The sequence below is a fragment of the Dermacentor silvarum genome, chromosome 10, assembly GCF_013339745.2.
Source record: "Dermacentor silvarum isolate Dsil-2018 chromosome 10, BIME_Dsil_1.4, whole genome shotgun sequence".
NCBI lineage: Eukaryota > Metazoa > Arthropoda > Arachnida > Ixodida > Ixodidae > Dermacentor > Dermacentor silvarum.
This window is the reverse complement of record NC_051163.1, coordinates 143,224,587-143,292,245: the sequence shown is the minus strand read 5'-3', so window position 1 is coordinate 143,292,245 and position 67,659 is coordinate 143,224,587. Positions and strand designations below refer to the sequence as shown.

The following is a 67,659-nucleotide window of genomic DNA, read 5'->3' as shown; positions in this document are numbered from 1 at the left end:
CTATGACCCATCTGCTGCAACCGAACTTCACACCGACGCCAGTGGTATAGGCCTCGGGGCCGTCTTGGTTCAACGGCATGACACCATAGAACATGTGGTTGCCTATGCCAGTCGTTGTTTAAGTAAACCTGAGCGCAACTATACGGTGACGGAGCAAGAATGTCTCGCGGTCGTCTTCGCTGTCCACAAGTTTCGCCCGTATATCTACGGACGCCGATTCTCAATTGTCACCGACCATCACTCGTTATGTTGGCTCACCGGACTACGCGACCCATCCGGCCGTCTTGCTCGTTGGGCCATAAGATTACAAGAATATGACTTTGAAGTGTGTTACAAGAGCGGTCGTCGTCACGCTGACGCTGATTGTTTATCAAGGCTTCCCCTTTCGACGACCGAGTGTGACGCAGACAATTTCGATGAATACCTAGCAGTTGTTGACCCTCTATTTCCTGACCTTACCACCTTTCGCACGGAGCAACGCAGCGACACCAGTCTGGCTCCTCTATTTATCTCCGAAGCGAACGGTCAACGCCGTTACGTTGTAAAGGATGGCATTCTTTACAAGCAAAATTATTCTGGCAAGGGTGCCCGTTTGCTTCTAGTCGTGCCGACAAGCTTGCGACGTGATGTGCTACAAGTAATGCACGATGACCCTACATCTGGACATATGGGATTTTCCAGGACGTTTCAGCGCACACAAGAACGTTTCTTCTGGCCAAAGATGCGCCAAAGTGTAGCAGCGTACGTTGCGAGCTGTGAACTGTGTCAACGCTACAAGCGCCCAACTAGCGGCCCTCCCGGACTTCTGCATCCCATCACGCCCCCTGCTTCACCGTTTGAGGTAGTTGGTGTTGACCTGCTCGGCCCTCTGCCGCGATCAACGACAGGCAACCGATGGATTATAGTATGCGTCGATCACCTGACACGCTATGCAGAAAGTGCGGCGATTCGTGTAGCAACGGCCGCTGAAGTTTCACACTTCATGCTCTCATTCGTCATTTTACGCCATGGATCCCCTCGTGTTATTATCAGTGATCGTGGCCGGCAATTTGTTGCCGATGTGGTTGAAGAGCTTCTCCGGCTTTCGACGTCTCATTTTCGTCACGCCACGCCGTACCACCCACAGACTAACGGCTTAACTGAACGGACCAACAGAACTCTCATCAACATGCTTGCGATGTATGTTGATTCCGCTCACAAATCTTGGGACACTGTGTTGCCTTTCATAACTTTCGCCTACAATACCGCAAAACACGAAACCACCGGATACAGCCCATTCTATCTCCTATACGTCCGCCAACCGCGTACAGCTCTCGATTCTATCCTTCCGTTCTCCGAAACCGCCGAAACTTCTCTGGCCGAAACACTTTGCCGCGCAGAAGAGGCCCGGCGCATCGCCCGCCTTCGTACTTTTGCCTCCCAAGAACGCTCTAAAACCCGTTATGACGAGCGCCATCAGCACGTATCGTACGAGAAAGGTGATTTGGTGTGGCTATGGACGCCACTTCGGAAGCGCGGCCTATACCAAAAGTTCTTGGCCCGTTACACCGGCCCCTTTGTCGTTATGGCACGTCTCAGTGATGTCACGTACGTGATTTGTCGACTCTTGTCTACTGGCCGCCGCTCAAGCAAGACCAACGTCGTCCATGTCGCCCGTCTTAAACGTTTTCACCACCGGAACTCCAACTGACTCGGCCGGTGGGCATCGTCTGCAAAGGGGGGAATTGCTACGATACGGGAGGACGATTGAAAGTGAAGGAAGACGACGTGAGTTCGGACTGTGACATCATCGGTCCCTAGGCCTCTCGCATCCATCATTTCATTAATAAACGCATCTCTCCGTAACAATATCATATACAGTCACATAATGTCTATAATGGAGTGATCATATAGAATGAATAACTAGCAAGGCATTCAGAAAGCTTGGCATTCTAAAACATTGCCTACACCTTACTAACTGAGACACTGAACTTCAGGTATTTAATTCGCTAATTAAACAATTATTAGAGTACGCTTCTAACATATGGAATTCCCGTAAAGCTTACCTTACCAACATGCTGGAATCAATTCATTGTAAAGGCGCCGGATTCATCTCGTCCTTGTATTCTCGTTATTACAGTGTGTCATCGATGAAAAGAACACTTGGTAGTTTTCCTCTCGCAATACGTCGAAAATGTTCCCAATTATCCTTTTTCCACAGTTTTTATTACCGTGACGGTGCCTTTTCATGCAAATTCATTCATTCAGCAGCCCATGTCTTGACCACGACCACGAATTGACCACGAACTCAATGTATACCCACCTTTAGCTCGGAAAAAAATATTTACACTCACATTTAGCCTTATCAATAAATAAGTGCAATGCCCTTCCACGATCTATTGCCAACATTAAGGAATTATCTTCCTTCCAATGAGCAAACGTGACATACCAGCTGATCTTCTCTAAACAACCATGTTGTCCTGCTTGCGTGCCCTACAACGTTTGAACACTGTCATATAATTGTTGTATTATTCTAATTGTGTTGCAGCTCTAACTTGAATTATTGCATTATATAATCATCACTTCATGCTCCTACTAGATGCACTGTATCTCCTTAATGATGAAAACATTTCTGTTCTTTGTGTTTCTTTCTTCATGCTTATAACCCCTTTTGAAATTTCTTGTTGTTATCCCCCACATGTAATGCCCTGTTCTGGGCCCTTAGTGTAAATAAATGAAATGAAAAGACTGCATGCGTGGACGTGAAGCCCGTGTTACCCAAAGAAGACGTCAAAGATCTTCAAGCTCGAGGACGCGTGGCCCAAGCAAAGAAAATAAACAGAACAAGATCCAATCAGGAGGGCCCACGGAGCTCCCAGGGTCAAATCACCGTTTGACACAGAGCTCCGAGGGTCATCAATCTGAAGAGGACACAGGGGACAGAGCGGAAGAAAAATGAGGCCGCTGGCGGTGGGATTTCCAAGAGGGTGGGGGGAGTTCCCGCAGGAGACACAGGGCGAAGGTTGGCCACCGGAACGGGAGACGAAGACGGGCCATCGGGTTCAGGACCACAGCCACCAGGACTTCGCCCGGCCGGGTATCCTGCCGTCCTGTTCCCGTGTGTCGTAACCTGGTAACATAGTGGACTTAAGCCTGAGGACTGCGAACTCCTGTGCCCGTAGGCAGAACGGAAGCCGTTAGACTATGGGCCCAAGTTCAGGGCACAGCTGCCTGGCCTGAACATCCCGGTGTCCCGCAGCCTCCATCTGAAAGTGACGCGAAGCCGCCTACGTCGCTGTTCCAAGCCGTAGCTACTGCGCTTTGGTCGCCAACCCGTCGCTTAGCCCCATGGATATTTTAGTAAGATGAACGCCGCTTCTCTCACCGCTTCACCACTACACGTCATCGTTGAACTGTTACGGGCATGTGCACTCGCGGTGCGCTCAGTCATATTGTGTTCCTACCTTCCTAACTCGGAATTGTATTTGTGCCTTGCTGTGAATAATTCAGTGAGTGTTTATTCTATATTTTTTCACGCTGATGATATTAAAGGTTTTATTTGTTTGGAACAAACGGCTTTGTCCTTGCTGTGTTCCCTGAGGTTGTGACTCAGAGACACATTTGAAACATTACAGAAGAAACTGCATCACACCCACCCCAAAATTTCGGTTGGCCCACCCCAAATTTAAAGTTATCCCACCCCTAAATATAGGTTGGCCCACCCTCAAATTTAGGTTGATCCACTCCAAATTTCACGTTGGCCCACCTCTAAATTTATGTTGTTCCCACCCCAAATTTCAAGCATGCCCACTACCAAATTCAGGTTGGCTAACCCCCACATTTAGATTGGCTGCCATATCACCCTCAGATTCAGGAATTTGGAATTGATATGGATCAATTCCAAATTCAGGTCAGCTCACCCCCACATTTAGATTGGCTGCCATATCACCCTCAGATTCAGGTTAGCTTATCCCAAACTTCAAGTTGGCCCAACTACAATTTTAAGTTGGCCCATCCCAAAATTCAAGTTGGCCCACTCCAACATTCAGGTATGCCCACCCCATATCGCCCCCAATTCAGGTTGACTCATTGCAAACTTCAAGTTGGCCCAACAACAATTTCATGTTGGCCCACCCCAAAATTCAGGTCAGCCCACCCCATATCACCCCCCACATTTCAAGTTGGCCAACCACCAAATTCGGGTTCACCCATCCCCATATTATTCCAAAATTTATGTTGGCCTACCCCCAAATGACCCCCAATAAAGGTTGGCCCACCCCAACCACATGTATTTTCTATGGAGACCTATGTATTCTTATGGGAAAGATGATAAAAAATCTTTTTTCACAACACACACGACCTTGCTACCAATATTGCTGGTGTATTTGCGAAAGAATGGTGCACATTAAATGTTGAACATTGTTGCATGTACAAACTGGCGGCCCCTGGCACTGACAGGGTGGGTCGCCGCCTGCCACTCACTCATCCAGCGTGGCAAAAGCAAGCTTTGCCATGGCCCTTGGGCGTGCCAGTCTCTAGGAGCATTCGGCTTGGGTCATCCTTTAGTCGGGCGCACGGTGTAAGAAAAACAGGTGCTCTGACGACGCGAAGGTAGCTGGTAATAAATGCGTCTCAATAATTGTGGTGTTTCACGTCTGCACCGCTGCACGGCAGCACACGTAGCGAGGCTTGAAAAAGCGGGAAATTCGAACGTGTAATTGTAACTGCATGCAAACCGCGTCGTAAAAAAATAAAAGTAATTGTTTTTTTTTTTTTTTTGCTGTTTCTGCCTTCCACTCTAATCATTGAAATCCCTTAGGCGCCAAAACAGACGATAATTACTCCGACAGTGCATGACAGCAGACGGCGTGTGTCGATACTTGGAAGCGGTCGCCGACAAGCGGCGTGGCCCGACGATAAGCTCTGAGTTAAGCAATGTTGCCGTCACGCTGGAGAGTCCAAGAAAACCACAGCAGAAGCAAAATTTTCTTTCTAAATAGAGTGGCCACGTTTGTCATTGTATTTATTTGTATATGTATATGTAATTCACTGCGTATCCCCTGCTTGGGCAGCGAGGACTGTGTTTTGTGCCTTTTCGGGACACTCTGTAAAGGACGACGTGCGGTATTCGCCATATACGCTTGCGTTGCAGAGAAGGCCTGGCGCTGGGCAGTTCCCTCCTTAACAAATGTCAGCTTGTGCTACTTGCGTCATGCGTAGCTTTTGGGGCCGATAAATCTGTATTTGAAAACACAATAAGCTTGCCATATTTACCCTGCTGGCGAGGGGCAGGTCCGTATAAACAATTATAGTCAGCCGCTCCCAACGACGGATGTGCCTTACACGAAATCGTTGGGTTGTAAAATGCTGGATCTATTTAATCTCTGTCCACAAAAGCCTACCCATTGTTGCAGTCTCAGGATCTTATCACCATCAAAAATATAATCAAACCTCTTACAGGTATAACTGTAGATTTTCACTGTGTGGTCACGACTTATTGTAGACATGTTCGTGAAAATGACCTTGGTCGGAGGTCATTTCAATACCAATAGAACACTGACATTAATTTTTTCTAAAGGCTTGTGGCAGTTCTCACCTTGTCGATTTCATTTTCAGTCTGTTTCCAAATAAGAGCTGCACTATTACTCGTTTCCTGAGTGCAGCAAAACAGCAGATGTTTCATATTGTGAAAAAATTAGGGCCACTTTTTGGTGGCGTGTATCGAAATTTTGCACTGTGTAGGTTGCTTATGTGCTCCCGAAAACACTTACTGAATAGTCTATCCCAATTTTTATGCGTTATACACGGCATTCAGTTGTTTTCCCGGTATTCTAGGTAAACTATGCGGAGTACTACGTGGAGTTATTTATTCGAAGTACGGGGAAATGTTCTGAGTGACGAGCGATAAATGTTTATTCTGTGCAGGTTCTTTACAGACTTTGTAGAAAGTTACTAATTGAAGCGTTACAGGGTGTCATACCGTTGCTAATTGAAATGTTTCCCTGACTCCTAAAGCAACAGCACGAGAAATGGTCGAAATTCCGTCAAAATAGAGAAAATTTTAAGCGCAGTGTGTTGCGAAACTTTCACTTTCCTGCTTTAAAGCAAGTGAGGCAGATAATTACTAAATCCTAGTTTTTCCATGTGTTTTCGTGCATCATACAAGATTCTTAGTTTGTTTCTCCACTGTCCTCTGTGAGCTAAAGAAGATATCTTGTTAACATCTGCGGATAATTAGGGTGATGGTATGGGTAATATGTAGGCAATGTTCCAAATGTGTGGGTTAGATGTGCATTTTCCAGTAGAATGCGTATGTAAGTGGTCCATTGCGTTTATTAGTCTGATTTACGAGTGGTGTACAACTAAGACGGCTGTGCTGGCATATTGACTACAACTGAGATCCCATTTTTCGAATATAAGTGGAACAAAACGCCAAGTTTATGTGTGATGTTAAATGCTTGTTAATCAAATACAGATTAAATGAATAAAGTCTTTATTTTAAGGTAGGGGACGGCTCTAGGCCGCTGTTGGGGATTAGATTTAAAAAAAATTGTAACCAAGTGTTCGAAAGTATCATGCTGCTGCTAGGTTTCCCAATGTCCGAATAGAACTCTGCGTTTCACATATTTTATACATTGAAGGAATAGACAGGTTTTAAGTGCAATGAGTTGCGTATTTTAACGTTTCTGGCTAATTTAGAAGCCTTACCAATAATTATTGTACCCTCTATTTTTATTTCTTTTTACATTGTCTGGCGCGATATATTAGGTTCGCCTGGTGTCCTCACCGAACTGAAGGCGGCAGCTTCATTATATTTGGTGACTGTAAGGACAAGTTAGTAGGTGATGTGTAGGTGAAGTTCAGAGTAGATGGGTAATTGGGGCTTTCACAATAAATTACGTATAATCACGCTATAGTGTTCTGGGCGTGTCTAACGAGCGGGGAAGAATTGAGCCGGCTGCCCTGGCAGAACTATAAAAGCCATCAAGACCAAATTTAGGGAAGATTGGTGGTATGTTATGCAAACTCTCTGTGCGAAACTCTCCATGCAAACTCTCTGATGCGGTTCACACTAAACATTTTAACACCCTTAAGGGTGTAAATCAGTTTGTCGCCAAACGGACACCCTAAGGGTGTTGTTTCCTACACCCTACAGTTGGGGTGCTATTATAGCACCCTTGAGGAAGGGTGTCCAGCAAAAATTATGAAGGGTGTTAGTCCTCATTAACACCCATTTTCATAGGTGTTGAAAGGGTGTACACCCTTTTATTTCTACAGTATATGGAAGGCAGGCTCAGCTGCACATGCCTTGAATTACGACTATATAGAGCAATCCACGCATAACTCGTGTGTGACAGAAGGTTCAAGTTCAGCTAGGAAACACAACGTCTGATAGCCAAGCTTGAAGCTTCGATAGGCATATACACAACATTTATACGTGTGGATCACAATAACTATTAGTAATTCAGGGCCAAGCCTGTCTTCACTGCACAAATGCAACCTAGCAAACTATAACTTCTGAGCGTGTATATCTACATCAATGGTTATTATGCTTTACATATCCATTTAAAATGTAACACAGACCAGGAAGACATATGTGATAGTGCATTTTCAAGGAAAGTAAATATATTTATTCCATGCTAGAATACATAACTACAGAATACATATATAACAACCTAAAACGTGCAATTACCAAGTACATTTATAAGTACATAAAAATTTAGTTTCCTACAAAAATATGTTTGTTTACATATAACTGATCAAATCTGTCCGATATACAGGGTGTTTCAGTTAACTTGGGACAAACTTTAAAAATATGCAAATGCTCCATAGGTGGACAGAACCAAAGTAATGTTGTTTGCCGTCACTTGGGGATACTCAGAATATTTTTTGTATTCCGCCTAATTAGATAATTAGACTTATTTATTTATTCAACTTCTCAATTATTATAATTAGATGACAAGTGTCAATTAGAAAATTGTATAGAGCAGCATTAGAAACTCCCGATACAGCTTTCTGTTGCTCAATACGTGCAACACAAAAAGTGTTTTTCCGAGCGTGAAAGATGCCCGCGAATACACATAAAGTGCCTCGAGCGGCCAGTCGGACGACAATTTTGCGTGTATTCGCGGGCTTCTTTCACGCTCGGAAAAACAATTTTATGTTGCACGTATTGAGCAACAGAAAGCGGTATTGGGAGTTTCTCATGTTGCTCTACAATTTACACTTTGACACTTTTCATCTAATTATGATAATTGAAGTTTGAAAGTTTAAAAGAAGTTGAATAGAAAATTAAGTCTATCTAATTAGGCGGAATACAAAAAATTGTCTGAGTATCTCCGAGCGACGGCAAACATTACTTTGGTTCTGTCTACCTACGTCGCATTTGCATATATGCAAAGTTTGGCTTAAGTTAACTGAAACAACCTGTATATATGGCAACACTAAAACAGCCCGAGTTTGGTGCCACTTAAAGGAATAAATTTTCAGTAATAAATTTCAGGTACAAAGATTCTAGTTTTGGTGGCCTTGAAAAAAAGATATATATTGAAAAGGTCAATTAGGGAAGTACATGAAATGCAGAGCAAGCACACAAGAAACACATCTGTTATTTTGTACATCAATGAATGTCATGGCAAATCATTGTGAAAAGCTGATTTGGAAAGTCGATATAAAGCTTGACTGGCCCACATTTTTTATATACTGAAACAACGTATGTTTCACACATGAACTTGCTTTAAATAAGGTTTGATTCAGGAGCATCAAGATGAATTTTTGCTCGTCAACAAGGTTCCTTGAGCAAGAAAATTTTTTCCCGCCTAAATCACTTTTTTGAAATGTAAATAGAGTTCTCTGTGCTAAAAATGCTGTGTAGCAGATTTTCCAATTACAATTCTGGTTTCCTGAAATTTTGTAATGCGAAGGCACTGCATGGTCTGTTGTAAAATATGTTGCTTGAAAATGTTTTTTTTTTCTACTGCAAGACAAAAGCTTAAATATGCCACATTTATTACTGTTTAGGTGGGAAGTGCCGTATCAATGGGGGCCTTATAAAAACAAACCACTATTCATTAAGGTACTATACTGGTCACATGCGGATGACGTTAATATACATTGCCAATTTCTAAATTATTTGTACTTGGTGTGATAATGGAAGATTAGCGCTTGTAGCATATGAGTACATAAATGAGCAAATAATGTTTATTAAATCAGCCATATTCTGGTTACGGAATGAAGCTTCACATGTGTGAGTTCACGTTTTAAACACAGGCAATCATGCATCAGCCAGTCATGCATAAATAAATGTTAAACATCACGCTTAATATTCTCCAACAAGAAATGATTGTATCAAACAGTATACAAGTATTAAACAGCATATATTAGTTCGTTCAAATTAGAATAAAGTGTATACATTTGAGCTGCAAAATTGTAATTTATGCAAGACATCACCTTTAGCTTTCATTAATAATAATAATAATAATAATAATAATAATAATAATAATAATAATAATAATAATAATGATCTTTATTCGTGGATTTACAGGGTACAAAATACGGGCCTGCCCAAGCCGACAATGGCTTGTGGGGCAGTGTCCGGCAGCAGGGACAAAACGGAGCATGCGCCACTGTCAATTCGTATCTGTTCATTTCTGAAGTGAAAAAAAACAGGGAAAAAGCAAGAAAAAAATAGGTAGGAAGGAAAAAAAAGAAATTAAGCATACAAATCAAATATAACAGACTTTACGTCTTTCCGACTGCGTAACGAGAAAACATAGGTTGGGAGGTCATTTAGAGCACTTGGCAAATAAAAAGCACGAACACGTTCACCGTACCTAGTGCGCACTCTAGGCAAAATGAAATGGCCACGTGGGCGCAGTGTACGAACAGGGACGTATGGGAGGCAGAATGCATTATTCCATAGATACATAAGAATGACGCTTTCTTTAAATAACAATCTGAAGGAAGGCATGCGTGATGACAAAAAGAGATTAGAGTTGTTGGGAATTTGAACACCATAATTACGGCACGAATTATAGATTTTAGTAAGCAATCAACTCTTTTACTCTTTTGCGCCAAAACACTGAACAAAAGTAAAAAGAACAAATTCCATAGCGCAGCACACTGTACGCTAATGTGTGAGCTATCATTTTCCTTATATAAACAGGGCATAATGCTTTGATAGCGTATAGTATACATGCTATTTTGCGCAGCCGGTCACAAACGTTAGCCAAATGACTATCCCAAGACATACTTGAATCAAAGTGAACACCCAGATATTTGACACTTGAGAGGTATGGAATAGGAGAGCAGGCACAATTATTACACTGAGGAGAATGAAGAAACAAGGCAGTGATGCGAGAAACACGTTTTAGGGGATTATGGAAACATACAAGTTTAGTTTTATTTTGATTGATAGAAATTAAGTTATTAATGTACCAACTCATGACATTTACAGTGTCAACTTGTAATTCAGTCACAGCTTGATCGTAATTAGCATGACGCGATACCAGAAGCGTGTCGTCAGCATACTGGAAAACTCGGCAATGAAGAATGGACTGAGCGAGATCGTTAACGTATAAGTTAAATAGAAGGGGTGCTAAAACCGATCCCTGAGGAACACCCCTGGACAACTGTGTGGGCCTACTTTTAATATTCCCGATTACTACAACTTGACTCCGACGATGCAAGTAATTCTTAAGGAGAGACAGGAAAGGCCCTCGGAAGCCATAGCTATGAAGTTTACAAAGTAAGACATCGTGATTCACGGAATCAAAGGCTTTGGATACGTCTAAAAATAATGCGCAAGCAAATTCGCTGCTTTCAAGAGCATTCTTAAGGAAATCAGTTAGCTCATCTAGCGCTAACTTAGTGCCGCGCCCGGAGGTAAATCCATATTGGTTGGCCGATAAAAGGTTATGTGCATCAATGAAGGTTTGCATTACCTGAAAAATATGCTTTTCAACTATCAAAGCAATGCACGAAAGTATGGAAATAGGTCTATAGTTTGTGACAGAATTCACCTGCCCACTTTTGAAAAGGGGAACCACAAGTGCTTCCTTAAGGCCAGATGGCATGATTTGTGTTGCTATAATGTCGTTAATGATAGCTAAAAGAACACTCTTCAGAGCCGCGAAGTTTCTGCGAAGAACGTCAGCAGACACGCCATCCAGTCCCACTGACTTGCCCTGTTTGAAGTTAAAGAGGATATAACGAATATCTTCTTCAGTGCACTCTGGTAGAAAGGCAGACACAGCCACCGATGGCGGCCTAGGATAACTAGTATTACTAGACCAGTTTGTTGCAGCAGACGAAAAAAAAAAGGTTGTGTCATGTATGCGATAGCGCCATGTGTTCTTGATAAGAGCGGCCAGCTAAGCTGCCCAGTAATCATGTGACCCGACTGCGATAACTATAAAGGTGGCATGTTTCGGCTGCCTCCCCGCGCTCACTGTTCACTTGCTTTTGTACCGTCGTACCTGCGGCACTATGTAGCAATAAAGTGCTTGCTACTGTTCTACGTTTGTCTCCGGGCTTTGGACGTAACATCTGGCGACGAGTTGCTTCGAACCTGCAGCGGCGCTGGCATAACGGAAGAAAGGTTCTACCCTGTTTGAAGTTCCTGGGGCTGTCGTTGCCACATTGCGAGCTACCGGAACAGCAGGGATGGCAGATCCAGTGACGCAAGTGGTGGGAAGAATTGGCCACATGGAGCCTTTTGACGACTCCGCAAGCGACTGGACTTCATACGACGAGCGGTTGACATCGTTTCTCCACTTCAACAAAGTGCCGGAGGCAGACAAGGTTCACGCGTTCCTGAGCCTAATAGGGGCGAAGACGTACGCCCTTCTCAAGTCACTTACCGCCCCTGACCTTCCATCAAGCAAGTCTTACGATACCCTCAGGAAATTGCTTGGCGACCATCTGGCACCGAAGCCTTCAGTAATTGGTGAGAGAGCCAAGTTTTATCGACGGTCTCAGCGCGAGACTGAATCTATTGCCGAATTTGTCGCGGAACTACGCTCCCTCTCGAGTTCGTGCGAGTTCGAGAATTTTTTAGACGAGGCACTGAGGGACAGATTCGTTTGCGGGTTACGAAGGGAAGATATTCAGCGAGTGCTATTTGCTGAAGACAAGAAGTTAACATTTCAGAAGGCTGTTGAAAAAGCTTTAGCGATGGATTCCGCAACAAAAAGTGCAGAAGTACATGGTTCAACGAGCGTCTCTAACGTAAATCACGTAACTGCACAAAAGCAAGGGCAGAAAGCAGCTGCAGTAAACGAGGGCAGCGAAAAGAAAGCGTCAAAAATGTGTTGGCGGTGTGGCTCTTTTAAGCACGTGAGCAAAAACTGCAGACATGCGTCGGCGACGTGTTTCGGCTGTGGCAAGAAAGGGCATATTCAGCGTATATGTGGTTCTGATAAGAACGCAAAGTTGTCTCACGCGCGAGCGCACAACATGAAAGTTCTTGACTGTGCCACAGAAGTGATGCTAAACGGCATGACTTGCTCGGCAAAAGATGCCATAATCGTACGCCTGCTGATAAACAAGACTCCGCTTGAAATGGAATTGGATACGGGAGCGGCGGTATCCGTAATTTCTCGCAGGCAACAGCAATAGTTGTTTCCCTCTTTGAAGTTGCGCATGACAAAATTACGCCTACGCACTTACACAGGTGCATTAGTCGAACCAGCAGGAGTGGCTGAAGTTGTTGTTGAACATAATGGGCAAAGTGTTCCATTACCCTTGTATGTCACTGAGCAGGGAGGACCGCCACTTCTGGGCCGAGAGTGGTTACAGCACGTGCGGCTCGACTGGAACGCTGTATTTTCCTGCAACAAGCTCTGCTCGGCACGGGAGCCGACGAACACGGAAGCAAAAGTAGAGGTGAGCAAGCTTTTGCAAAAGTACAGCAACCTTTTCAAAGAAGAATTGGGATGCATCACAGAAGAGAGGGCAGAACTCTTTCTCAAAGCGGACGCTCGTCCAAAGTTTTTGAAGGCGCGCAGTGTGCCTTTCGCACTGGTTCCAGCAGTTGAAAAAGAGCTTGACAAAATGCAGTCAATGGGTGTGATCACACCATTAGCCACGTGCGAGTATGCCACGCCGGTAGTGCCGGTGGTAAAGAAAGACGGAAATATCCGCCTGTGTGGCGACTATAAGACAACGGTGAACCCTATGCTAGACACCGATCGCTATCCTTTACCACGTGTTGAAGAAATTTTCGCTGCACTCAGTGGAGGACAAGAATTTTCCAAAATTGACTTGAACAGGGCCTATCAACAGGTAGTGCTAGCGGAACCGGCACGTCGTCTTCTGGCGATCAACACGACGAAAGGACTGTTCGCTGTAAACCGGCTACCTTTCGGCGTGTCTTCGGCGCCTGGTATTTTTCAGCGAATAATGGACACCATGCTCAAAGATCTCAAAGGTGTCGCATGCTATTTGGACGATATTCTAGTGACCGGAAGGACTAGAGCCGAACACCTGCAAAACGTGGAAGCAGTTTTAACCCGTTTGGAAAGCCGGGGAGTTCGATTAAGAGCTGAGAAATGCACTTTTTTTCAGAAGGAATTGACCTACTTGGGGCACAAGTTGAGTGCCGATGGCATACATCCCACGACGGACAAGACTGATGCCATTATAGCAGCACCAGCGCCAGCAAACAAGCAGCAGCTTCGTTCTTTGCTCGGAGCCGTAAACTACTACGGAAAATTTCTACCTCAACTGGCAACGCTGGCCCATCCCCTGTACAAATTGCTGCGTGACGACCAAGCATGGGCGTGGACCAGCGAGTGTCAAATGGCCTTTGACGACATTAAGGCTGCGTTGGCGTCCACAGAAGTTCTGGCTCACTATGATCCGCAAAGACCACTTCAAATGGCTTGCGACGCATCTCATTACGGGGTAGGTGCTGTACTTTCTCATATTTTTGCTGATGGCACCATTCGCCCTGTTGGTTACGCTTCACGGACGCTGTCCGATGCTGAGCAGAAGTATAGCCAGATCGAGAAAGAAGCGCTAGCTATCATATTCGGCGTTAAGAAGTTTCACTACTATATTTACGGGCGTCCGTTCACCCTGATAACGGACCATAAACCACTGCAGACTATTTTAGGCCCAAAGTCTGGCATACCAACTTTGGCAGCAGCAAGACTTCAACGTTGGGCAGTGACGTTGTCTGCCTACACGTACTCCTTGAAGTTTCGACCGGCGAAAGAAAATCTAGAGGCTGACTGCTTGTCGCGCTTGCCAGTTCGTCAGGAGTCCGCTAATGACGCAGAAGAAACGTTCTACTCGTTACGCTTGCAATCAATGCCGGTCACACACAAAGATATTGCACGTGCAACCTCGCAGGACCAACTTCTTTGCAGAGTACTCGAGCTCACAAGTACGGGGTGGCCTAACCTTACGGACGACGTGGAGCTCAAGCCTTTCTTTGACAGGCGAACACAGTTGACCACACACCAAGGCTGCCTCCTGTGGGGAATGCGTGTTGTGGTGCCTGCAAAGCTGAGATCTCTGGTTCTACAAGAACTTCACGACGGTCATCCAGGTATTGTGCGATCCAAAGAGTTGGCCCGCAGCTATGTTTGGTGGCCTTCAATTGACGCGGATCTTGAGTCTCACGTCAAAGGATGCAAACCTTGCCAGGAGCAGCGTAGTGCCCCTAACAGTGCGCCTTTGCACCCATGGTCGTGGCCAACATCCCCCTGGAAGCGAGTACACATCGATTTTGCTGGGCCCTTCCGGCAGCACATGTTCTTAGTTGTGGTGGATGCGCATTCTAAATGGCCAGAGGTGTGCATCATGAAAAACACAACTAGCACGGCAACCATTGATCGTCTTCGCGAAATGTTTAGCCGCTTCGGTTATCCGGCAACAATCGTGTCGGACAACGGGCCACAATTTAAGTCTGCCGAGTTCCAGACGTTTGTTCGAGAGATAGGAGCGCGCCACGTCACAACAGCGCCTTATCACCCAAGTTCGAATGGCTTGGCAGAACGTTTCGTTCTGCCAAGCGTTTCGTTCTCATGGCAGTCCCTAAAGACTGCCATGAAGAAAGATTTTAGCACTGGAAACCTGCGGGCCAGCCTTAACAGCTTCTTACTTGCTTATCGGAATACACCCCACGCTACGACAAAAGAAGCGCCGGCTAACCTTATGTTCGGTCGCCGTCTTCGTTCCAAACTGGACATTCTCAAGCCAGAAGTAGAGGAATTAGTTCGCCACCAACAATTTATTCAGTCCAGCCAAGGCAGCTTCAACGCTCGACAGTTTGCTGTAGGAGACTGTGTTCTTGTTCGAAATTACAGGGGACCACCTAGATGGCTTCCGGGTACTGTGGTACGGCAGAAAGGACCCGTTTCGTATGCCGTCAAGGTACGCACGCCAAGGGGCCTGGCCGTGTGGCATCGTCACCAAGATCAGCTTCTCCTGGGTTCAGCTGACGTCTCCAAGGGTGAGGAGAACAAGGACACCTTCTGGGAGTTCTCGGACGCCACTGCGGAGACACCTACGGCAGCGCCCGCAGCCTCGGAGGCAGCACCACCAGTACGAAGATATCCCGTACGCAATCGACGAGCGCCAGATCGCTACACGCCATCTTAATTTTGGTGTAACGGTAGCTCCCCACAATTAAGCGGGAGGAAATGTCATGTATGCGATAGCGCCATGTGTTCTTGATAAGAGCGGCCAGCTAAGCTGCCCAGTAATCATGTGACCCGACTGCGATAACTATAAAGGTGGCATGTTTCGGCTGCCTCCCCGCGCTCACTGTTCACTTGCTTTTGTACCGTCGTACCTGCGGCACTATGTAGCAATAAAGTGCTTGCTACTGTTCTACGTTTGTCTCCGGGCTTTGGACGTAACAGGTTGAATTGGTCCGCTAGGACAATAGACGGAGGTCCAAAATTTTTAGCAATGGTTTCATACGCACCTTTGCGTGGACGACCCCTTAACTCATTAGACAGTTTTAGTTTAGCGTTAGCGTAATAGCGGGGTTACGGGAAATAGCGTTACCGTTCCGCAAACGAACTTTGCAGAAAGAGAGTTTTAGTATAGCGTGATAGCGTAGTTTACGTGCGGGACGCTATTCCATTACGCTTTGAATTTCGCATACATAGGGCACCTAAGATATGTGTGTGTGCGTCCGGAAAGTGCGATAAGCAGCGCAATAGAAGCCAGGAGCGCGTTGTATTTTTACTTCACATGTCCGTCGATCTGCAACGAAACAGACAAGCAGTACAAGCTGTCTACCATAGCCTCCGAAATCCTCCCATCTCAGAGGCCATATGCCGTCGTCGCGCCTATCTCCCGACTTTAACGACAGATGACGCTCGGATCTCAGAAAAAATTTCTCTTGTTAGGCTTAGGCGCGTTCGAAACGAGAAGCGATCTCGAAAATTCCTCAAGATTAGCCATAACACTCTCTCGGCGAAGCGACATGAGACTAAGCAAAAGCCGTTTACGCAGTCATTTGCTACGAACGAAGTGAATTCTACAAAAACAACGCCAAATTCAGTTCGAAGCGGGCGGCCGGGACCGCCGCCATGTTTTACGTACACTACGTAAACACGCTAATACGGTAACGTTAACTCTGAGAAATAGCGTGCGCACGGTAAACGGTATGGGTCGGTTAGCGTTCTGCGCATGCGCACTTCGATCCCGCTATCCCGGTACGCCCGCTATTCCGGTAACCACGCTAAACTAAAACTGTCTATTAACAACAGACCAGGCCTTGGATGGATTATTTCTAGATTCAGAAAACTTATTTTGGAAGTGTTTTCGTCGTCCAGCTCTAAGCACCGCGGTAACCTTATTGCGAGCCATCTTATACGCTGCGCGAAAAAACTGATTTTTAGGGGAACGACGATAACGCGCCCAAGCATATTCCTTTTCTGCTATAACGGATAAGGCACTTCCGCTTATCCATGGGCAATCCGGTTTTCGTTGTTTTATGACGACCACCTTTCTACACGAGTTCACAATCTGCGTGTAAACAGTAGTAAAAGATTCATACAGTTTGCTTGCAGGAACTTCCGCAAGAAAAGATCGCCAATCGTAATGCTGTAACGACAGGTCAAGCTTCCTGTTATCAACGACGTCAATTTCTGATATCGCTTTCTGGACAGTAATACGCTGCGACGAAATAAAGCTGCACCCCACAAAGAAGTGGTCCGACAGCTTTTGCTCAACAATAAACGGGAAAACCTGGTCGTTCTCGGAAGGGACCGATTGCATGAAGGCACGAGTGATGCGCCCAAAACTTCGACACGTGTCGGGAGGTTGATAACGGCTTCTATCCCAAAGTCAGCGAGCGTGTTCAAGTATTCAGCTACGATGTGCCTTTCTTTTTTCAGCCGATCAATGTTAACATCACCTATCCTGCACACATGACCAGATGGAAAAGCAAGTAGTCGCAACTCATCCACAAACTTTCTGACGCTTTGGTTTGGAGGTCTATAAATAGCGAGCAAAGTGATGGCAAAATGTTGTGTGTGAATACGAAGCGCTAGCGATTCAGCAGTTGTAAAGGTTATATTCAGAGGACTTGAAATCCAGCATTCTTTGATAAAAACAGCAATTCCACCACCACGGCCGTCTTTCCGTGTAAAAAAATGATTGTGATAACCTTGGAGGGAAAATAGACCAATATGCTCTTGCCCAATATTAATTTCAGTTAAGACAAAAACATCAGCTATGTCACGCACAGCAACAACTTGGAGACAAAATTCATTCCAGTGCTTGCGAATACTGCGCACATTTACGTGAAAAATAGTGAAAGTGCTTTCGCCAACTTTTGAAAAGGTATTAGTGAAAGAAGGAAAATCTCGGAATTGTTCACACGTAGCCATGGCTCAAAGAAAAGACTACAAACGACAAAAAAAAAAAGAATAGTCAGGCCAGCTGAGACAAGTCAGAAAGGCTCGTTATACGCAGGATTGGGTCACCTTCTTTCTTCCTAGCGTAAATTCTTCCGTGTTTCACCCACACGAATTTGAAATCCACTTCCTTAGCCTTAGATTTCGTCGCCCAGAACAATTCTCTGTTGTATTTTGTCAAGTTCTCGACAAAGAAAATGAAGGGCTCCTTTCCCTGCGCCAAATGACGCAATTTCTTCCGCCCTGCCAGCCAGCTGTCCCGTATGCTTGCCGAAAGAAAGAGCACCAAAACTGGCGCTGGTTTCCTGCCCTTCCCAGGCAACCGGTGCACGGATAAGACATGGCCAGGAAGAAATGCGTCAATGCCCAGCTGAGCAGCCAGCCCGGAAACGGTAGCAGTCAAGTTCTCGCCAGGACTTTGGGATAAACCGTGAATTTCCAGGTTCGATGACCTACTATACTGCTCGGAGGCGTTCATTTCACTTCGAAGGCTTTGAATGGTAGCTTCTTGTGAAGCGACTTGGTCCTCAAGTATCGCTGCTCTCGACGACAATGCCGAGATGTTTTTGTCACGAGTAGCTGCTTCTTGCAGCAAGGAATCATATTTACTTGACAGGAACTCAACCGAGTCATGTATTTCCTGCATTTTTGTATTCACTGCTTCAATCTCAGACTTCAAGCACAGCAACTCGTCTATCTTTGATGGAATCAAGGAAAGCGCGTCGACTTGTTCGCGAATCGAATCCAGCAACAATAGCTTCTCGGCAATAGCTGTTAGCTGACTAGAGCTACCTTGGGACGCATCTCCTGACCTGCATGTTTTGCACCGCCACTTGTCTCTCCTTTTCGCGCTCATGGCCGAAAAGGTGCCCTCAGCCACACCCGAGCACTCCTGTCCGAGGTGATACAACGATGCACAGCTAGAGCACTCCATGTATCGGTCCTCGTCAGAAAACCTATCCCCGCACTGAGTGCACTTCTTTCCCTCCATCACATGCGCATAGGACAACAACAACAACAAAAAAAAAAAAACACACACACACACACACACTCGCGGTCGCTCAATCAAGTGGCAGTTCTGCAGTCAGCAGCACGAGAGGGGCAGGAACGAGGCGATAGCGAAATCAGCTCACCTGCAGTAACAAAATGAGTCGTTTAGGGCCAGCTCTGGACGTGCCGCCGACTGCGCTTGCCGCTTGAGAGCGACGCCTTTTTACAGGGAGGATGACGATATTTGCCGATCAGGGCACCACCTTGCGTCGGGAACCAAAGTCACGAAGAACCAGAAAAGTTCCCCGTATTTCCAGCACAGCTGTCACGCCCTTGAACCGTCTCGTGCAGAAGAATATTCGATCCGTAGCACCACGTGAAGATTTCGTGACGTACTTGCGCACCTGCAGTAACAAAATGAGTCGTTTAGGGCCAGCTCTGGACGTGCCGCCGACTGCGCTTGCCGCTTGCGAGCGACGCCTTTTTACAGGGAGGATGACGATATGTGCCGATCAGGGCACCACCTTGCGTCGGGAACCAAAGTCACGAAGAACCAGAAAAGTTCCCCGTATTTCCAGCACAGCTGTCACGCCCTTGAACCGTCTCGTGCAGAATAATATTCGATCCGTAGCACCACGTGAAGATTTCGTGACGTACTTGCGCACCTGCAGTAACAAAATGAGTCGTTTAGGGCCAGCTCTGGACGTGCCGCCGACTGCCTTCTCATAAGAGTATTCTCTCATAAGAGTGAACAGTATTCTCATAAAAGTGAGAATACTGTTCACGGTTAACCACAAGGAACAGGGACTCCATTGACTGAGCATCTTGACCATAAGTGCAGGAGATGGCTGTGCAGGAATCCTGCTTCCTGCATTAGCAAAATAACAACAGAATCATGAGAGTTGACTCTACATTTCATTACGATCCTATACACTGCGGGGAATTTGATAAGGCAACAAGCTTCTGAAAACAACACTCCTTATTATCGTGCCCGAACACCAGGCACAGCTTAATTGGGCATGACAAATGAAAGGTAGGCAAAATTTCCAGTTTTGAAATTTAGAAACCGCGATCACTAAGTCATCGTGAATACAAACTGGCATAGAAGCAAAAATGAATATACAGTAGCCTTTTCACTATGGAAAAATAAGAGCATAAAATGTAAAGACTCTACCAACGACATCTCTCAGCAATGGGCATTTTTTCAGGAGCATGGATGTGAGGGCAATATTAAACTCACAATATAAAATCTGCAATGTAGTTGTGCATTACACTTCAGAAGCACTGCAGCAGAAGACTTTATGGGAGAAGACACAATAAGACTGATATGCTCAAGGCATGAGAAAATAGTTGTTTTTAATGCAACATTTATGCACTACGAGACGAAGAGCACAGACGAAGAGAGAGTACAGAGAGAGTGCACAACAGATGAAAATGAAGAAACCCCCAACTGCATTCGCACCTGCCCTGCATTACAGTAGCAAAGCAGTACTTGCATCCAGCCCAACAATGTCCAACTCTCCACTGAAGTCTACAAGGCCTTTTCTGTATACTTAATTATTTTTATTGTATATTTCTTTACTGACTGAGTAAGAATCAGTGTTTCGGCACATTTCCCTCAAAAATATACAATGCCCTGTCAACTATTGTTTGCCCTTGTTCCAATGTGTTAGCTTGGCAATACGCTGACAAGTACTATTCCCTTATTTATACTTACAATCCTTCCTGATGCTCCGAATTTCTACTTCGTGCTCTACTCAGTCTATGTTGGCTTCCTACAATTTACGTGGTCCTTCATATTGTAGCTGCTCAACTAGAGCCTAAAATTTCTTGCTGTCTCCTAAAAGCACCATCTTTATTGAATAACATATCCTACATTTTCCCCTCACTGTGGGGGAGTTTATTTAAGTGCTCACCTATTTACTAGACCACAGTGCCACAATTTCTAATCCTGTGTTGACACTACATGCATGAGTCACAATGGGTGCAAATTGGCTACCCGCACCACCCTCTCCGATTCAAGGTCACTTTCTCTCCTAAATGTACATTTTGTCACCTGGAGAATATCCAAAAGCATTGAATCCACGTGAAAAGTGCTCCTGTTAATCTTTTTTTTTCTCTTCTCCTGTAATGGCTGTGTTAAATCAAACATTCTCGCGAATTTCATGAGCAGCGCAGTAAACGAAAGAGGCACATAGTTTGCTGAAAAGAGGGTTTCAACTACCATAAGAAGCCACGGTTTCTTGCAATTTCTTGAATTCCCTTGCTGTCTAGATAGCAATCAAGCACATTTTGATTTTGATACTGTTTTTAAAACAATAAGAACAGCCGAAATTTTGAGGTTGTGATAATTATGTGAGAATTAAAGGTAGAGGAGTTTGATGCAATGAGCAAATAAGAAGCCCATTGCATAGGGTAAATACTCCTTTCCCGCAAATAAATTGGTAGGAGGAGGGTAACTTGAAATGAGCACTCAATGCACAATACAAAATATGATGCTGAAATGCCCCAATTTCTGAATATCCTTGCACAAAGGAAAGACTTCATTATGAAAGGCAATGATGAAATTGCAAGTATATGCTTCGGAGTCATCATATCTGCAATGTACACTGTACCATCGGCAATATCTAAAACTGCACACACACAACTGCACAAAATATCAACCTAAGACTACCAAAGGAGCCTCACAGTATTAAATGGAAACTTGGCTCAGAATATTAGACTACACGCCTATATCTACTAACAATTTTGTCTTCTCTGAAGGCAAACATAAGTGGCTTCCCCCTGATGGGTTTCTGATGGAGAGCCCAAAGGCTGGGAATTGTGATGACCTGCAAGAAAGGACATTTTAAGTTCCCCATACACAAATGCTACCAGAACGAGAGACAAGATCACTGGCAATAAAGCTGATTTTTGTTGGCAAGAGAAAAATCAAAGCAGGGACTCGGTACAGCTTACTGAGAAAAAAAAAAACAAGCCTCATACCACAGATTTTGCTGTGAAAGTTCATTGCATTGAAATTTCCACACACATATACGCTTGCCTGCTCATTCACTGTTGCCAGTGCTTTGGCAGCGGTATTTCCATTGTTCAATATTTCTTTTAGTGCTCTCTAAGTTTATTAGCAGCTATGAAAGCAGCTAAGTTGGTTGTAATGACTAATCTTAGTGGCACATTGCAAATCTATACTCGATCACACTACTGACTTGCGCTACTATGCTGGCTATAAATAGTGCGAATGAAGCAAATTTGATTAATTATTGTGTTTCCTCGCCAATTCTGGCCAAACTGCACCAGTGAGTCCTACAATTCAGTGGCAACTCCGTGATAAATGCAAGAGGAATGTGTTAGAATGTCGCAACTCCTTGCAGGTCTCAAATCCATTATTTAAATCATGTTCACCACATTGCAAAGTATTGTTCAAGAAGTCAGTTTACTCAAGTCCTGCCCGTTCGAGGAGCGAAGTCTTACACACACGCACCACATGACTCAATTTACAAGTTACACACATATACGCTTTTGTTTACACTTTGACACTCCTACCGGTAAAACATAAAAAAAATTATGGGACTCACTGCAACCTTCTCAATCTAAACCTCCAGCTCAATCAAACACATTCTCGAGTGCCAGGGCATGCCTTATAAATTCCATTTTTACGAATAATAATTGGGCTATAGGGGACAATTTTCGAAAGGCATGCGAACCACTCAGAGAGACCTAAAGCTTAGCATTTCATATATTCAAATTATTAAAAGCTGCTGAAACCAATTGCTATATACGCGGAACATCACAAATAACCAGCTATTCACAATTTAAGCAGTTGTCTTTTTGAATTCGGGAGTGTTACGTGTCAAAACAACAATTTGATTAAGGGGCACGCGATAGCGGGTGACTCTGGATTGATTCTCACCCCCAGGTGCTTTTCAACGTGCCCCAAATGCACGGGACACGGGCGTTTTTTCATTTGTAGGCAAAACATTTTTTGTGCGGGCGAAAAGCGGCGGCAGCATTTCGCCCGCCGTCGCCTCCATAAGAAGTTGCCTACTTCAAGGAAATGTGCACTAACCCAAGGTACACGGTTCACGATTGAAATTAGTGTAATCGTGAAACACACTTTCCAGATTTCTGATTCATGTATTTATGCTGTTGATGAAACGTTTATTTCACAATAACAATCAAGGAAGTGGATTCATCAGGGTAGAGGAGGGAAAAAGGAGGAAACTTACACCTTCCACTGGTCCTCCGGCGCCTCCATATATCCCAGGGTGGCTTCCAGGGTGGCTCGACACCAAACTCTGTTTTCAGGGCGGGGACAGCCGCTGCACCAATTTTGAAGAGGTTTACTGCGTATAAAACTACCGACTTTATGAAATACACACACACACACACCCACAAGCACGCGCGCCCACGCAAAAAGCTCACAAAACACGCACGCGCGCACGCACGCACGCACGCACGCACGCACGCACACACACGGACAAAGCGTTCACAAAACACGCAGGGACGCACGCACGCGCGCGCGCGCACAGAGACCCGCATACAAGCACGCGCGCACTCGCAAAGCGTTCACAAAACACGCACACACGCACATACATAGCACTCACAAAACACGCACGAACGCACACACGCGCAAGCACATAGAGACCCGCATACAAGCACGCGCGCACACGCAAAACGCTCGCAAAACAGCAACGCGCGCGCGCACGCACAGATACAAAAGACTAAAAAACATGCACGCACGCATATACAAAACGCTCAAAAAAAAAAAAAAACGCACGGACGCACGCACGTACGCACACAAAGCGCTTACAAAACACGTATAGGCGCGCACTCACACACACACAAACGGAGAAAGACAGCCCAAAACACGCTGAAGGAAGGCGTCCGACACGCTGCAACTGCTCGTACCTGCCTCCATGGTTCCATCTTCCAGCGCGTGCCAAGGCTTTGAGTTGAGGTGGGGCACGATTAATACACAACGCACGGACCACGTCTCTGATTAGACCGCACATAAAACCAATCATACGTTTAAAATTATTCCCCAGAGAGCGAGACGCGGACAAAGACAAAAAAGGGACAATGCATCTTTTGAAGCAAGAGGAGGCGCTGCAAGAGCCAATGAGGTGACGACGCAGCTTCCACCTTCCTGCCCTGCCGCGCGCCGGGTTGTCTAGGCAACGGTACAGCGTCGTAGCGTCAGTTCCGGTCGCTTTTCATTCGGGAGGGCGCAGCCGCGTAAATTGCGCTGCGTCTAACTCAGTCGAACTATAAAAATTATCTGCCGCTGCCCGTTTATTCTCACAGGTTTGCTTGTTGGCGTGGCCGCCTGCTTGCTGCCACTTCGTTGTGGTCTCTAGCTGTACCGGTGAGCTGGGAGTTACGAATACGTTTCGTGTCAAGCGTTACGTTTTTAGGAGCGAAGCTCCTTATAGCGGCACCCGTTCCGTCCCCGTCGTAGTAGTAGTAGTGTGTAACCAGTCTGAGAAAAATGAGAAAAAAAATTCCGAAGTTGTGTCCGTAGCGCGGAATCGAACCAGGGACCCCTCGCTTCCGAGCGCGCGGCGTTAGCCCACTACGCCACGAAGCGCACATAGACACACGCACCACGATGGGCAATAAATACCCAACATTAACGAAAGGCCGCGTTTCTAGCGCGTTTCTAACGCGTTTGTGCTAGCGCGTTACGGCCCGTGTAAGAAGCTGGTGTAAGACGCTGTGGCCACTCCGCCTTACCTTCAACGCGTTTCGAACGTGCTGCCCAAGGCGGTGGCAAGTCAAGTTCAAGTCGAGGAGCGTTTATGAATACGGGGGGTATACTCTCTCAGCAGTCATGTGATGGCGTCGGCAAACGCGGTGCACGTTCCGGCATGTGTAAATGGCTGCGTAAGACGCTGTGGCCGCTCCCCCTTACTAGAGAGTGCTGCACGTTTCTAACGCGTTTGTGCTAGCGTCCCCTTAAACGGGAGATCCGATGATTCCCTCCGGAGCTTCGCCCACTCATCATCATTCACCCCGTGGATATGCTGTGATTTTTTTTTTTTTGACGATGTCTGGGCTGCATGACTGTGAGTGCAGCGCACAAATCGTGACCGTGAGCGAGCCGATCACCGCGCTTCTACAGGTACGATCAAAATACCGGCTGCGTCCGATCAAGGAGACCATGCCAGATCACAGCATAAAGTTTCAGCGAGATCGTGGCTCGATAAGAGCGATACATTATTGGTCGTGACACGTGTGATGCGCAAACATTCCCCTCACTCGTGGGCGTCTGCCAAAGGAGTGACAGTTGTGCTCTTCCGCAGTACATGTTTCGGTTTCCCATATTTCCATAGTCCGGAATTCATTACACTGAAGCAATAAGCGGCATCAGTTCTTGGCATTCAAAGAACCATTTATGAACTATATCGATAATGGGCTTCAATTAACTAAGCAGGATCATCTGACTTCGTTGGTTGACAAGTGAATTAGCTTAATTTTATGCCTGCGTGTCTAATTACTACCTCGAATCGTTTAAAAAGACATCTCACCGGGGTTCGCCACATTTGTTGGGCTGTTAAGGGCACCGCTAAATTTCTGCAAAATTTTGCAAGTTGCTTGCGCGTTTTCATTCAACTACTGCAGTTCGTAATAAAAGTGTCTAATTGCATTGTAGTTCGCAGTGAGCACTAAATCTAATGATATTTCATGAAATATCATTAGATTTAGTATAACCCGGTTTCCAGCGAACCTGTTTCTTTCGAACAGTTGCGATAAAATTTTCAATTTCTTGTAAAAACATTGCATACATTAAAAAGTTGCCCGTATATGACTGCTCCGTTGGTGGAATCCGAGACCTCTGTTAGACACTCATTGCCTTTTGTCTCTGCATCATCTTGAAGTTTAATATATGTGCAAGAAATAAATGCAAATTCAAATAATTTTTCGGGCCGCCATGGTGCACCATGTGTGATTGATAAATAGGTCGATGGCTGTTAAATGTAAAAATAACTGATAGATGCATTTCTGGCTCTTTCGCTTACTGTAATAGTAATTCGCAATATATATATATATATATATATATATATATATATAGAGAGAGAGAGAGAGAGAGGTAGAAAGGTGAGAGTTCTTGCGATTTGCCCCCCCCCCCCCCCTACTCGAGAAATGCTTGGTACGCCACTGGCCAAACTTAATATGACAGTATGAAATATTCGTTAGCATATATAGCTAAAGGTGTTTCTGCTGATGATGTTGTAGTTTTTGCTCTTGATTTCAATAAAACTTACAATCCTTGGAAATCATCAGTCACTTTATTTGTTTAACCCAGACAAGGACCATGTACCACTCGCCCAGTCACCATTACGCACGCCCACTGGCCTCCAGCTTCTCCGCTCGCGCCATTATCTCGGCATGGTCGCCATCGTTACAGGCTGCGAGGTCGCGTGTTACGACAGCGGTTCCAGGTTCTTCAATTTTTTATTTCGCCAGCCGAGAGGGGAAGGGGGAATGCTAACTTTGCCAATGCCTCCGCACCGTTGTCAAACTGAACGGCGCACGCCACAGCCGCGTCATATAAGGGACCAGCTTTCCGCCGATCCTAACTGTCAAGCATAAGTAATCATGCGAACAATTATAACTTGGAGTCGGATATCTCGCATCACAGACACGCTAGCATAATTACTGATATTGAGTAGAAACACGACTGCCTGTAGCTTTTTAACACAAACATACCCACTTAATGCATTCACCAAAAAGTTCATTATTTAATTTTAGTTAGTTGGGCTGCTGACAGCGATAATTCTTATCTCACTCTGTGCCCCCTTGGCCATGTAACTTATTTGCACAGGTGGTCTTCGCGTGCCTCGCAGTGCCTAATTTGAAGAAAACCATTAAGCTTAAGTTTGAGCACCCTGTATAGTATTCGCAACTTCAGAGGACTCCGGACTAAAAAAAATTGTAGCCGTTGCACAATTTTGGGCAAGTAACCTCTCTCGGCCAATGGGAAACCAGACGTAGGTAGGCCACATCACAGTACTGGTACACGGCGCCTATTAGTATACGCTAGTGGTGCCCCCAGTCTCTGAAAAGATGAGGCACGTGGCCACCCGAAGCCATCTACGCCAACACTGAAAAATGCTGGTTGATGTGGTTGCATTACTACAGAAGTATTGGACATTTCTAGTAACCAGAAAGTAGAAATCCGAAGAAATCACAACGCCAAACAAGGGTCAGTCCACGGCACATGATGCACAATTTTTCCTCCACAATGAATATAGTTGGACTATTTCAAATTATTTGCTGAACTGCACATGTGTTCTCCCCGCCAATTTTATTGCACAACCTTTTCTTGCATTTTCGATTTTTCTTATGGTACATTTGAGTTGAAATTACCAAGCAAGATTTCTTTAAGAAATCAATGTCACGTAGTAGTGACGCTGAAGAAAACAGTCGTAAAACTGTGTACAACGAAACTGGTTGTTTATTGGGCGAACCTGTGCCCACAAAAGCAAGGTACACTCAAAGCACAACGATAGCGGCGAACACAGTCGGCGATCGTCGAAAATCTGATCAGCGGCGAAACGCGTCGGCTTTTATACCGGAGTCATCGAAGGTTCTAGATTAATCCCTGATGCCCGCGTGTCTTCCAGAAAGTTCTAGACAATTCGCGTCAGTCATGCAATCAGATAACATAAGCGTCGGTGAAAACAGGCAACGGAAAGAAGCATCGATAACGTTCTAGAAACTTCCGATACAGGCGCGTCCTGCGCCGAGCGATAACGTTTAACATTTGTTAGCCGGTGGAAAGCGGCCACCGGTGAAAGATAAACACGTGGCATTACCCTCCGTGTCAATACCCTCCCCTTAAAGAGCATCGTCCCGATGCTACAAACAAATGTGAAAGCGAAAACAAAACCACGCGTAATAAAGAAAAAAAAATAAAGTAACAAAGTACCTAAGTTCGTCAGCGGGCGTAGAAAGGCTTAAGACGCACCACATGGACGACTTCGGGTCGTGCGCGGCGCCGCTGTGATTGCGAAATGCCGTCTGGCACGACCTCATAGTCCAGTGCGCCAATACGTCGGATGATCTTATATGGTCCGAAATAGCGACGTAAAGTTTTTCGCTAAGTCCTCGTCGGCGTATCGGAGTCCAGACCCAAACACGGTCTCCGGGCTGGTACTCGACGTAGCGTCGTCGAAGATTGTAGTGTCGGCTGTCGGTCCTCTGCTGGTTCTTGATGCGCAGGCGGGCGAGCTGTCGACCTTCTTCGGCACGCTGCAAATAGGTGGCAACGTCTAGATTTTCCTCATCGGTGACGTCCGGTAGCATGGCGTCAAGCGTCGTTGCCGGGTTCCTTCCGTAGACCAGGTTGAACGGCGCCATGTGCGTCGTTTCTTGCACGGCCGTGTTGTATGCGAAGGTCACTGGCCCCTCTTAGTTTGACCAAGTCCCTTTGGTCTAGGAAAAAGCACTGCTTGATGTGTTCACTGCGAGAGAGAATAGTCCAAGCACTCGGGTGGACGTCCTGGGAGTGGCGATCGCTGTAGGTCTGCTGAGCTGTGGTGGGTCATGAAAGCAGTTTTTGCTTGATCTTCACGCATACGAACAGTCATCTTATTTAGGGGCACATAGTTGGCACAAAGGCGCTTCTTACTGCCTCTGCTAACAACTACTGCGGGGAATGCCCAAGGTCCTGAGGCTCGAAGAATGATGCCTTGGCGAAGGAGTGTGCTTGTCTGGGCCTCAAGAAAACGACGATCTGCAGCTGAGTACCGGTAGGGAGATCGACTGTATGGCACGGCGTCAGGAAGAAGGTCAATTGCATGTTCGACACCTTCGTACAAGCCCAAGTCATCCTCTCCATGAGCGAATACTTGAGCGTGTTCTGACAACATGCTCATAAGTTCCTGTTGTTGAGGCACTGGCAAGTGGCTACCTAGCTGCACAGCAGGCAGGGATGGGTCAATGTGAACCTCAATTGTCGAGGAAGCAGCTCGGTTGGACGTAGAAGAGAGGCTGTAGGTGCTTGAAACATCATTGTGGCAAGATAGTGCCAACCACGGGGGCTCGTCTGGCCCTGGTAGTGGCGACTGCTGTAGGCCTGCTGAGCTGTGGGGTCCAGGTACACAGTGACCGAAAGATGACCCTTGGATCATAACAGCATTCGCCATCCGTGGCAGCAGTCGTTCATGGCATGGCACACTTGTGGCTGTTGGAGAATGGCGGATTTCAGTTGGTAGGGGCGGCTGAAACACCAACTGTGCTTGGCTTGAGGAAAACCAGTCTTCACCCAATATAAGTGGCACAGCATTATTATTGAGGGCGGCTGCTTCGACCAACCCGGTGATAGGTCCAACAGAAATCTTCAAACAGATGGCACCAGCTGGAGTTACTGATGTTCCTCCAACGACGACTAGAGGAGGTCTAGTCCAGGGCAGGAGGGGCAAGGAGCTGACTAGGCGACGTGAAACAAGTGTAACTTTAGATCCACTATCTGGAAATGCATCTACTTGGCCAATCCCAGCAATTGTGGCGTCGACAAGAGCACACTGAACCAGAGATCCATCAAGGGTCTCGGAAGGGCTGCTGTGGAGAGCTGGCGAAAGATGTGTTGTAGATGTTGGAGCAGTAGATCTAGACGGGCACTTGGATGCGAGATGTCCCTTTTGACGGCACTGAAAACACACAGCTTCGGCCAAGTTCTGGCCAGGACGGTAGGCAGGAGCACCATGCTTAGCTGAGATAGTGAGGTATCTAGCCTCTCGTTGGTCTGGTGGTAGGGCTGAAATGCGCTGTGGCCGGCCGGTTTTGTCTGACACAGCTTGGGGGTTCGTGTACTCTGTGCTACGTGGAGGTGCCTGTGGGCTTGGCATTGTTAATTCGGCGCTTGGATACTCTGTGCGTGGGGTTCGAAAGGACGAATGGCTTAATGTTTGATCAAGCCGAGTTACAATGTCCATATACGCTGCGACTGTCTCTGGGCGCTGCGCTGCAATAGTAGTGGCCAGGTGCACGTCGGCGATGCCCTGAAGGGCGTACTCTATGCGCTGGGGATCGGTGAGGGTAACTGGGCATCCAGAGATTAGTTTAAACTTCGCCATAGAATAGCTGACAAGGGTTTCTCCGTGCGCCTGTACGCGACAAGTGACTGCTTGTTGCCACTGTAGCAAGGTTTGCTTGGCACTGAATTGGTCTAGGAACGCTTGTCTGAAGGTTTCCCACGTTGGACATTGACGACCGATGACGGCTTTCCAATCAGCGGCTGCTCCGTGAAGTTTGCCCAGGGCGACGGCGAGTAGGGTTGAAGGTTCCCACGAAGCCAAGTTTCGAGTTCGTTCCAACTCTTCAACCCAGTGGGACGCTGAAATGCTGCCGTCTCCACTGTATGTAGGAAGCGATGCGGAGAGGTCTGGAAGGGTAGTGACTTGAACTGGGGCTGCAGCTCGTTGCGACACGTGAAGGAGCTGCTGAAGTAAACCCGTCAGCAACTCGGTAGTTTGGGCTGCGTCGAGGCTTGGCGGGAGCGGCGCAGCGTTGCAACGCTGGGTGGACGCGGCGGAGTCTGGGGAAGGCAAAGGAGGCGTCGTTGGGCGGTTTTGGGCGATGTCGGCGATAAGGCGACTTATTATTTCTTCCTTCGACCCGGTAGCGTCGAGGTTTCGGCGAGCCAACTCTTCACGGAGGTAATCCACTGTAAAGCCTGCGAGATCCGCCGGCGTCGCGTCACTCCAATTCACGAGCGGCATGGCGGTTGACAAAGCAGCACAAGAGTCACGAGAAACGATAAGGCGAGTAGGGCGAACTGTTTGGGAACTGCAGGCAAGCTACTTCATCGGGCGGGCAGGCGTCAGCACGACGGTCGGCGAAACACAAAGGGCGAAGGCGCGAAATGGCTAAGACGAAGCGGGCGAGAGGCTGCGTCGGGCGGCCGGAGCTGAACAAAGGAAGGAGCGTTGGCTGGCGACTCACTTCACGAACGGAAGGATGGCATCCCACGTCTTGTGTTCGACGTCGACGTACATTGCCAGCATGTCGGCGATGGTCTTATTTAGGCGCTCGGTGAGGCCATTCGTCTGCGGGTGGTAGGCGGTGGTCCGGCGATGGCTTGTCTGGCTGTATCGCAGGATGGCTTGAGTTAGTTCTGCCGTAAAGGCCGTGCCTCTGTCGGTGATGAGGACTTCTGGAGCACCGTGACGCAGGAGAATGTTCTCAACGAAGAATCGGGCTACCTCGGCGGCACTGCCTTTGGGCAAGGCTTTTGTTTCGGCGTAGCGGGTGAGGTAGTCCGTAGCTACGACGATCCATTTATTTCCGGACGTCGACGTCGGAAAAGGCCCAAGTAAGTCCATCCCGATCTGCTGGAATGGTCGGCGAGGTGGTTCGATCGGCTGTAGAAGTCCGGCTGGCCTTGTCGGCGGTGTTTTGCGTCGCTGACAGTCTCGGCATGTCCTTACGTAATGGGCGACGTCGGCAGAGAGGCGAGGCCAGTAGTATTTTTCTTGTATCCTCGCGAGCGTGCGGGAAAAACCGAGATGTCCAGCCGTTGGGTCGTCATGGAGAGCTTGCAGAACCTCTGGACGCAACGCTGAGGGTACCACGAGGAGGTAGTTGGCTCAGAGAGGCGAAAAGTTCTTCTTTAGGAGAACGTCGTTTTGCAAGAAAAACGACGCCAATCCTCGCCTGAACACCTTCGGCACAGTGACGGTCTTGCCTTCTAGGTAGTCTACAAGGCTCCTTAGTTCCGGGTCGGCTCGCTGTTGTTCAGCGAATTCGTCGGCACTGATGGGTCCCAAGAAAGTGTCGTCATCCTGGTCGTCCTGTGGCGGCGGTTCGACGGGGGCGCGAGACAAGCAGTCGGCGTCAGAGTGCTTTCGGCCGGACTTGTAGACGACGGTGATGTCGAATGCTTGAAGTCTCAGACTCCATCGTGCGAGGCGACCTGAAGGATCCTTCAAGTTAGCTAGCCAACACAAGGCGTGGTGGTCGCTTACAACTTTGAAGGGCCTGCCATAGAGGTAGGGGCGAAACTTTGATGTAGCCCAGATGATGGCGAGGCACTCCTTTTCTGTTGTGGAATAATTTGATTCCGCCTTCGATAGCGACCGGCTAGCGTAACTTACAACCCTTTCTAGTCCGTCAGTCCTCTGCACAAGCACGGCGCCGAGTCCTACGCTGCTTGCGTCGGTGTGGACTTCGGTATCGGCGTTTTCGTCGAAATGCGCAAGAATGGGCGGCGATTGCAGGCGTCGCTTCAGTTCTTCAAATGCTTCGATTTGCGGCGTCTCCCACTTGAACTCGACATCGGCCTTCGTGAGGTATGTCAGTGGCTCGGCGATCCGTGAAAAATCCTTGACGAAGCGCCTGTAATAGGCGCACAGGCCAAGAAATCTACGCACTGCCTTCTTGTCGGCGGGCGGAGGAAAGTCAGTGATGGCCGCCGTTTTCTGTGGGTCAGGGCACACTCCAGACTTGTTGATGACATGGCCCAAAAACAAGAGCTCCTCGTATGCGAAGCGGCACTTTTCTGGCTTCAACGTGAGTCCGGAGGTCTTGATAGCTTGAAGAACTGTTTCAAGGCGCCGGAGGTGTTCCTCGAAGCTTGAGGCAAACACAACGACGTCGTCCAAATAGACGAGGCAAGTCTGCCACTTCAAGCCTGCCAGTACTGTATCCATCACCCGTTGGAAAGTCGCAGGTGCCGAACAAAGCCAAACGGCATGACCTTGAACTCGAACAGTCCGTCTGGTGTTATAAAGGCAGTCTTCTCCCGGTCTCTCTCGTCGACTTCGATTTGCCAGTAGCCGGTTTTGAGGTCCATCGACGAAAAATACTTTGCGTTGTAGAGTCGATCCAAGGCGTCGTCAATCCGTGGGAGAGGGTATACGTCCTTCTTCGTGATTTTGTTGAGGCGACGATAATCGACGCAGAAACGTAGGGTTCCATCCTTCTTCTTCACTAACACCACGGGGGACGCCCACGGACTCTTGGACGGCTGGACGATGTCGTCGCGTAGCATTTCGTCGACTTGTTGCCTTATGGCCTCGCGTTCGCGCGCCGAAACTCGGTACGGGCTCTGACGGAGTGGGCGGACATATTCGTCGGTTATGATGCGGTGCTTGGCGACCGGGGTTTGTCGAACTTTTGACGACGACGAGAAGCAGTCCTTGTATTGCAGGAGCAGAGCTTTTAGCTGTTCTTTCTTATGCCAAGGAAGGTTCTGATTGACGTCGAAAGTTGGTTCAAGTACTACAGTCTTCGTTGCAGGTGCACTAGAATCCGTGAAGGCAAAAGCACTGCCGGCTTGTACTATTTCGTCGATGTAGGCGACCGTTGTGCCTTTGTTAATGTGCTTGTATTCGTCGCTGAAGTTCGTGAGCATCACTCTTGCTTTGCCTGCACGTAGCTTAGCTATGCCTCTAGCGACGCAAATTTCACGATCGAGCAGTAAATGATGATCGCCCTCGATGACGCCCTCCATATCTGCAGGCACTTCGGTACCGACGAAAATCATTACACTGGAGCGAGGCGGAACGGTGACTTGTTCTTCTAGCACATTCAAGGCATGGTAACTGATGTCTGTATCCGGTGGTATCGCGTTGTGCGTTGAAAGCGTTATTGACTTGGACCTTAAATCGATGACTGCAGCATGTTGGTTTAGAAAGTCCATGCCTAGGATGACGTCCCTGGAGCAGTGCTGCATGATTACAAAGCTCGCCGGGTAAGTGCGATTGTTAACCGTGACTCGCGCTGTGCAGATTCCAGCCGGCGTTATTAGGTGGCCTCCCGCTGTCCGGATATCAGGTCCTTGCCAGGCCGTCCTCACCTTCTTCAACTTGGCGGCGAACGGGCCACTGAAGACGGAATAGTCAGCTCCAGTGTCGACGAGAGCGGTGACGCTATGACCATCGATTACCACGTCTAAGTCGGTAGACCGTCGTCTGGCGTTGCGGTTAAGTCGTGGCGTCGGATCACGGCTACGTCGGCTTGCTTCGCTGCTGCTACGTCGCGTCGGTAGGTCTTCTTTCGGCGGCGAAGTGTTGTCGTCAAGGCTCTTGCTGGGCGGTGTGCTGGTACCTCGTTGTGATGATGCGTGAGTTGTCGTCGTCGGTGGCGGCGGAGGATCTTCGGTATTGCGTCGTACAGCAACCGCACCTCCATCGGTTGCTGCCTTTAGTTTCACGGATAGGGGCTCACGGACCGGCCCCGCGCTGGGCCAGTGTATGGTCGGCGCTGCGGCGACAGGTAACGTCCTGGTGACGGCGAGCGTGAGGGTCGTCGTGGTTGCCACTGGGCTCCGGCGAGGTAGTCAGCGATGTCGCGTGGTCGCTCGCCAAGCTGTGGACGTGGCGCGTTGACGGCGAACCCTCGTAGGCCCATCTCGCGGTATGGGCATCGGCGGTAGACATGGCCGACTTCCCCGCAGTGATAGCAGAGCGGGCGGTGGTCGGGGGCGCGCCAAATGTCCGTCTTCCGCTGGTAGCTGCGCTGGGCGACGGGCGGGCGTGCTGGCGGCGGCGGCGGTGGACGACGGAACTGCGGCGTTACGGGGCCCTGGCGCGAGCGCGGAGGGGGGCCTTGACGACGGGCGACGGCGGCGTAGGTCATCGCTTGCGGCTGTAGTTGAGGCGATGCCGGAACTTCTGGCACTTCCAGAGATCGCTGAACCTCTTCTTTAACTATGTCGGCGATTGAAGTCACCTGAGGCTGCGACCTTGGGAATAATTTCTGTAGTTCTTCCCGTACAACAGCTCTGATCGTATCGTGCAGGTCGTCGGCGCCTAGAGCTTGAGCTTCGGCGTAGTTTGTCAGCGCACGGCGGTTGTATTGTCTGGCTCGCATTTCAAGCGTCTTCTCGATCGTTGTCGCCTCCGAAACAAATTCTGCCACAGTCTTGGGCGGGTTGCGCATCAATCCAGTGAATAGATGCTCTTTGACGCCCCGCATCAAGAACCTAACTTTCTTTTCTTCAGACATGTCGGGGTCGGCGTGGCGAAAGAGGCGAGTCATCTCCTCCGTGAAGATCGCGATGCTCTCGTTCGGCAATTGAACTCTGGTTTCCAGGAGAACTTCAGCCCTTTCTTTTCGTACGACACTCGTGAAGGTCCTCACGAAGTTCTCGCGAAATAGGTCCCAAGTCACCAGGGTGGTCTCCCTGTTCTCAAACCATGTCCGAGCAGCGTCATCCAATGAAAAATAGACATGGCGCAGCTTGTCATCGTCGCTCCATTTGTTGAATGTCGCGGTCCTCTCGTACGTCTCCAGCCATGTTTCAGGGTCTTCAGCTGATGATCCACGGAAGGTCGGTGGCTCCCGAGGTTGCTGCAGCAGGATGGGGGACGCTGGGGCTGCCATTGAGGTCGTTGACTTGGCCTTGATCGCTGTGGTCTTCTCGGGAAGAAGTCCGTATTCTGGCAAAAGACCTTGCTGCCTACGGCTAGCTCGCTGGTCCTTGGCGACGTTGGTCTCGTCCTCCGGTTTCGGGCTTGGGTCGCGGCTTTGCGGGGGCGTCCGCTGCATGGACACAAAAGCACCTCCACCAGATGTCACGTAGTAGTGACGCTGAAGAAAACAGTCGTGATGATGATGATGATGATGATGATGATGATGATGATGATGATGATGATGATGTGTGGTGTTTTATGGCGCAAGGGCCAGTTGTGGCCAAAGAGCGCCATGCCAGTGTTTGTGAATGTGCAGTGGGGCGATGAATTCTGAGAAGTAGATGAAGCGTGGCTGTAAAAGGGCCTAAAAATAATCGCTGTAAAATGCGTAAAATATACAAGTACTAAAATCATGGCAATGACATGAGGTGTACTATGAAATGAAGAATGCATTGAGAGGTAATGACACGATATTTAAAATATTTAAGATGCAGTAATTGGCAAGAAGCACTACTCCTAAACAGAGCCCTTGAACCACAAGGGCCTGGAGGCATGTGCTATAAAAAACTATCACAGCGGCATCCTCTGGAGAGAGGATGCGCTACGAACTAGTTGGGCTAATAACATGCAGGACCACATCGTTCAAAAAATCGACGACTGCTTTGGCATTAAAAATCGGTTCTTCGCCAAGAAACATAATGGGGTGAAGCGGGACATGATATCGGTACGCTTGTGGAAAATATTTCTTTCTTTCTGTTTCGGCTTCCCGGCACTCCACGAGGACATGGAGGACGGTCAGCCTCTCACTACATCTACCACAGGTTGGAGGATCATTTCCATTCAACAGAAAATTGTGAGTACCATATGTGTGTCCTATTCTTAGACGACAGAACAGGACATCAGTTCGTCGTGTTTTCGTTGCGGGTGACCAGAAACCTAACTGTGGCTTAATTAAGTGAAGCTTATTATTTGTTTCAGCGTCCCACAAGCGCTGCCAGTGGTCTCGCAGTTTTCTTCGCAGAAAAGGCTTCAGATCTGCGGGAGGAATAGTAGCCGCAGGATTAATAGCTTGCGATGTAGTTGATGTGGCCAACTGGTCTGCAAGCACATTACCCTCAATGCCTCTATGGCCAGGCACCCAGCATATAGTGACATGCTGGTTAGATATATACGCTCTGCATAAACTGGAATAGAGCTCAAAAAGTACAGGATTTTTATTTTTGCAGAGTGACATCAGAGCTTTCACCACGCTTAGGGAGTCTGTAAATATAATTGCTTTTTGAAGTTTTGATGCCCTTATATGATTCACAGCCGACAATAGTGCATAGGCCTCAGCCGTAAAGATACTCGTTTCCGGGTGGAGTACACCCGATTCCGAAAAGGATGGGCCGACGGCTGCATAAGATACCCCGGCATGTGACTTGGAAGCATCTGTGTAAAGCTGTGTACACGAGTAATTAGAGTGGAGTTCTAAGAAATGCATTTTAATGTGTGCCTCTGGCGCATGTTTAGTGACCTCCAGGAACGATGTGTCACACTCTATGAGTTGCCAGTGCCACGGCGGCAACAGTTTCGCTGGAGCCATAGGACATTGTTCAAGCAGTGGAACACCCATTTCCTCACTAAGATTCCTCACACGCAAAGAGAACGGCTTTCTTGCTGCAGGTCGATTATGGAAGAGTGTGGCAGCGGTCATGTCATTTATAGTTGAGTAAGAAGGATGTTTAATGTTTGCTTGTACTTTCAGAAAATACGTGAAACTGTTGTATGACCGCTGGAGATGAAGCGACCACTGATTCGACTCTACGTACAAGCTCTGGATTGGACTTGTCCTGAAAGCACCGGTCGCGAGACGGATACCCAGGTGGTGGACGGGGTCTAGTATTTTTAATGCACTGGGCGTTGCTGAATTGTAAATTATAGATCCGTAATCAAGGCGTGAGATGATAAGACTTTTATACAAGTTAAGCAAACACTTTCGATCACTACCCCAAGTCGTACGCGACAGAAGCTTTAAAAGGTTCATTGTCTTCAGGCATTTTGCCCTCAGATACTTAATATGAGGAATAAATGTAAGCTTCGAATCTAAAATAATGCCTAGAAACTTATGCTCGCTGCTCACAGAGAGCGCATCTCCTTTGATTTCTATACTGGGGACAGGCGTTATGCCTCTCTTGTTTGTAAAGAGTACGCAAGTGCTCTTCTGGGTGTTTACTTTAAAACCGTTCTCATCTGCCCATTGGGACAATCTGTTTATTCCCAGCTGCACTTGTCGTTCGCAGATGGCAATGTTGCATGACTTGAAGGCTATCTGCACATCATCGACATAAACAGAATAAAACATAGTGCGTGGGATGACTGTGTGCAGGGAACTCATTTTTACAACAAATAGTGTGCAACTAAGCACGCCCCCTTGTGGCACACCGGTCTCTTGGGTGAATGACTTAGAAAGAGCGTTACCCACTCTTACGCGGAATGTGCGATTCGATAGGTAACTTTCAATTGTGTTTAACATGTTGCCACGGACACCCATCGCAGAGAGATCTCGGAGAATGCCGTAGCGCCATGTCGTGTCGTAAGCTTTTTCTAGGTCGAGGAACACTGAAAGACAGAACTGCTTATGTATAAAAGCGTCTCTGATATAAGACTCAATGCGAACAAGGTGGTCTGTTGTGGACGTACCTTCCCTGAAACCACATTGGAAGGGGTCTAGTAATTTGTTATTTTCAAAGAAACAGATTAAGCGCCTGTTGATCATTTTTTCAAATAGTTTGCACAGACAGCTTGTTAGCGCTATTGGCCTGTAGCTGCTGGCTAGGGACGGGTCTTTGCCTTGTTTAAGCACGGGAATGACTACAGCTTCCTTCCACGAGGACGGGATATATCCATGCGCCCACATGACATTGAAAAGATACAGGAGTGTTTTCAGCGCTTCAGGATTCAGGTACTTAATCATTTCATACATGACACGATCACCGCCTGGCGCCGAGTTATTGCAGCAAGCGAGGGATGCTTTGAGTTCAGTTAAAGTAAATGGATAGTTGTAGGCCTCACTCGATGAACCTTTACGTTTTAGGGCCTGTCGCTCTTCGCGTTCTTTAACTCTCAGAAATGCTTGTGTGTAGTGGGACGCACTGGAGATATATTGAAAGTGTTCGCCCAGACAACCAGCCTGATCTTCCAGGCTCTCTCCTTGAGTACTTACTAAGGGGAGTGGGTGTACCTCCCGGCCTTTTAATTTATTTACTCGATTCCACACTTTCGTCTCATCCGTGTAAGAATTTATACTGGAGATGTACTTCTCCCAACTCTCCCTTTTAGCACGTCGACGTGTTCTTCTAGCCTGGGACTTTATTTGTTTGAAACTAATCAAGTTTTCGGCGGTTGGAGAGTCGCGAAGTCGTCCCCAAGCTTTGTTTTGATTTTTCCGTGCTTCCTTGCATTCTTCGTTCCACCACGGGATACGACGTTTATTAGCCAGTCCGTTAGTTTGACGGATGCATGTTGTGGCAGTCTCAATTATAAAGCCCGTTATATATGCTACAGCATCGTCTATATTTAAAGAGTCAATATCTTCCCTGCTTAAATACGTTTGTTCTTGGAAACGTTTCCAGTTAGCCGAGTCAACCTTCCATCGAGGAATGTGTGGGGAACATAGATCTTGTTTTGTCAGTTTTAACATGATTGGAAAGTGGTCGCTCCCAAAAGGGTTCTTCACAACTGACCACTCCAGGTACGGAATCAGTGTACTCGACACGATACTTAAATCTATGGAGGAGTATGTGTTGTGCGCCATGCTGTAGTAAGTTGGCTCTGTCTTATTAAGTAAACATGCTCCTGAAGAAAAGAGAAAGTTTTCAATCAGGCGCCCTCTCGCATCGCAACGAGAGTCTCCCCACAATGTGTTATGTGCGTTTAAATCTCCGACAACTATGTATGGTGCCGGAAGTTGATCTATGTAGTTCTGAAATTCAGTTTTATTAAGATGATAATTAGGAGGGATGTATATAGAGCTAACAGTGACTAGCCTGTCAAACAATACCCCTCGGACAGCAACTGCCTCTAGCGGCGTACGAAGTTTCAGTTCTCGACAGGCAACACCTCTGTCAACTACGATAGCAACACCGCCGGATGACACGAAGGTGTCATCGCGGTCTTTGCGAAAGATGGCGTATTGCCGGAGAAAGTTTCATTGTGTAGATTTAAGGTGTGTCTCCTGAACACACAGCACCTTCGGATTAAACTTGTGTAGGATTTCTTTGACGTCATCGAGGTTGTGCAGGAGTCCTCTGACGTTCCACTGTATTATTTGTGTATTCATGTTGAAAGTGTTTTTTGTGCTGTGTGTATAGGAGACTAACCTAAGCTACAGAGCCCTTGTCGGGCCCTGTGATGCGGGCTTTTTCTTTTTTGGAGCGATCGCGAGATTCTCGCCGCTCCTGAGGCGCTGGTGGCGCCGTCTGGCCGGTTGTTGTGTCCATCGCCTCTTGTGAGGCGCTGGACACGCGCTCTTGCGAGCGGTTGGTTTGACGAGAAGGCCTCGCCTCGAGGGACGAGGCCCTAGAGGCCACCAGCCTGGAGGTCGATGGCCCCTTCTTGTGAGTTGGCGGAGCAGCGCTAGCTGCAGCCGCCGAGGGGGCGGATGGCGTCACTGCTGGCTCACTGTGTGTGGGCCGGACAGCCGCCGGAAGCCGTTGCGACGCTGCCCCCTGACGCGCCACTTCGGCAAAGGTGTTCTTTGGCAGGTATGACACCCGCCTGCGTGCCTCTTTGAACGAAATATTTTCTTTGACTTTGATTGTGACGATTTCCTTTTCCTTCTTCCAGGATGGGCAGGACCGTGAATATGCGGCGTGCTCCCCATCACAGTTCACGCAGTGGAGAGTGTTTTGACATGCTTCAGAAAGGTGTTCAGTGGCACTGCATTTTGCACAAGTCTGACGGCCTCGGCAGTTCTGTGAACTGTGCCCGAATCGCTGGCACTTAAAACATCGGAGCGGGTTAGGCACGTATGGCCTGACACGGATCTTGACATACCCGGCCTCAATGGTCTCGGGTAGCACACTAGAACCAAAGGTAAGAATAACATGTTTAGTTTGAATTTCCTTTCCATCGCGCCTCATCTTAATTCGCTTTACGTTAACCACGTTCTGTTCTTTGAGTCCTTCCAAAAGTTCTTCCTCAGTGAGCTCCATCATGTCATCGTCTGAGATTACACCACGGATGGTGTTCATGGTACGGTGAGAGGTGACCGTAACTGGGATTTGTCCGAAAGAGACTAGTTTAGGCAGCTTTTCATACTGTTTTTTGTCGCGGAGCTCCAAGAGGAGGTCACCGCTGGCCAACTTAGTTGCTTTGTAGCCTGGGCCTATAGCTTCTGTCATACATTTCGAAACGAGGAACGGTGAGATAATCCCCACAGTCTTCTCTGGTCTTTCACTGTGTACTACATGGTAGCGCGGGAAATTCTCTATCTGGTGGCCAAAAAACTTGAAGACATCTTCGGTGCGCCCCCGTTTCTGGGGGCGATCAGGGAGTTTGGGGAAAGCACGATCCATAGGTATATCTAACTTTCGGCAGAAACGCCAGCCGCCCACCATGGAGCCCAACAAGGGGACGCCGCAGGACATATAGGAAGCAAGTCATGCAGACGCCAACTGTACGTTCCCGCTATAACCAAATATGTACAGCCAAGGTTGGTTGTACCACACAAGGTTAACCCTCGCTGCCTGGAAAGTCGGAAGTAAATAGAAGAGAGGAGAAGACAGGAAAGATTGAAAGAAAGAGGGAAAGACGCAGATTGGAGAGGGGGACAGGAAGAGGCAACTACCGATTTCCCCCGGGTGGGTCAGCCCGGGGGTGCCGTCTACGTGAAGCCGAGGCCAAAGGGGTGTGTTGCCTCCGCCGAGGGGCCATAAAGGTCCAAGCACTCAGCATTGGCTCAACCCCCAGGATCCCCTTTTCCCCGGACACGGCTAAGCCACGCACGGTTAAGCGTGGGAAGGTCCAACCCTCGTGTGCTCGGGTACGTGGTGACGCAACTCACCAAACGCCTGCTTGAGCAGACGCCCCTGCGGGGAAGAAAACAGTCGTAAAACTGTGTACAACGAAACTGGTTGTTTATTGGGCGAACCTGTGCCCACAAAAGCAAGGTACACTCAAAGCACAACGATAGCGGCGAACACAGTCGGCGATCGTCGAAAATCTGATCAGCGGCGAAACGCGTCGGCTTTTATACCGGAGTCATCGAAGGTTCTAGATTAATCCCTGATACCCGCGTGTCTTCCAGAAAGTTCTAGACAATTCGCGTCAGTCATGCAATCAGATAACATAAGCGTCGGTGAAAACAGGCAACGGAAAGAAGCATCGATAACGTTCTAGAAACTTCCGATACAGGCGCGTCGTTAACGTCGTTAAGCGATAACGTTTAACATTTGTTAGCCGGTGGAAAGCGGCCACCGGTGAAAGATAAACATCTATACGTGTCAATACCCTCCCCTTAAAGAGCATCGTCCCGATGCTACAAACAAATGTGAAAGCGAAAACAAAACCACGCGTAATAAAGAAAAAACAATAAAGTAACAAAGTACCTAAGTTCGTCAGCGGGCGTAGAAAGGCTTAAGACGCACCACATGGACGACTTCGGGTCGTGCGCGGCGCCGCTGTGATTGCGAAATGCCGTCTGGCACGACCTCATAGTCCAGTGCGCCAATACGTCGGATGATCTTATATGGTCCGAAATAGCGACGTAAGAGTTTTTCGCTAAGTCCTCGTCGGCGTATCGGAGTCCAGACCCAAACACGGTCTCCGGGCTGGTACTCGACGTAGCGTCGTCGAAGATTGTAGTGTCGGCTGTCGGTCCTCTGCTGGTTCTTGATGCGCAGGCGGGCGAGCTGTCGACCCTCTTCGGCACGCTGCAAATAGGTGGCAACGTCTAGATTTTCCTCATCGGTGACGTCCGGTAGCATGGCGTCAAGCGTCGTTGCCGGGTTCCTTCCGTAGACCAGGTTGAACGGCGCCATGTGCGTCGTTTCTTGCACGGCCGTGTTGTATGCGAAGGTCACGTACGGAAGGATGGCATCCCACGTCTTGTGTTCGACGTCGACGTACATTGCCAGCATGTCGGCGATGGTCTTATTTAGGCGCTCGGTGAGGCCATTCGTCTGCGGGTGGTAGGCGGTGGTCCGGCGATGGCTTGTCTGGCTGTATCGCAGGATGGCTTGAGTTAGTTCTGCCGTAAAGGCCGTGCCTCTGTCGGTGATGAGGACTTCTGGAGCACCGTGACGCAGGAGAATGTTCTCAACGAAGAATCGGGCTACCTCGGCGGCACTGCCTTTGGGCAAGGCTTTTGTTTCGGCGTAGCGGGTGAGGTAGTCCGTAGCTACGACGATCCATTTATTTCCGGACGTCGACGTCGGAAAAGGCCCAAGTAAGTCCATCCCGATCTGCTGGAATGGTCGGCGAGGTGGTTCGATCGGCTGTAGAAGTCCGGCTGGCCTTGTCGGCGGTGTTTTGCGTCGCTGACAGTCTCGGCATGTCCTTACGTAATGGGCGACGTCGGCAGAGAGGCGAGGCCAGTAGCGGCCACCGGTGAAAGATAAACATCTATACGTGTCAATATCATTTGACACAGCCATTTAGATGTTGCGTATGGCTGCAGATTATTGTGGCGATACCGTTGTAGTTGTAACTCGTGTGAATATTTGAATTTCTAAAACGCCTTTGGAAAATGCATAACGGAGCAAAACTACAAAATGATGATTTTATTTCACTACTGTAAATCCAGTACATACTATTCAGATATTGCACGGTAGTCCGCCAAGTATAATAAAGCCCCAAAATTATGTCAGGCGTTGAAGGTTGACCAGAATACGGAGTAATGCACTACGGCATGCCTGGTAATCAGCTCCTGGTTTTGCCACGTATCACCCCAGAATGTCTTTTTAGGTACAAAACTTGTAAATGCCAAAAATTGCGAAGGGAATATTCCCGTATTTAGGATCAGAAAGTTACTTTTTTGGTCGGCCAAAATGTAGGCGATGTATGGATATCTTCTTCTTGTAACTGCAGCGCGCACACGAGAGAGAGAGAGAGAGAGAGACAAAACTTTATTTTGATGAGGCACGGAGGAGCGTCGATCTCCGTGGTGGGTGGAGCCTTCAGTCCAGGGCCCCAGCGGCGGTGGCAGCACTTTCGGCCTGGCGTTCGGCTTCCTTCAGGGGTGATACGCTTGGGAAAGGAGCCTGCGCCCTGAATTCCCGTCGAAACCAACGTGAGCACGGAAAACAAGTGACATGTGTGTCTGTCATGAAACAGCGCGCACACGAGAAACGAGGACAAAAAGGTGAAAGTGACAGACAGGCGCTGTCTGTCACTTTCACCTTTTTGTCCTCGTTTCTCGTGTGCGCGCTGCAGTTACAAGATGAATAGATACCAACTCGCCCAACTTTCAGTACTTCTGCGATGTATAGATATGCCTACATCTCTACTACGCTTACACAGCCTGCTGGTAAACAATTTTTTACCGGTAGCACAACCTTTTTTTCCGACGCGAGGCGAGGTGTTCAATAGAATTGTTGGGTTTACGTGCCAAAACCACGATTTGATTATGAGGCACGCTGTAGTGAGGGACCTTAGATTAATTTTGACCACCACGGAATCTTTTACGTGCCTCCAATGCAATAGAGAAGGGCGTTTTGCTGCATTTCGCCCCAAATCATAATGAGGCTTACGCGGCCGGGATTTAGGCCCAACACCAAGCCGCTAAGCCATCGCGGCGGTTGAGGCAAGGTGTGCTGAGCAAACACACTGTTGTTCGTGTGAAAACCGGACTCGTCTGCCTGGGATGCACGCCAGGAACTGTCAGCGTACACGACGCAGTAGAGATAAACCATGATGTCATGTCTGTTTTATTGTCAAGAATTGAACACATGTGAACAAAAGCAAGCGGAGAACGAGAGCACGTGCCAGACTGGGTCGATGCGCCTTCTGGAGGCGTGGCACTTGTCGAGAATGGCGCCAAACTGCGGTGCGCATGCGCGTCGCACCACATGTGCCAGCGTGTCATGTTGCTTTCCCTATCGAAGCGACGCTGCTCGTCGACTAAACGTCAACTGGGTGCCGCTTGTTTTTCTCCGTCGCATATTTGCCGCTGTTTCACAGAGTGGGTGAGGCGGAGCTGGCTCGCGCGAGCCGTGACGCATCTCATTCCTTCAGTTATCGCGTGGCCTACTGCTTTCTCTAGAAGGTGCCTTTTGATGAATCTCGCAGAATGCCTTGCTTCTCATACTGGCGTTATATCGTGGGAAACGCTTCCAATTTTGCTGCCGCGTATTTGAAGCTCGGTTGTTTCTCGGTGTCTTTTGTCGCGCAGGTGGACTGCTACAGAGTATCAACATTACAGTATCTGAAAGCAACAGCGTACAGAAAGAAATTCAACAAGAGCGAACACTCCCTTGGAGCGCAGCGGCCGAATTGACAGTAGCGCACCAAGCGATTGATGTAAAAACCTGAACCACACTTCCGGTTTCGGTTTCAGGCGCGCGCGTTATGAACGCTAGATGGTATTCGTTAAGCCGGCTGCACTGATCTGTCTTTTTATTTTACTGTGCAACTGCGCGCGGTATTGCTGCCGAATGGTTTCGTTGTTTAGTACAAATGATTGCGAACGATCTTTATAAACCTCCATAGAATCTGTGCAGAGTGCAATTTCATAAACTCGAGGCAAGATGCCTTGTGAAATGAGAAAGTTTTTTGTAGTAAGAAACTACTATATGGCAACCTGGAAGAAGTCAACGGAAGCCACGACGAAGTGAATGCGCGAGCTCGTGACGAACGTGCATGGGAGCTCGGGCGCTTCGGAACGCAAACGGCTGAGCTAGCGCTGCCAGGCTAGCCAGGGCGTGTACGGGTTCGACCTGAGGCACAACACGGACCGAGCCGGTGCTACCAGACCAGCCGGGAGGAGACTGGCGTGTCCCACGGTGAACCTGTGTTCCGGCCTGAGCTGAGATGCAGACCAGGCTGAACGGGTCGGTGCTGTTCCTGCGGTGAACGAGCGTTCGAGCCCAGCGGTACCAGATGGCCTTGGTCGAGAGTGCGAAGTTCGGGCGAGCCACGTGAGAGGGTCCAGCACAATCGCCTGCTGGGGTCGTGGCCACGTTGCCGCGTTGCTGACCGCGTGGGCCTGCCGTGCTGTCCATCTTCTCGTGCGCTGGCCGCCTGTACGAGTTCTTCGTACAAACAACGCTGCGTCTGCAAGCGCCGACGCCCCCGCCATCGTCACCAGTATTGTGAGTGACCATCTTACGAAATGGCCGAGGGACACGCACTGTGATAGCTCGCGTGAGTCGTGGACTGCGTGGACCGGTATACAAATAGCCACAGTGTCTTGTTAGCTGATCGTAAATGTAATTGTCGCCATCTGTCTTTGATAAATGTTTGCCCCGTCTATGACTTTGCTTCCTGTGTCTGAGTCCCTGGGCCCACGAACCACCACAATTGGCGAGCCTGCCAGGATGGCTTATTAACATCCAAAGCCATTACTCAGATACGGAGCTCGGTCATGGAAAAGGAAAAACTTTTTGCACTCGGCCGAGAGCTAGGGCTTGAGAATGTTGAGCTCAGAGACTGGGTAGAGCGAGAGTGCGTGCAAGCTCGCGAGGAGCGCGCTAAGGAACGCGAGGTCGCGATGGAAAGCGCAGAGCGACAACAGAGACCTTTAGAGCAGCAACAGAAAGTTCAAGAACAGGAGCTGAAGATCCTAGAGCTGAAGCTTCGACTTCAGGAAAGTACGAACAGGTCACAGTCTACTGAGGCTGATGAACCAGGAGGATCTCGCATTAACACCACAGGTGTATGGGATGGCTGCAGTCCTCATAAACTGATACCTCCCTTCAATGAGGCACGCGACGACCTCGACGCGTACCTGCAGCGGTTCGAACGAGTCGCGACGTGTCAAGGGTGGCCCCGTGAGAAGTGGGCTCTTTCACTGAGCCTATGCATGACCGAAGAGGCACTAACCGTGATAGGCGGGTTAGATCCGACAGCTGCGCTGAATTATGACCAGCTAAGACCGGCGTTACTGCAGCGGTTCCGGTACACCGCGGAAGGTTATCGAGAGAAATTTCGGCAAGCCAAGCCAGATGACAACGAGTCAGGCCTGCAGTTTGCTGCTAGACTTTCCGGCTATTTGGACCATTGGCTAGAAATGGGCAAGACGGAGAAAAGCTATTTTAGCTTGAGAGAATTAATAATAAGCGAGCAGTTTATGAAAGGCTGTTCTCCAGCACTCAGAATATTTCTCAAGGAAAGAAACTGCAAGACGCTGAGTTCGCTGGGTGAGACCGCTGACAGCTTTATGAAAGCGCAGGCGCTCTCGAACCTCGGTAAAGAACGTATTCCCAAGGAAACAGGGCCATCAACGTGGAAGGCGGAGCCGGCGAGGAAAACAGAGAAGACCACTAGCCGTTGTTTTGTGTGTGACAAGAAAGGTCATAGAGCAGCTGACTGCTGGTCGCGGACCCGAAGAGGTTTTCCAGTGCATGACCGAAATGACACATTGCCTCGAAGCCGTGATAAGTCATCTACCGGAAGAGTAGACAAGAAGGAAGCATCATGTATGGTCTCTGTAGACAAAACAGATGCAAGCTCAACAGACAACGAGGGTTACGTAGTTCTTCAAGATGGAGAGAAGATTCCCGTCGTGAACACTACGGTGGGCCGAGGCATTACAGCTGGTGGAAACGAGAACTTGCCCGTTGCCAAAGGGTTTCTGGAAAATAGCCCAGTTAGAGTGCTACGGGACACCGGCTGTAATACGGTTGTCGTGCGACAAGCCTTAGTTCCTAAGGAGAAATTTACTGGAACAACAAGCCCAGTGTATTTACTGGATCATAGTGTGCGGTACCTCACGGAAGCCAAAGTCCTTTTACGGAGCCCGTTTTTTGTAGGTGAGGCACTTGTAAAATGCATGGAACACCCAATGTATGACGTGATTTTGGGAAACATCAAAGGCGCGGCATTACCGGATACGTTACCTCTCGATGAGCCGCAACTTCACTTCAATGCTCGCATGAAGATCGAGCAAGGACAGAGAAATAACTGTATGAAAGATGATCGTGATAACGAGGCGCAGAGAGTATCCGGTGATACAAGGAAGCAAAACCCAAGGAGTTGCTACAAGATGACGCGTTAAAACGATTGCCGAACAAGAGATAACATACGGAAGGGCAGCGGGCACAAAGGACGTGGAAGACACAACCTTACCTGTGATGTCACTACCTGCTTTCCTTGTAGGAAGCGAGGCGCTTAAAAAATATCAGGCGGACGATGAAACGCTCCGAAATTGTTTCGAGGCTGTTGGCAAGAAAATCGTGTCGAACCATCGGGAAACGGTGTTCTTCCTTCGTGACGGGATGCTATTCCGGAAACACAAATTGCCTTGTCAGAAGGAACTGGAGCAACTCGTGGTGCCACAACAACTGCGAGAAATAGTGCTGAAATTAGCACATGAAGGCATCCTAGCCGGTCACCAGGGCATCACGAAAACAGTAAGCAGGGTAACCGGAGACTTCTACTGGCCCGGTGTCCAGTCCGACACAAAGCGCTTCGTGAAGTCTTGTGACGTATGCCAACGGACGGTTCCTCGTCACCTGGTGGGACGCGCTCCCTTGGGCGCCGTGCCTATCATCGACATACCATTCAAGAGAGTTGGTATCGACATCATCGGTACATTGTCCCCAACCTCTGACAAATGGAATCGTTATATACTGACTATGGTAGATTTTGCAACGCGATACCCCGACGCAGTTGCACTACCCACAATTGAATTTAGGCAGGTTGCAGAGGGCCTCCTAGAAATGTTCTCCCGCGTTGGCATACCAAGGGAGATCATCAGTGATCGCGGCTCTTTTTTCATGTCGACAGTCATGAAAGAATTTAGTCGAATACTGTCGTTGAAGCAACTGCCTACGACTCCCTATCATCCGATGGATAATGGTCTGGTCGAGCGCTTTAATGGCACATTAAAACGCATGGGCGCATGTGTAAAGAGCGTCCAAAAAGCTGGGTCCGCTACCTTGGGCCATTACTGTTCGCCTTTAGAGAGCTTCCGCAAAGTAGCACTGGGTTCTCTCTTTAATTGAGCTACTATATGGCCGACATGTTCGAGGGCCCATGGCTGTTCTCAAGGAGCTATGGACAAACACTCTCCTGGACGAAGAGACAAAGACGACATATACCTACATGATGGAGCTTCGGCGACGTCTGGAATGCACATGTGCACTTGCGCACGAAGAACTAGAGAAGGCGGGAAAGCTGCAGAAAGGCTGTTATGACAAGAAGGCGAAGAAGCGAGAACTCTTTCCAGGTGACCGGGTGTTAGTCTTATTACCAGCCGATAAGAACAAACTGGTACTCTCTTGGAAAGGCCCATTTCCAGTTATCGAGAAACGCAGTAAACAGGATTACCTCGTTAGCATTGGAAATAAGGTCACGCTCTTTCATATAAATATGTTAAAGAAATATGAAGAGCGCAAACCACTAAGCCAACAAATGATTGCAGGCACTATCACCGCTCGGCCGACTGATCGTGCGACAAACCAGGATTCTCCCAGTGACGTACCACATGTAACACCAGGAAAGACGCAGCCTGTGCTGAAATCCACAAACTTGAACAAGCCATTTGTTTTACGCACAGATGTCTTTTCACGAAGCTTAGGGGCAGGACTGCTCCAGGAACATCAAGGTCGTCTGCACCGAGTGTCTTATACAAACAGGAATTTCAGCCGGTGTGGACAATGTCGGCGCAGACTATAGTCACGCGGAATTTACTGAACAGTTGTGATGTATTGCCGTTGTACACACACGGCTTTATTCTTTTTAAATGATCATGGTGTGATGATTTGTCCCGTGTAATATGTTATTTTGTGTTGGTGTCTCACGTCCAGGAACTGTTAGATATGTGTGTACAATGTACTGAAGTTGGGGAAAGTGTAGTAAGAAACTACTATATGGCAACCTGGAAGAAGCCGACGGAAGCCACGACGAAGTGAATGCGCGAGCTCGTGACGAACGTGCATGGGAGCTCGGGCGCTTCAGAACGCAAACGGCTGAGCTAGCGCTGCCAGGCTAGCCAGGGCGTGTACGGGTTCGACCTGAGGCACAACACGGACCGAGCCGGTGCTACCAGACCAGCCGGGAGGAGACTGGCGTGTCCCACGGTGAACCTGTGTTCCCGCCAGAGCTGAGATGCAGACCAGGCTGAACGGGTCGGTGCTGTTCCTGCGGTGAACGAGCGTTCGAGCCCAGCGGTACCAGATGGCCTTGGTCGAGAGTGCGAAGTTCGGGCGAACCACGTGAGAGGGTCCGGCACAACCGCCTGCTGGGATCGTGGCCACGGTGCCGCGTTGCTGATCGCGTGGGCCTGCCGTGCTGTCGCGCGAGCAGTTCATCTTCTCGTGCGCTGGCCGCCTGTACGAGTTCTTATTTATTTTATTTATTTATACAATACTGCAGGCCTTGGCGTGGCCCAAGCAGGAGCGGCATACAATGATAAAAAGAGATAATACCAATACCAGACGTAAATTAAGAGTGCGCAGAATACCAATCCAATCCATCAGCTGCGAGTACAAAGCACGGAAAAGAACACTTGCTCGTGTAATGAAGAAATTTCCAAAACAAATAAAGAACATGTTTATAAGTGAATCAATACAATTTAAGCGAAGTAAAAGAACAATAGCGCAAGGATCAACTTCAGCAATCAATTCACAAGAGAGCAACATGTCAATAATTGAGATTGCCAAGGGAATCAATACTGGTTAGTAGCGACTGAGGTAAATTGTTCCAATCCGTAATAGTGCGTGGGAAAAAAGAATACTTAAAGACGTTAGTTCTGGCATTATAGGGAGTTAAAGAGTCAGCGTGGCGATGCCGTGTTCGGCGTGTAACCATTGGCGTTACATAAGGCTCTGGGGTGAGGGAAAGGAGGTTATTTTTAAGAAGAATAAGAAATTTTAACCGCTGGATTTTTCTTCTCATTTCCAGTGTTTGGATACCATGTTCTTTAATTAGTGCTGTCGGGGAATCAGTCATGCGGTACTTTGAGAAAATAAATCTGATTGCTTTACGCTGAATTCTTTCTAGTGCATCAATGTTAGTTTTGGTGTAAGGGTCCCATACTATGCATGCATACTCAAGTTTTGGTCTTATTAGTGATGTGTAGGCTAAAAGTTTAGTTTCAACGGGAGCTAGCTTTAATTTATGACGTAGCAGACAAAGTTTACGAAAGGCTGAGTCACATACGTTAGTAATGTGAGTTTTCCAGTTTAGGCTATTTGTTATTGTGACGCCAAGATATTTATATTCCCTCATCTCGGTTAGCGGTACAGATCCTAGGGCATAAGGAAAAGATAGGCTATTTAATTTTTTAGTTATTTTCATGTACACTGACTTGTTAGCATTTAGTTCCATATTCCAGCGACTGCACCAACAAAGAAGATTTTGAAGGTTATTGTTCAGGGTTATCTGATCACCTCGGCTGGTTACTTCACGAAACAGCACACAATCATCAGAGAATAATTTTATTTGAACGGGTTCAGTGATTACGCTGGTAATATCATTAATATATATTAAAAACAATAAAGGCCCTAGAACGCTACCCTGAGGGACACCTGAGGTAACTGGCAGTTCACGGGAATTGTAAGTGTCAATGCTTACAAACTGTTGTCTGTTCCTTAGGTACGCTGAAACCCAATTAATAATGAAACAAGGAAGGTTAATTAATCGAAGTTTTTCAATCAATTTTGAGTGCGCAACAAGGTCAAATGCTTTTCTGAAGTCTAAAAATATTACATCTACCTGGCCGGATTTGTCTAAAATACTCGCAAAAGAATGGATAACCGAGGTTAATTGGGTGACAGTGGAAAAACCCTTTCGAAAACCATGCTGCGAAGGTGAAAGAACGTTGTTATCATTTAGGAATTTAGTAATGAAGTTAGCTATGATGTGTTCTAGCATCTTACAGCACGATGACGTTAGCGATATTGGGCGATAGTTACTTATCAGTGTTAGGTCAACCTTCTTCGGTACTGGCACTACACGTGCAGTTCGCCAGTCAGTAGGAAGGGTTGCTGTGGATAATGATGCACGAAAAATAATAACAAGGAACAGGGACATCATTTCTGCGTATCGACGCAGAAAAACGTTCGGTATGTTGTCGGGACCAGGGGTAGATTTGGTTTTCAAGTGAAGGAGCATGGAAACTACACCAGGTACAGATACAAGCTCCGGGTTCGCACCGGACAATGAAGAAGAAGGAAGCGCAGGGTCATTTGTATTGGTAAAGACACTGTGGAAGTATGCGTTGAAATGTTCCGCAATACTTTGCTTTTCGACGATAAGAATGCCACCATCAACTATTTGCTCCACTGGTTTGTTTTTTTACTGAGGAATGCCCAAAATTTTTGTGGCGCTGTGTGAATAAAATTGGGTAAGATATGATTAAAGTACCGCCGTTTCGCATGCCCAATAGACGAGCTCAACGTAGCTTGCGCGTTTTGGATTTTTGTTCTAGAGGCGTTCTTTCGTCTCCAGCGTTTTATTTTTATTTTCAAGTGAATGACTTCTCGCGTCACCCAAGGATTAACTTTCGCCGTTTTCTTTGTTTTGCTTGGTACGTAATTTTGAATACAGTATGTGCAAAGTTCCTTGAACCGGTCCCAAAGTTCTGTAACGTTGCTTCCTTGAAAGCTGCTAAGGTTAACATCTAGATAATCTAAAATAGTTTCGTCCTGGGCACGCGAAAAGTCCTTCACTAAAACACTTTTCGTTTTACTCGGATTGCATTTTTCCAAACTGCATGAAAAGCACACCATTTCATGGTCAGATATGCCGTGTTCTACCGACACTGAAAAAGTTTCGATTGTTCTACTGGCAAACACAAGATCAAGTACTGATGACGAAAAACTATGCACGCACGTGGGTAAATTTACAACTTGTTGTAAATTGTGGCATAGGATTATGTCACGCATATAGCTGACATGGGGAGCAAGTTCTACACTGGAAGAAATACGTTCCCAATTAACTCCTGGAAGATTAAAGTCTCCTATTAAAAATTGTTTTGTGTACGAATGACGTGATATGCGCACACAAATCACTCAGAAATTGGGATGGTGAGCCGGGCGCTCGATATACTGCAAACAACAGGAAAGATTGTCCCCAGCAAGAAACCTTTATGCTAATAGTTTCTATATCGTCAGCCTGACGCAAAAGAGTGGCTGATATATATTTTTTTAAGCAGCACAGCCACCCCGCCTCCTCTGGTTGATCTACCGCGACGAAAAACATAACAAGGCGGAAACACGTCTTCATCATTGATTCCGCTGTGTAGCCAGGTTTCGGTTAGAATAACTATGTGCGGACTATAGCCCATGATAACAGCCTCGAGTTGATCAGATTTGTTGACAATGCTACGGGCATTGATATTTATTATTCGTAGTTCTTTATTACCAAGGGTTTGAAGTCAGTCTTTCTTAGAATTGTTGTACTTTCCAATTTTTACTCTAGTGTTTTCCGTTCATTCCAAATAAAAAGGTTGGCATCTATACGAAGTTTCTCGTTGATTAAAGCGACTTTCCTTTTTTGTTGTCTTTCTTCTGAAGCACTCTCCCACAGAAGTTTACGCTTCCTGAGTGTGTTTGGCGAGTAATCATTTTGTACAGATATACCGGTACCTTTCAATTTGTAAGCATTCTTAATAATTTGCTGTTTTTCTTCGTAAGCTTGAAAGTACAAGATGACGGGTCGGGATTTACCAGGCCTACCAAGGCGATGAATTCGGCCTACTGACTGGCATGCTATTTCAAGCCTAGTGGAGAAAATGTCAGTTAAAACTTTGCGGCGCAGCACTGCCTCTGTCTCGTCTTTATCCTCTTATACGCCAAATACCACTAAATTTGAACGTCTACTCCTGTCCTCCAAATCGGTAATCTTGGCCTCCAAGGATTTTACCGTGCGTTCAACGCTGTCCACGCGTGCAGCTTGCTTTTCTATTTCTGAGAAACGAGCATCCCAGTCTACAAGACGTTTTTCCATGTTTGTTTGTTGATTGCGCAGCGCCGCTACATCCTCGGCTAACTTATTCTGACCCAAAAGTATTTTTTCCAGCAATTGACGAGTACTAGAGTCATCTGTGTCAGGGACGGGATTTAACTCAACGTCTCCGCACAAGAGAAGCAAGCACATACAGTACACATCATATGCCATTGAGACACAGTGCTGTGGGCACGGCAAAACCAAAAGACAACGACAATTGCTCTTTAAGGAGCTGTAGTAAGGACTAACCTGCACAAGGCAGAAGAATGGCCCATTAGACCACATGCTCATTCCCGGTCTGCCGTGCCACTGAAGTGGAATGCCTGAAGCTCTTGCTTTATAGCCCGATGCGGTGAAGTCACGTGAAGGGAAGATGACGCTGTTGGAACGCCACGCGTCAGCGAAGATATGACGCCAGGAAGGTGAGGCACCGAGCACTGCGACGTTCGTGACGCTCCTGTAGATTGGGGTCGCGTGGTGATGTTTTGAAGGATCTGATGAACGATCAGTCCAGTGAAGCTTTCGTTTTGCTTCGTCGGTCCGGCATGTCCAAAAACAAGCACCTGCACAAGGCAGAAGAATGGCCCATTAGACCACATGCTCATTCCCGGTCTGCCGTGCCCACTGAAGTGGAATGCCTGAAGCTCTTGCTTTATAGCCCGATGTGGTGAAGTCACGTGAAGGGAAGATGGCGCTGTTGGAACGCCACGCGTCAGCGAAGATATGACGCCAGGAAGGTGAGGCACCGAGCACTGCGACGTTCGTGACGCTGCTGTAGATTGGGGTCGCGTGGTGATGTTTTCAAGAATCTGATGAACGATCAGTCCAGTGAAGCTTTCGTCTTGCTTCGTCGGTCCGGCATGTCTAAAAACAAGCACCTGCACAAGGCAGAAGAATGGCCCATTAGACCACATGCTCATTCCCGGTCTGCCGTGCCCACTGAAGTGGAATGCCTGAAGCTCTTGCTTTATAGCCCGATGCGGTGAAGTCACGTGAAGGGAAGATGGCGCTGTTGGAACGCCACGCGTCAGCGAAGATATGACGCCAGGAAGGTGAGGCACCGAGCACTGCGACGTTCGTGACGCTGCTGTAGATTGGGGTCGCGTGGTGATGTTTTGAAGAATCTGAACGGTCAGTCCAGTGAAGCTTTCGTCTTGCTTCGTCGGTCCGGCATGTCCAAAAACAAGCACCTGCACAAGGCAGAAGAATGGCCCATTAGACCACATGCTCATTCCCGGTCTGCCGTGCCCACTGAAGTGGAATGCCTGAAGCTCTTGCTTTATAGCCCGATGCGGTGAAGTCACGTGAAGGGAAGATGGCGCTGTTGGAACGCCACGCGTCAGCGAAGATATGACGCCAGGAAGGCGAGGCACCGAGCACTGCGACGTTCGTGACGCTGCTGTAGATTGGGGTCGCGTGGTGATGTTTTGAAGAATCTGATGAACAATCAGTCCAGTGAAGCTTTCGTCTTGCTTCGTCGGTCCGGCATGTCCAAAAACAAGCACCTGCACAAGGCAGAAGAATGGCCCATTAGACCACATGCTCATTCCCGGTCTGCCGTGCCCACTGAAGTGGAATGCCTGAAGCTCTTGCTTTATAGCCCGATGCGGTGAAGTCACGTGAAGGGAAGATGGCGCTGTTGGAACGCCACGCGTCAGCGAAGATATGACGCCAGGAAGGTGAGGCACCGAGCACTGCGACGTTCGTGACGCTGCTGTAGATTGGGGTCGCGTGGTGATGTTTTGAAGAATCTGATGAACGATCAGTCCAGTGAAGCTTTCGTCTTGCTTCGTCGGTCCGGCATGTCCAAAAACAAGCACCTGCACAAGGCAGAAGAATGGCCCATTAGACCACATGCTCATTCCCGGTCTGCCGTGCCCACTGAAGTGGAATGCCTGAAGCTCTTGCTTTATAGCCCGATGCGGTGAAGTCACGTGAAGGGAAGATGTCGCTGTTGGAACGCCACGCGTCAGCGAAGATATGACGCCAGGAAGGTGAGGCACCGAGCACTGCGACGTTCGTGACGCTGCTGTAGATTGGGGTCGCGTGGTGATGTTTTGAAGAATCTGATGAACGATCAGTCCAGTGAAGCTTTCGTCTTGCTTGGTCGGTCCGGCATGTCCAAAAACAAGCACCTGCACAAGGCAGAAGAATGGCCCATTAGACCACATGCTCATTCCCGGTCTGCCGTGCCCACTGAAGTGGAATGCCTGAAGCTCTTGCTTTATAGCCCGATGCGGTGAAGTCACGTGAAGAGAAGATGGCGCTGTTGGAACGCCACGCGTCAGCGAAGATATGACGCCAGGAAGGTGAGGCACCGAGCACTGCGACGTTCGTGACGCTGCTCTAGATTGGGGTCGCGTGGTGATGTTTTGAAGAATCTGATGAACGATCAGTCCAGTGAAGCTTTCGTCTTGCTTCGTCGGTCCGGCATGTCCAAAAACAAGCACCTGCACAAGGCAGAAGAATGGCCCATTAGACCACATGCTCATTCCCGGTCTGCCGTGCCCACTGAAGTGGAATGCCTGAAGCTCTTGCTTTATAGCCCGATGCGGTGAAGTCACCTGAAGGGAAGATGGCGCTGTTGGAACGCCACGCGTCAGCGAAGATATGACGCCAGGAAGGTGAGGCACCGAGCACTGCGACGTTCGTGACGCTGCTCTAGATTGGGGTCGCGTGGTGATGTTTTGAAGAATCTGATGAACGATCAGTCCAGTGAAGCTTTCGTCTTGCTTCGTCGGTCCGGCATGTCCAAAAACAAGCACCTGCACAAGGCAGAAGAATGGGCCATTAGACCACATGCTCATTCCCGGTCTGCCGTGCCCACTGAAGTGGAATGCCTGAAGCTCTTGCTTTATAGCCCGATGCGGTGAAGTCGCCTGAAGGGAAGATGGCGCTGTTGGAACGCCACGCGTCAGCGAAGATATGACGCCAGGAAGGTGAGGCACCGAGCACTGCGACGTTCGTGACGCTGCTCTAGATTGGGGTCGCGTGGTGATGTTTTGAAGAATCTGATGAACGATCAGTCCAGTGAAGCTTTCGTCTTGCTTCGTCGGTCCGGCATGTCCAAAAACAAGCACCTGCACAAGGCAGAAGAATATGGCCCATTAGACCACATGCTCATTCCCGGTCTGCCGTGCCCACTGAAGTGGAATGCCTGAAGCTCTTGCTTTATAGCCCGATGCGGTGAAGTCACCTGAAGGGAAGATGGCGCTGTTGGAACGCCACGCGTCAGCGAAGATATGACGCCAGGAAGGTGAGGCACCGAGCACTGCGACGTTCGTGACGCTGCTCTAGATTGGGGTCGCGTGGTGATGTTTTGAAGAATCTGATGAACGATCAGTCCAGTGAAGCTTTCGTCTTGCTTCGTCGGTCCGGCATGTCCAAAAACAAGCACCTGCACAAGGCAGAAGAATGGGCCATTAGACCACATGCTCATTCCCGGTCTGCCGTGCCCACTGAAGTGGAATGCCTGAAGCTCTTGCTTTATAGCCCGATGCGGTGAAGTCACCTGAAGGGAAGATGGCGCTGTTGGAACGCCACGCGTCAGCGAAGATATGACGCCAGGAAGGTGAGGCACCGAGCACTGCGACGTTCGTGACGCTGCTGTAGATTGGGGTCGCGCTGTGATGTTTTGAAGAATCTGATGAACGATCAGTCCAGTGAAGCTTTCGTCTTGCTTCGTCGGTCCGGCATGTCCAAAAACAAGCACCTGCACAAGGCAGAAGAATATGGCCCATTAGACCACATGCTCATTCCCGGTCTGCCGTGCCCACTGAAGTGGAATGCCTGAAGCTCTTGCTTTATAGCCCGATGCGGTGAAGTCACGTGAAGGGAAGATTGCGCTGTTGGAACGCCACGCGTCAGCGAAGATATGACGCCAGGAAGGTGAGGCACCGAGCACTGCGACGTTCGTGACGCTGCTGTCGTACAAACAACGCTGCGTCTGCAAGCGCCGACGCCCCCGCCATCGTCACCAGTATTGTGAGTGACCATCTTACGAAATGGCCGAAGGACACGCACTGTGATAGCTCGCGTGAGTCGTGGACTGCGTGGACCGGTATACAAATAGCCACAGTGTCTTGTTAGCTGATCGTAAATGTAATTGTCGCCATCTGTCTTTGATAAATGTTTTTCCCGTCTATGACTTTGCTTCCTGTATCTCAGTCCCTGGGCCCACGAACCACCACATTTCTATTTTCGATATAGATGCTTGTTTGGGGCTTTTTCTGCATTCATCAAATGTGGCACTGGGTAAACAGTAGTAGATCCTGTACGAAGCTCCACCGGATGGCATCAGCTGGAAACAAAAAGTAAATTATAAGCATGTGTCTTTATGGTATTTATATGTTCTTTTTTTAAATTGTGGGGTTTTACGTGCCCAAACCACGATCTGATTATGATGCACGCTGTAGTGGTGGACTCCGGAATAATTTAGACCACCTGGGGTTCTTCAACGTGCACCTAAATCAGTAAACATTTTGCTTGGAGTCGTGTGAACTACTAATTAAAGAACATTGGAGCGTTGTTTTGACGTTGTTGCTTTCCTCAATCGTTTTCCACCAACACGGGATTGCTCGCGCATTCTTCATACTGTACCCGGTTTCAGTAGTTCCGTGCAGCAGAGCCAGGGATTCGAGCGCAGATTCCAGCAAAGCGAGATGTAGTGCCAATGTTCGGAACCCGTTGCTTGTCTTATGGCCTTAACAAGTGGTCTAGTCGGAACATGTTTACTTGAAGGCTTCTCAGCATGTGTATAGCTGCGATCGTGATTTTGCTTCGTTTTAGAGTGAAAGCTCTACTACGTCTCACAAGGTCATTCATCGCTTCGCAATGATGTTGCGCTGCCGTGTGTGGCAGGTATGCACACTAGCTGCGATTCTGCATGCAAAGCGAGAACAGTGCGTCCGTAACTTATAAAATATGAATAAAGCCTAATAATTTCACGTGGACGCGATGAGTCGCCAAATACGACTAGCATCGCTTCGAGAAAGATTGGTAAGGGGAACACGGAGATGGTCCCACCGCTTCCGTGCTGCAGCGCTCGCCGCTAGCAGACAACAGGGTGCGGAAGGACACATTTAAGATGTGTTCGCGCTCCTTATTGGTCGAAGAGGCCTGCACCTACCACAGTGTTGCACGGAAATGCTGAAATAGAGTATAGATGCGTGCCAATGTGATATTCATTATCACTACTGTCCTGTTCACCTCTTTTGTGCCATCACGTGTTTTCATGAGCATGAGGATTTAGGATTGCGTGCCTATAAATATTCTTTGGCATTACTTATACGTTATACATACAATGTCACTCTCAATAACTGTAGTTTTGCCTATCGTAGCTTCTGAAATACATTCATGTCACAGGGAAAACACGGGGTATGCGGGAGATGGAAATTCAATAGCTAGTTATTTGTCTTCCTACCTAAATGGAGCCATAGCCCTTCACCACATGTAAGCACACTTACTTTAATGGAACAAGTTGAATTAAGCATTAGAGGCATCGAGGCACTCGTAAAGCTCATAGATGAAACCAAAGCAAACGGTCCGGATGGTATATCTCCACGTAGACTAAAGCGGTGTGCTACACCAATCTCGATGTACCTTTATATAATCTATGTAAAATCACTATCCGCAGGGCTCTTACCTAATGATTGGAAAACCGCTCAAGTTATACCTATTCATAAAGGGGGTTCGAAAAGATATGTCGCGAATTACAGGCCTATCTGACTAACATCCATCTCGTAAGAGAAAGTGCATTGAGCACATTTATATACCGAGATAATGCGTCATATAACAAATAATGCTATACTAATCAAAGAACAACACGGGTTTCGTAAAGGTCTATCTTGCACAACTACATTAGTTGAGTTTTACCATGAATTGGCATTCGATGTTGACGAGCGAGGACAAATAGATTGTGTCCTTTTAGACTTTCGCAAGGCATTCGACACAGTGTCACATCAACTTCTTACTAAACTTAAAATGTTAAATATTACCTCAAGTATGCTCGCATGCATTGAAAATTATATTTCTCAGCGTCGACAATGTGTTGTTTTCAACGGCAAAAGCTCAGCATACGCTGATGTGACTTCAGGACTCCCACAGGGCTCAGTCTTAGGGCCACTTTTGTTTTTACTTTATATAAATGATATTTCTATTGGTATCTCTTCATGTATACCGTTGTTGCCGACGATTGTGTTTATAGGAAAAGTACGAGTGAAAAAGATGCTGCCATGTTACAATTAGACTTAGAATCTATTAATACTTGGTGTTCCACATGGAAGATGAATTTGAATTTAAAGAAGTGTGTTCATGCATGTTTTACAAGAAAGAAGAAACGGGTTGTAAGTCTTTACAGATAAATAATACCCTGATAAAAACAAACCTATATACAAGTATCTAGGTGTGACGTTATCATCTGACTGCTCATGGTCTGCTCACGTGGATGACGTCATTGTAAAAGCTGGTAGGGCACTCAGTTTTATTCAGAGGAACTTGAAATGTTCACAGCCGAACCTAAAAAAACTGCTTACTTAACATATGTGAGACCGATTTTAGGATACGCCTGCGCCGTCTGGGACTCCGCGCAAAGAAACTTGATTGACAAACTGGAAAGAATTCAAAACCGAGCTGCTAGGTTCGTCCTATGGCGATATGGGCGGAAAGTTGTACTCAAATTGAATAGGGAACTGCTTTCCTCTCGGCGGAAAAAGTTGAGACTAAAGTTTTTACATCTCATATTTAATAGTAAGACTGGAATTAGCAGTGAAAGCTGCTTGAAACAACCACGTGATAGTTCTAGCGTAATGACCATTCTCTTAAAATCCGCGAGTACCGTGCCAGGACGAACTTGCTTGCGGATTCCTATTTGTCAAAACTATTGTGGAGTGGAATCAGCTGTGTGAATAGCAAGTGTGCTGTACGAATGAAGATTTTTTTTCTCTCCTGAAACTCCCCTACTAGAACGCCTTCGGGCAATGCGGGGTAATTCTTGAATAAAGAAAAAAAAAGACGATGAGCAACACGAGAACAAGGTGAGAGCAAGATCCAACGTTTCGACATATGCCCTCCTCGGCACAGTATATATAGGTAGGATTCTTAGAAGAACCATACCTGTTTTCGTGTTGCTCATCATTCATGACACATGTTATAAATGCATGTTCACACTGCATAATTATATGCCTATGCAATAACATTTCAATAGCTAGTTATATTGCCACGGGGATATGAGTAGCAAAAGGGATAGGAAAATTATATTTACACGATATATACAAAGAGAGACGGCTGCAGGCAAGATGGCAGAGCAACAACACGAGCGCTGCTCCGATCGTCGTCTTCACCGCCTTTTTGGCGCATTCTTCCATGCTCGGCATAGCGCGTAACATAGAACCCCCGTCGTCGAGAGCGCCGTCTCGGCGCTTAAGGAGCAGTAGGATCTTGTCCGGCAACATAAGGCTTAAGGCGGGAGACGTGCACGATATCAGGGGCGGACGCGGTAGATGAGCGACTGTCCAATGGAGTGATCTCGTACGTGACGTCGGTGACCTGGCGTAGGACCTTGTAAGGCCCGGAGTATCGGGAAAGAAGCTTTGAAGACAAGCCAACGTGGCGGCAAGGCGTCCAGAGGAGGACCAAAGAGCCCGGAGAATAATTAACCACTCTGTGATGGCTATCGTAGAGGGCCTTCTGGGACAGCTGGGAGGCAGAAAGACGATCCCTGGCAATCTGGCGAGCCGTTGCAGCCCGAGAAGCTGCATCGCGGGCGTAGTCGGTAACAGGGCGCACAGGTGATGGTAAAAGCGTCTCGAAGGGCAATGTGGGATGGCGGCCAAACAAGAGGTAAAATGGGGAAAAGCCAGCGGTGTCATGGCGTGACGAGTTGTAGGCGAATGTCACATAAGGCAAGGTGCTGTCCCAATCACGGTGGTCTGAGGAAACGTACATGGAGAGCATTGTGGTCAGCGTGCGGTTGAGGCGCTCAGTAAGCCCATTGGTTTGCGGCTGGTAGGCAGTGGTTAGCTTGTGACGGATGGAACACGAACGAAGAATGTCGTCGACGACTTTGGACAGAAAGGAGCGACCACGGTCGGTCAGCAGCTGTCGAGGAGCGCCGTGGTGAAGAATAACGTCGTAAAGTAGGAATTCCGCAACGTCAGTGGCACAGCTTGTCGGTAGTGCCCGCGTGATAGCGTATCGTGTCGCGTAGTCCGTAGCGACGGCAATCCACTTGTTCCCAGTCAGAGATGTTGGGAATGGCCCGATGAGATCAAGGCCGACGCGGTAGAACGGGACACCGGGAATGTCGATGGGCTGAAGAGGACCGGCTGGCGACAAGGATGGATGCTTGTGACGCTGACAAGACTCGCAAGAAGCAACGTATCGGCGCACAGAGCGGTGGAGGCCTGGCCAGAAGAACCGACGTCGAACGCGATCGTACGTGCGAGTTGCTCCGAGATGTCCAGCTGTTGGGGCATCATGAAGCTGTTCGAGGACAGTGGAACGGAGTGTTTCGGGTACAACTAGTAGAAGATCTGGGCCATCGGAGCTGGTGTTGCGTCGGTATAAGATGCCGTCACGAAGCACGAATAATTGTAGGGATGGGGCACAGTCATGAGAGTGTAGACGGTGGATAATTGACCGCAAATTGGCATCGCTGAGCTGTTCGCTGCGTATGTCGGATAAAGCGGATATCGCGAAGACAAAGGCGTCCGAATCGTGCGCTGACAAGTCGGGAGGGTCCACTGAATGACGGGATGGGCATTCCGCATCCTGGTGCAGTCTGCCAGACTTGTAAGTGACGTCAAAGCTGTATTCTTGCAGTTTCAGTGCCCAGCGACTAAGTCGTCCAGTCGGATCCTTGAGGGAAGACAACCAGCAAAGCGCATGGTGGTCGGTGATGACCGAAAAGGTGCGGCCAAACAAGTATGGTCGAAACTTGCCGACAGCCCAAACTAGTGCGAGGCACTCGCGTTCAGTGATGGAAAATTTCACACTGAAGAGGAAAGAAGGCGACTGGCATAGGCGATGACGCGATCGCGACCTTGTTGCTGCTGGGCGAGAACAGCGCCGATACCATGTCCACAGGCGTCGGTGCGAAGTTCAGTGGGGGCTGACGGGTCAAAATGGGCCAAGATGGGTGGTGACGTAAGTAACGTCGTGAGCGTGTGAAACGCAGTGGCCTGTTCAGGACCCCAAGAAAATGGAGTTTCCTTCTTCAAGAGTTCCGTGAGTGGGCGGGCAACGTCGGCGAAGTTCTTGACAAAACGTCGAAAATAGGAGCACAAGCCTACAAAGCTCCGGACGTCTTTAGTGGAACGTGGTATAGGGAAGTCTTTCACAACACGAATTTTTTCTGGGTCAGGTTGCACGCATTCAGCACTCACAAGGTGGCCAAGCACAGTGATTTCGCGGCAGCCAAAACGGCATTTGGAAGAGTTCAGCTGAAGGCCTGCTCGCCTGAAAACTTCAAGAACTGCCGACAATCGGCTAAGGTGACTGCCAAATGTCGGTGAGAACACGATGACATCGTCAAGGTAACACAGGCAAGTTGACAATTTGTATCCACGGAGGAGGGAGTCCATCATCCTTTCAAAAGTGGCTGGGGCATTACACAGTCCAAAGGGCATTACCTTAAACTGGTAAAGTCCATCAGGCGTAACAAATGCTGTTTTTTCACGGTCTTGATCATCGACGGAGATCTGCCAGTAGCCTGACCTCCGGTCGATAGAAGAGAAGTATGCAGAGCCGTGTAGACAGTCGAGAGCGTCATCGATCCGCGGCAAAGGGTAGACGTCCTTGCGCGTTACCTTGTTTAGGTGCCGGTAGTCGACGCAGAAGCGCCAGCTGCCATCTTTCTTCTTCACCAGGACGACTGGTGATGCCCATGGACTACATGAAGGCTCAATGACGTCCTTGATGAGCATCTTGTCGACTTCACGCTGTATCACTTCTCGCTCGGCATAGGACACGCGATAGGGACGTCGTCTGATTGGGCTGGCGTCCCCAGTATTGATCTTGTGAGTGACCACAGATGTCTGCCCCAAAGGACGGTCATTGAAGTCAAAGATGTCGCGGTAGGACTTCAATACGCGCCGCATATCGGCGGTCTGTGCAGGAAGGAGGTCAGACGCAATCATCTTGTCAATATTACCGTCGTCGAGATTGTGCGAGAAAGAGGAAGGGGCAGAGCATAAAGAAGCGTCGGTGACGAATGCAGAAACGGCACACTCATCGATAGAAGCAATGTGGCCTAGAGTCATGCCGCTTGGGATGAGTTGCGTGCACCAGCTAAAGTTCAGTATGGGTAGAGACGTGTTATTATCTGCAACTCTGATAAGGGTGTGAGGAAGAGCGACGTTTTTGGCGAATAAGACGTCAACGATCGGGGTCAAAATGTAATCGCCATCGGAAATGGGCGAACAAGACCGCAAGTTCACATACATAACGGCTTGAGGAGGTAGCCGAACGTAATCCACTGAGCACAAGCGCGGCTGGCGTGTAGTAGGAGCGTCATGGTAGCATGGTAGGTCTAGCTGAAGCAAGCCGGTTCCACAGTCAATAAGGGCAGAATGGGCAGACAGAAAATCCATACCGAGAATGAGGTCATGGGAGCATTTCTCGAGCACGACAAGGAGTACGCTTGCGGATCGGTCAGCAACACTTACTCGCGCGGAGCACATCCCTAGCACGGGAAACGTTCCGCCATCGGCGACACGAATGAGGGGTACTGTGGGTGGTGTTAGGACCTTCTTAAGGTGGCGACGAAGCTCCGAATTCATCACTGATATCTGAGCCCCAGTGTCCACTAGAGCGACAACATGTGCGTCATCCAGTTTAACGTCTATCAGGTTTCGTCTGGTCTGCAGTGTGGTCAGAGGATTTGGCAGGCGGGTCGTCGATGCAGCATCACCTCTGGGAGCTGCATCGTCTAGTTTTCCCGAGGGAGTCGTGCAATCGGCGACGTAGGGCGGCGGAATTGGGGCGAGCGAGACGATTGGCGACGCGACAACGGCGAACGGGACTGTTGACCACGTGGGGACGGCGAACGACGATACGGCATGGGGGGAGCGTCTTCAGCGGTGGTTTGGGGATGCTCGTGGTAGGGCTGAAATCGGCCATGATCCATGTCGGGGTGACGGTTGTTACGGTTGTTTCCATAGGGAGCCTGATACCAATACCACCGGCTGTTACAATGGCGGGCCACGTGTCCAATACGACGGCAGTTAAAGCAAATTGGACGGTCATCAGCAGTCCTCCATTCGGCTGGGTTGCGAGTACGGAAAGGCGGCCTTTGACCTTGGGCGTGCGAAAGTGAGGGACGGCGGTCGATCGGCTGCGAAGGAGCTGCGGCGCACACAGAGTCCAGGCCAGCATTGGAGAGCTCCCGATGAACGATAGCTTGGACTAGTGACACCATCTGGGAACTATGATCACAAGTACGGCCACACGTAGAAGCAGGAGACGCAGCATCAAGTTCACGTCGGATGATCTTCTTCACGTGTTCCACGGTGAGCGGCGCCGACGGCTCAGGTACGTCTTTGCAGGACCACGTTGCTGCCGTGTTCGGAAGTCGAGCGAAGTTATTGGCAATGCGTCGACTTTTGGCGGCCTCAAAGCGCTTTCACTCTTGGATGATGGCATCGATGGTGTCGCAGTCCTTGCAGATTAGCAGGTTGAAGGCATCATCTTCTATGCCTTTTAACACGTGGCCTACTTTCTCAGACTCCGTCATGCTGTCGTCGGCTTTGCGGCAAAGGGCAAGCACGTCCTGTATATAAGTCAGGTATGACTGTCGCTGTCTGCGCACGAGATGCCAGCTCCTTCTTTGCTGCTGCCTTTCTCCCTGTGGACTTGCCGAACGGGGAACGCATCTTTTCCTTGCATGCATCCCAGCTCCCAATTTCCTGTTCATTATTCTGAAACCACACCTTCGCGGTTCCCTCGAGATAAAATAGTATGTTGGCCAACATGATCGTCTCATCCCAGCGATTATTCTTACTTGCACGCTCGTACAGGGATAGCCAGTCCTCGATGTCGACGTTGTCAGTCCCGCAGAATATGCCTGGGTTCTTTAGCTGAGCCAGGACGACCGTTGTCGTTTGTGCCGCCTCGGTGGGCGCAGACACCTCTTCCGCCATCGTGGATAAAGCCAAGCGTCGGCCGCTGCGGAGCTCCGTTGTACCGTGTGGGTACCCCGCACCTCCCACCAAAATGCCACGGGGATATGAGTAGCAAAAGGGATAGGAAAATTATATTTACACGATATATACAAAGAGAGACGGCTGCAGGCTAGATGGCAGAACAACAACACGAGCGCTGCTCCGATCGTCGTCTTCACCGCCTTTTTGGCGCATTCTTCCATGCTCGGCATAGCGCGTAACAATATTCTTACCATTTATTACAATATCTATGGCGAATGTACCGTTCCTTTTAAGGACCGGTATATACCTGAAAGACCGGAATATACATGCTTACTGGCTAAAGTGTCTACTTTACCCTGTGCCCATTCTCTTATTTTGCACTTTATTCACGGACCCGCTGGTGATAGATGTCCGTTATTGTTCGGCCTCGTTGTCGTTCTAAATCGTTCGTTGTGGGTTATTTATTATTTCATGTCATGATCTACGCGCTATATTGTGTCTCACATTTTGTTTCTTTGTTGCACATTGCTATTTGTTGTGAAAGGTGACAAACTTTGGCAAACGTTGACAAACTTTGGCATCTGACAAGGGTCTCACGAGAACTATTATATATTATTAGAACTATTATTATTATTATTATTATTATTATTATTATTATTATTATTATTATTATTATTATTATTATTATTATTATTATTATTATTATTATTATTATTATACTGTCATGTTTAAACAGCACATACCGTAGTCAAGGATCATCCTCTCTGTAGCCTCCTTTGTTTTGGGTTGTTCAACATTCAGGAGGACAATTCTGAGGACCCTTGTTAGCAGCTCAGACATCAGACCAAGAAGATCGTTGCTTCCCCCATTCCTCTGTCAAGGAGGGGCGCTGCGAGACAGCCTCACATTCTAGCACGCAAACTCTTGTTAGCTGTGTGTAATATCGCACACACAAGATGCACCAGAGTGCTGAGACTAAACCCTTCACTGCAACTCGCACCTCCGTCCAAACTGCACCAACGTGAAACGTCTCTTTTGAGTCGGCTGTGCTTGGAAGGTACCTTCAGGAAAGTTTATTCTCCACTATGTGGAATGGCTTAGAGTGTTGCATGTGATATCTTCGACTACGAGGGGGGCATTGTCCACCTATTGTGCCACTTTTCTTAATGTGAAACGAAAGGAGAACCACTGTCCAACGCATTGAGGCTACTAGATTATCACCCACTGAGTGCAGAGAGAAAACTGGAACAACGTCCCCACCGATCATTGGCTGACAAGGTAGTGAAGCCACTTTCATGCATTCTGGGAAATATTGGTTTGTGCGAGCGTCTTTGACAGGCTAGTCCTGTCGGTGCACGTGCCCACATTAAGCTCATTCCTTTCTCTTTCTATCGCCCTTCTTTACAAGCCCCCTTTCCCTTCCCGACCATAGGGTATCTAACCCTACGCTTGGGGAAGTGTCGGCTATAGGCTTGACTGATTAACACCCCTGCCTACTTTATATGTATAAATATATTTGTATATATCTAGTGTTTGGGGGGGGGGGTATAAAGGCGTACGTGTGCGTTTGTGTATACGCTTGCACAGTTAGGTAGAGCATATGTAGAGTTGTAGCGTTTTGGAATTAATGTTATCAAGTACGGAATAAAAGAACACCGATGACGCCTACCGAACAACATTATAGAGCGTCAAACCTTGTGGCGTTGAATTGGCACTCCAGCTCACGTAAGTATTATTGCAAGGTCGGAAAGCACAATGCAGTGTCTGCAGAGTTTTAAAGTTTCGAATTAGCACTTCTTTTAGAGTCGACCTAGATGATTGGTAGCCGCGCCATGATGCCGCTGGGTGAAAGCCTACACAGAAACCCCACGTCCATGAAGGATATGTACTTGATAGTATGGGCTGCAGAGGACGTACGCCTCTCAGTTTCTGAATTCCGTGCTGCATTTAAGCGGAAGGCCCCAATTTATCATTGTAATACTTCGCTTCATGTGAATAGAGGAGGAGGGCTGCGTGACGCAAGCACTGCTTGCGGAGGATTTGCGGTAATCGGATAGTCATGCGAAACAAACTTTATTATCTTGTTTACTGTAATTAGCGTTCTGTTTCTACCCATGGTCGCTATCAGTGTCAGCTTTCAAGTGTAAGCTTTCAGCTGAGATGTTTTTCGGGCCCATACAATCAACTTCAAAGGCATATGTCGCGTAACCATTA

General features: G+C 48.2%; 1 protein-coding gene across 2 annotated transcripts; it reads left to right on the top strand.

Annotated features, from left to right (window-relative positions):
- The first annotated feature begins 11,448 nt into the window (after positions 1–11,448).
- LOC125940834 (uncharacterized) lies at positions 11,449–15,698 on the top strand. 2 transcript variants are annotated; one of them, XM_049657446.1, is made up of 3 exons: positions 11,449–11,926; positions 12,742–12,864; positions 15,294–15,698. In XM_049657446.1, exons 1-3 carry the CDS (start codon positions 11,644–11,646, stop codon positions 15,617–15,619), a joined length of 732 nt encoding a protein of 243 aa, XP_049513403.1. In that variant the 5' UTR covers positions 11,449–11,643; the 3' UTR covers positions 15,620–15,698. The 2 variants fall into 2 exon arrangements, with proteins under 2 accessions (XP_049513403.1, XP_049513404.1); XM_049657447.1 differs by lacking the exon at positions 12,742–12,864.
- Positions 15,699–67,659: the final 51,961 nt, after the last annotated feature.

Bases quoted from the DNA above. Each gene is read 5' to 3' on its own strand.
- LOC125940834 (XM_049657446.1), top strand. From the start codon at position 11,644: ATGGCAGATCCAGTGACGCAAGTGGTGGGAAGAATTGGCCACATGGAG. The intron at 11,927-12,741 runs GTGAGAGAGCCA...GTCACTGAGCAG, and splicing joins ACCGAAGCCTTCAGTAATTG to GGAGGACCGCCACTTCTGGG. The intron at 12,865-15,293 runs GTGAGCAAGCTT...TCGAAATTACAG, and splicing joins ACACGGAAGCAAAAGTAGAG to GGGACCACCTAGATGGCTTC.